The 60,948-nt window shown below is 35.0% G+C and overlaps 2 protein-coding genes across 2 annotated transcripts; one reads left to right on the top strand and one right to left on the bottom strand.

Annotated features, from left to right (window-relative positions):
• Positions 1-2,752: 2,752 nt before the first annotated feature.
• On the bottom strand, positions 2,753-3,685 carry LOC135157755 (uncharacterized). Its single transcript, XM_064114572.1, has 2 exons — positions 3,530-3,685; positions 2,753-3,196 (listed from the first exon to the last, which is right to left on the bottom strand). The coding sequence occupies exons 1-2, from the start codon at positions 3,683-3,685 to the stop codon at positions 2,753-2,755; spliced, it is 600 nt and encodes a 199-aa protein (XP_063970642.1).
• A 13,628-nt stretch (positions 3,686-17,313) lies between these two features.
• On the top strand, positions 17,314-47,133 carry LOC129260009 (homeobox protein orthopedia). Its single transcript, XM_064114571.1, has 3 exons — positions 17,314-17,425; positions 22,763-23,121; positions 43,052-47,133. Exons 1-3 carry the CDS (start codon positions 17,314-17,316, stop codon positions 43,664-43,666), a joined length of 1,086 nt encoding a protein of 361 aa, XP_063970641.1. The 3' UTR covers positions 43,667-47,133.
• The last annotated feature ends 13,815 nt before the right edge of the window (positions 47,134-60,948 follow it).

Here is a 60,948-nt window from a genome sequence, read left to right as displayed (position 1 = left end):
CAATCAGATATGATTATTTACGTCTGGGACCGACCTTTAACGTCACCATCCGGAAGACGTGACCAGGGCTCGAACCTCTGCATCAATTTGTAACTTCCCCACATAGCTTGGATTACAGGCGCACGCCACAGCGCCCAGATTTCATCTCTCTGTATAAGAAGGTCAAAAGGTAGACTGTTTATGAAGTGAACTTATGGACTGAAACTAGAGTACTCGAAATTTATTTATTTATCACATTTAAAACTTCAGTTGAATTAACCGTAAAAGGAAGTGTTTTTTTTAAGACAGTGTATGTTGACACTTTAAAACATATTTTCGGGGGGCGAAAGGATGGGATATTCGCGCCCGCATCACGGGAAATATTGGTGTTGCGATCATGGTGATGGGAGGTACGTATTTTCGCGGTCATACTGCATCGCGTGAAAATAAAATACACTTTCATAGATTCTTGGCCTGTATATCATCCTCGACATTACACAAAAATGTATGACGCTCATTGTCAATATGGTCCTGGCTTGTTTATATATCTTGATTTTAATGTTAGATTTCAAGTTTGTAAGAAGTCTACCATTCTTTTATCGCCTTCCCTTCTTCATTCGGTCATCATTCATGAATCTGAGGACAATTGAGTAATGACTCCTAAAAGAGACGAGGGGAGGGGCAAGTAACATAAAGCTTAGCGATTGATCGTGGGGCTAATTTTCACGATCGATCATACACAATAATGAATGCAATCAATCGTATAAATCAACCCTGTGATCAATCGTTGAGCTTGATGTGATGGGGCCCTTCTGTACCCTGATACATCTCTCTATATACGTCATAGTAAATCGATTTAATCTCAACCTCGTTTTCATTAAATGTTAATTAAGATTCACTGCGCGTATTTTCCACAGGGTTTAATTAACTTCACATTGTTTTACTTCACTAGACAACGCGCCGTGTTAGTTTGATTTTGACTATTTTGACTCCACGCTCTACATGCTCTACTCCATACTCTCCCTATTCATATCCTTCTCATCCTCTTTTCTCACTGTATGCTATGCGTTTGACTATTTCTGATTATACTGGTGTGTGAGCGTGTGTCCGTTCGTCACTTTCTCTGCCCACCCCCCCCCCCGCCCGTCTCTCTCTCTCTCTGTTTCTTATTTCCTATGTGTGTGTGTTTGGAAGGGTGAGTGTGATGGTGTTTGTGTGATTCTAGATCCCCCTCTCTTCATTTCAATGTGTATGTGTCTGACTCTCTATACTTTGTTTACATATCTCATTGCCTATCTTTAGTTCTCCCACTCATGTCTCTATTTAAGATCTCATCCCTCTTGTACTGCATTACTTTGAAAAAAAATCAGAATGTGTGCGTGTGGGTTCGTATCTATTGAGTGGTGTGGGATGTATGGCAGTGCTTGTATGTAGGAGCTCCTATGTGTATTGTGAAGATACCGTAGTTGAGTGGTCTAAGACACCTGCAGAAGTTGTGGGGTTCAATCTCCTGCATTGTTCTTAATCACTTACGCCATTAGTGGAGGTAGGTTTCCAGTCTAATAAAAATGAAAAATACCTTCACTTAAGTAGTGATAAGTTGACTAGAAAATAGAAGTATAGATAATTACAACTAGAAGTATAAAAGTTAAATTGAAAGTGGAAGATGATGTAGAGTTGGATAAAGACTTAAAAGTAAAAGTAGAAATAGACGTAGAAGCAGAAGAAGAAGTAGAAGTAGACGTAGACGTGGAAGAAGAAGTAGAAGTAGACGTAGAAGTAGAAGCAGAAGAAGAAGTAGAAGTAGAAGTAGAAGCAGAAGTAGAAGTAGACGTAGAAGCAGAAGAAGAAGTAGAAGTAGACGTAGACGTAGAAGCAGAAGAAGAAGTAGACGTAGACGTAGAAGAAGAAGAAAAAGTAGAAGTAGACGTAGAAGAAGTAGAAGTAGACGTAGAAGCAGAAGAAGAAGTAGAAGTAGACGTAGAAGCAAAAGAAGATGTAGAAGTAGAAGTAGACGTAGAAGCAGAAGAAGAAGTAGAAGTAGACGGAATAAGTAGAAGTAGACGTAGAAGCAGAAGAAGAAGTAGACGTAGAAGTAGAAATAGAAATAGACATAGAAGCAGAAGAAGAAGTAGACGTAGAAGTAGTAATAGACGTAGAAGTAGAAGCAGAAGAAGTAGAAGTAGACGTAGAAGCAGAAGAAGTAGACGTAGAAGTAGAAATAGACGTAGAAGCAGAAGAAGTAGAAGTAGAAGTAGACATAGAAGCAGTAGAAGAAGTAGACGTAGGAGTAGAAATAGACGTAGAAGTAGAAGCAGAAGAAGTAGAAGTAGACGTAGAAGCAGAAGAAGTAGACGTAGAAGTAGAAATAGACGTAGAAGCAGAAGAAGTAGAAGTAGAAGTAGACATAGAAGCAGAAGAAGAAGTAGACGTAGAAGTAGAAGCAGAAGAAGTAGAAGTAGACGTAGAAGCAGAAGAAGAAGTAGACGTAGAAGTAGAAATAGACGTAGAAGCAGAAGAAGAAGTAGAAGTAGACGTAGAGGCAGGAGAAGAAGTAGAAGTAGACGTAGAGGCAGAAGAAGAAGTAGAAGTAGACGTAGACGTAGAAGCAGAAGAAGAAGTAGAAGTAGACGTAGAAGCAGAAGAAGAAGTAGAAGTAGAAGTAGAAATAGACGTAGAAGAAGATGTAGAAGTAGAAGTAGACGTAGACGTAGAAGTAGAAATAGACGTAGACGTAGAAGTAGACGCAGAAGTAGAAGTAGAAATGGACGCATTAGTAGACGTAGACGCAGAAGTAAACGTAGACGTAGAAGTAGAAGTAGACGACAAGTAGAAGTAGAGGTAGACGTAGAAGTAGATGTAGACGTAGAAATAAAAGTAGAAGTAGACAAGTAGAAGTAGAGGTAGACGTAGAAGTAGAATAATAAGTAGAAGTAAAAGTAGACGTAGAAGTAGAAGTAAACGTAGACGTAGAAGTAGATGCAGAAGTAGAAGTAGACGTAGAAGTAAAAGTAAAATTGGAAGTAAAAGTAGAAGTAGACTTAAAGGTAGAAGTAGACGTAGAAGTAGATGTAGACGTAGAAGAAGTAGAAGTAAATGTAATCGTAGAAGTAGACGTAGACGTAGAATTAGACTTAGAAGTACATGTAGACGTAGAAGGAGAATTAGACGTAGAAGTAAAAGTAAGAGCAGACGTAGAAACAGAAACAGAAGTAGACTTAAAATTTGACGAGAAGTAGGAGTAGACGTAGAAGTAGACGTAGAAGTGTAAGTAAATGTAGAAGTAGACGTAGAAATAGAAGTAGAAAATGTAAAAGTAGAAGTAGACGTATCACAGCAAAAACTGTGGTGTTTGTACATAGATGACCACACCTGTTATTTTACTCCGATGTAAAATTGACAGCGTTATTCTAACACCTATAGGTGTTATTACAACACTTTTGGTTGTGACATTTAAACTCTTTGGTGTTAGGTTTAATCCCTAGGGTGTAATTTCAGGGTGTGGTCCTCTATAGACACCAACTGGTGTCAGTTTTAACACAATTTAGACGTAGAAGTAGAAGCAGAAATAGACGAGTAAGTCGAAGTAGAAGAAGACATAGAAGTAGATGTAGAAATAGAAGTAGACGTAGAAGAAGAAGTAGACGTAGAAGAAGAAGTAGAAGCAGAGGTTAAAGTATACGAAGAAGAAGACGAAGAGGTTCATGTTGTATTTATTCGATGTCAATAATCCGCAACAGTAAACATTTTTTTTTTAATAAGGAAAAAAATCCTTCTGTTGTTTTTTCAGTCATTCATCTTTACTTCTTTACAAACTCCCACAATGACATCTAAGAATACATAATCCTCCATTATCATTTAACTTTGAAGCTAGCTGACTGACTGTGGAGTTGGTTTCTCATGGTCAGTGTTAGGAAATTTGATAATAATGTTGACTGATATGATATTTTTGGATATCATTGAGGAGTCGGTACACAAGTAAAGGTGAAAGAATTAAAGGGTAACATGAACTTACATGCATATCTACAGTAGAAGAATATGTATGTGTGTTTATCTACATCACAATGATGAAAAGGTAACACAAATTAGGCTCATTAATATCCTAATGGATTTCCTATGACTTAGCTAGGATGTATTATATAATTTCATACGGGTATGACATGTAGGAGAGATACGAAGGAGCAGCGAGATAGAAGGAATATCAAAGAGGCAAGCAGGAAGCTGCTCGACTAACCATACATGGCAGTATTCATTTACACCTAACAAATTACTGATTAGATTCTGAAGTGAGGGAGACTCCCCCTAACTCGGTTAAATATGATACCTACTTAGGCAGGTTAGCCCCGTATTAAGGTCCCTTATACAAAGATTATTAAGGTGAGTGTCCGAATGAATAGGACACACAGCTTCGGGCCATTATCCAATCTCCAGCAGTCATTAATATTTTCTAAATAGATTTCTGCCATTATTGACACGCCTGTTCTCCTATTAGTATCCACAGCAGCCGGGCCGTGGACAACGTGTTAATAAAAACCTCTTTGATTAATATAATCCCCAAAATATCTTAATCTTTCTTGAATCAAAGATTTAAAAACATATCTAAGCAGGCGAATCATAAATATATATTCAAAAGTTTATTTATAAATGCTATTGGTTTGTATATGTATTAAACATTATGTTCATATTATATATTTGTTATACGGTCACAATGTGAAAGTAAATACTTAGTCATCTTAGTTATATGTTACGGTAACTACATCTTTTTTATTGCATAATGATTTACTGTGACTGAAATTCGTTTTCATAATTTCGTCTATACAAAGTTTCCAGTGAGTGAGATTTATATACTTCAAAGTATATGAATGCCTCACTTTTTTTGTTCAACTATAAAGAAATTGGTAAAAAGAAGAGAATTCATATTCTTTTTTTTTATTTCCTTTCTTCCATCGTTCGCTATGTGTAAATGAAATAAACATCACTATTTTAACAAGCACTAAATATTATGTGACAATGTGTCATATAGAGTTTCCTTAATCTTATTTGTCTTTTGTTGTCCTTTTGTTTGCTTTCCATCTTCGTTTGTGGGAGTAAGTTTCATATAAGGATGAAATCTTTAGGGATGTGATGAGCTTGGATTTACGTGTATTTTAGCATATTTGGTAAAAAAAATGGGAAATGGCCAAAATGGAGGTCTATCAATTCAAATAAAAGCGTAGGTGTAGATTCTCATTTAAGGATTATAGTTTTCAATTTTGGCGGAATTGTTATTTTCTTTACCCGAACTTTGGGAACTAACTTCCAATGATTTTTTTTTTTTTTTTTTTTTATCTTTTAACGATATATTGATTTCAGAAGGGAACAAAAAAGTTTTTTTCTTACTCTTTAAAACTTAGCCTGATTCTATTCCGTTCTTCCTTAAAAATCACAATCCTTTCTGTTGATCTGTCCCCCTATTCTTCTTTCTTGCCTGTCAACCAAAGTCGAGATCAATTGAAAATGCATCCGAGGGCAAAGCTAAATGGATAAATAATGGCCGCGCATGAGTGTCGGCGGCTTTTTCATAATGCTACAAAGGAGCTTGATTTTCGCTTCAATTTCAAATGCCATAGGTTGAAGTCAGCTTCCACCCCGTGGCATTAGTCAAAGTCCAAATTTTGTTATTTTCCCTTCGATTCATTGGCAGTTTGTCAGACCTAATACCTAAGAAGAGCTAACTTTAGTACCATCTCTCCCTTGTTCACTCTCCAACCAAGTCATACTCCCTTCTCTCCCATTTTCAAGTATTTGTAAGACTCTAACCTGCCATTTTCCCCTTCGTTTTGTGCGTCAAAACGAATGTCTTTTCACGGGTAGTGGTGATAGATTGAAGAGCTGGGTTCATATCCACGGCAATATCATATATTTTTCTAAGACCTTCGATAATGTCTGGACATTCTCTTACAGGTGTAATGGTACGTTCTGATATTATTTGTTTTGACATCAGACATCAGAGAAATAAATGTTATTTTCATCCATGAAGATGCACGACAGTATATTTCAGTATTGATTGTGATTTGTGGCTATGGAGATAGTGCAAACGTTAACTCCTAAAAAATTACCTTATTTTTTTTTCATTCTGGTAAAATAAAAGTACAACAAATATATATATATAAAACGTATGAATGAATTCATAAACAATTATAGATCTATAACTAAAATAATGATATTGTTGTCAAGGTGAAACAACCATGATTATTGCTCTCGGTCAAAATAGAAAAACAAAGTATATAAAAAAAAAACTTGGCTATATTTACAGATTTTTAACATTTTGATAATACAGACAAATCTAATTTACATTTTTGAAAAAAGAAAACCTATAAAAAAACGTAAGAAATGTTATACATTCACTGTGTCTCGTGTATTTTTTTCATAGATCGTTGTTTTCTCATAAACTATAAACTATCTTTATGATATAATTTGAAGCCTTTCAGTTGTTGATTGCTACTTGGTATCGGAAGAGAAGGGTTGAATGTTTATTCTTATACAAATGTTCGAATCATCCAGCCAACATTCACATCGAAATCTAAAATAGCACACCTATATATTTGCGCCGCTGGTGGATTTCGAAAAGATATGTCTTTCTCTTTTCCCCTCAAAATTCGCCAGGAAATAATTCATGTTGTGTACGATGTGAAATCTTGAAAATCCATAGCGATAGGGGATAGGAATCTCTCATACAATAACTCAACTCTTCTTTCTACGAATCTCATGTGTTTGTAACATACTGCTACAAACATTGACATGAATGATGTATGAGGCAGAGGAACGAAGCTTATACCAAGTTTTACGAAAGAATTATTGCTGGGTATTTGTGCAAAAATGAATTGTAAATAATAACTGATTGCTCGCCGGACTGACGATTACTCAAGACAGTCAGAAAGGTAATTCATTTTGCTTGAAAATTTGATTGCTATTGACTGTAGTTTATCCCTGGAACTCTACGTCCGAGTGAAGATAAAATTGATAAATAGGCGACCAGACAGCACAACATGTAGTCGAGCTCAAGTATAAACAAATACACTCAAATACACTTACACTTGAATTATATTGTATAATTCGTAAGATCCCTCTTGTGAATTTAAAAGAAACAAGTTAATTCAAATAAAGTAATTAATATGGTATTTGATTATATGTATTTCATTTCTTTTTAAAAGAAGCATGTACATTCTATGATTGACCTCAAGATAATGTATACAATATATGTATAATGATTGTTATGCGCACAACATTTTTTCATCACCATCTACAAAAGTAAAAGCTTGAAAGCAAAATGTTTCTATAGATTATTATTTTATTTTTATTTTATTATAACTGTTTTCATAACTATTTTTCTCACAATTCATATGTGATTTGTATACAGCTTATTAAGCTATTGATAAATAACGAATAACGAATATTAAAGTGTTGATCTGTTAATGTAGAAGAAATCAGGAAAAAGCATTGTATGACTGTGTGCGGGGGTCAATATATATATATATATATACACACACACACACACACAAATATATATATATATATATATATATATATAAGAGAGAGAGAGAGAGGAGAGGGGGGAGGAGGGAGAGGGGGGGTGTGTGGGGGTGTAAGTGTGTGCGTGTTATTTACGTTATTTCTAAAGTCGTACCATCAGTCGCTGCGGAGTCGGTTTTGTTTCCAGCATCTAGTGAGTGGAATGTTCTACGTGCTCTAGCTTTTATTTTTAACCATTGTATAAACTCATGCAAACCCTCAGTCTCCCCGTCAGTTTTTATGTACTGAAGAGACCACCTTGTCTAAAGAAAACAGAGATAAATAAATAAATAAATAAATAAATAATAAGTAATAAATAATAAATAAATAAATAAATAGATAAATAAATAAATAAATAAATAAATAAATAAATAAATAAATAAATAAATAAATAAATAAATAAATAAATAAATAAATAAATAAAGGTCAAAAGCTCAGCTATACGTCACATAGGTTACGAATATATATTTGGATCTTTATCATTTTTGAAATATGCAGTATATCAATTTATAAATTGTTTCCCTTAAACACTTCATTTACTCATTCATATAGTTTTATATCAACGCAATCAATTCTAATAAATATATATAACTGATAGTATATTATGCGTTAATTAAGCATGTTTAATGATTGTTTATGTATTTCTAATGTGTGACCACACCGCATTTTCACATCACTATGACAAATAAAGAAATTGGATTGAATTTCAAGTGTTATGTGTACAATGTTAATAGTGTATAAGACAACAACGACCACGATGATGCTGTCGATCTTGATGATGATGATTACAAAACTTTGCGACATATGAGTCTGAAGATTTGATAACGCAGAATCTAGATAAGATTTAATTTCAATATTATAAGACCATCACATGTAATAAATCAATTCTTCAACAAACAGTTTTCGATGAGTTGGGTTTATTCCATTGTGCAAATATCGTGTTACAAATCCAATAATGCTATAGGAATAATTATTTTATGTTGGTTAGTTTCTTTCTTGTAGTTAATCCTTTTTCCTTGAGGCTTGAGCACTGATACACATGTACTGGTACATTCGTTTAATCATAAAAGGTTATAATAGTGATATTAAAAACGTCGTATTTTACCCATGGTAGCCACTTCAGTTTTGAAAACTGTTCTATGATTCTTGTTCAGTTGGTACAGGGAATATTATCATGTAATCCCCTCCTTCTCGTCACGTGCTCCCCCTCCCCCTCTCTCTCTCTTCCTCTCCTCACCTCTCTATTTTACTCTTTACCTATCTGTGTCAACTTGAGAAAAGGATATTTTACACACTACTAACATTAAGAAAGACAGCACGCATGCGCTCAATGATTGTTGATCTCTTTGACCAAACGAGATATCAGGCGGTGATATCTATGAGATAAGAGAGAGAGAGAGAGAGATAAAAAATGGTAGGGCCGAAAGTGAAGCTTCTCCATCAAGATGGTTGATTTCCAATTTGTTAGAGGATTTGCACTTGTTTAGAATCTCATCACTAGCCTCAGGGCTCAAAACGATTTTCTTTTACTCTCATCTCTCTTTGCTCTGTTTCAAAGCGCGTTGTAACTTTTTTCTTCGGTTTTTATTTTTCTCTCAATGTTCCTTTCCCCCTTCTCTGCCCCTTTCGTTCAATTTACTCTCAAGCAAACCCAGGCGACACGAAGCCGCCCTCGAGCTTGCCTTGCGGAAATGAAACGCGGGTCTCGCGGAAGCCAACCCCCATTTAAAGTACGTCTGATTTTCCAATGTTTTTCAAGGAACCTCTCTTGCACGCCACCATAGTTCCCCACTCTACTGATCCAAAACGTGCTTTGGATGCGTTATCTAGCCAGGGTTGCATAGCCCCGAAGCTCCGCTTCTCCTATACTCCCGCGTGCAGTAACAGGAAGCTATGTATCATCCTGTACGCTATTAAAACTCACGCGAGAGTACCTTCTCTTCGTTACACTGATCAGCCTTAGTCTTAATGTAACAGACCTCCATTTTCTGTGCCCCTTTCCATTGCCATTTTTCATAAAAACATCATGATAGAAAAAATATCCTTCTTTTACTTATTTCTAAGTCAAAGATCCCTATTTGTAGCGTATACAATACAATTGTAATAAAACCAGCTCATGCATAGAACAAAATAGACTGCACCTTTCCAAATGATACTGTTCATATATACATACCTCAGGAGCGAGCAGCGTAAGAGAAGCATAGTATTTAAAACAAAATAGGTTTTTTTTTCTTCTTCTTTTTCCATACATAAGCGCCATGCTCTCCATCTCGAAGCCCGCCACGGTAATACACACAGAGAGCGTACCGCTTCGGCGCTGATGCATTAAATTTCGTGCTTTAATGCGACCTAGTGGGGACGAAATTGATTTCAGAATTAGCAGAACACGTTCAGGGGGAATAAAATCTCTTTTAGATGGGTTAGGCGGTAATGGTAAGATGGATGCGGGTTGGAATGAAAAGTGACGGGCGGTGCCTCGACGTCTGATCTAACGGGAGAAGCAAGGCGAGCCGAGACGATAGCCTTCTCATATCCGCCTCAACCACCGAGTCATTTACTCATACAAACTTACCATCAGAATAGAGTGACTGACCATCTTTGAAAAGGCCTGGATTCTCTTCTGGAAAGTGGAATAAAACGAAAGATGAAAAATGAATGGAACGGAGTTGAAACAAGAAAAAAAGAGAATAAAATAGGTTTCTTGAAAAGTGCTTCAAAGTACAGGAAAGTGAAGTAAAAAAAAAAACATTGAAAATAGATCCCGGCTGTCATAAATATCATTGTTTGATTAAAAGGAGAAATCGCATGTATAATAAATTTCAATGATCATCTATGCTCTGATTTTTCTTTAAAAACTGTAACTTTACCGTAAAAGAAATTTCATCACTCTTATGTACAAATCATAATGGCATTAAATAACATGAATTTGAAATAAATCCACATCGGATATTTTTCGTATGACCTATTTTGTTCATAAAATGGATATCATCAGAATAATTGATTTTTCTACGCCGAATTTATCCACCTTCCATTTATCATATTCCTTGTTCGTCTAATTCTAGTACATCTATTAACCATTTTGGCCTAACTGATATTTAACACATTCACTATTTTATCTAATGTCTAGTTCGGCGATCCCCATTTCACCTATTATCCACTGGGACTAACGCCATTTAGTCTCGACGCATATGGTATCATGAACTTCTTATGAACAAAATTTTCTTTCGACAAAGTGAAAAAAAGTGGAAATTGGACAATCTGGGGCCCAAATGGCCTGGGCATGACACTAAATGAAAATTAGACCAAGCGGGTATAGTGTATATCTAGGCCAAACGGCACTTAGACATAATCATTAGTAGAAACTTAGTTTAGCCCGTTTGATATTCATTATTACTATTATATCATTCGTTTGGCCTCACCTGGGAGGTGAAAAGCGAACTGAATCACTATGACCCACAGGTCTCTCCTCCCGATATAACTGATTGGTTGGAGTGCAGGTGGACCACTACACTGGTGTTTTCCCTTACACTATACGAATAGTGCAGTGGGTTTTTAAAGGGATGGTCCAGGCTGGAGATACTTATATCTCAATAAATAGAGTAAAATACACAGAGCAAAATGCTGAAAATTTGATAAAAATCGGACAACAAATAACGAAGTTATTGAGTTTTGAAGATTGTCATTATTCCAGTGAAACAGTTCTAGGCATGTCTTTATAAATATTCATCAGGTGTGCTGATGATGTCATATCCCCACTTGTTTTTTTGTATGTTATTATTTGAAATTAGGTTAATTCAAAAAAATTATACTAAGAACAAAAACAATTGGATTGACAACTGATTAAGTACATTAGTTATTTATTGCCGCCACTTATTTCATCATAATGGAGACACATCATTTACACATGAAAAATGAAACATTTATTATTTCATGTAATAACGCAAGAAAGGGGAAAGTGGGGATGTGACATTATCATCCCACCTAATGAATATTCATGACGATGTGCATATAACTGTTTTCACAAAATATTGATAAACTTTGAAATTCAATAACTTCGTTATTTGTTATCCGATTTTGATGAAATTTTCAGCATTTTGCTCTGTGAATATTCATGAGTATTTTCAATAAATGATCGGATAGTGGTGATGCTATATTATATATATATATTATATATACATATATATATATAAATATAAATATTTGTTTTATATATTCAGTGCAAGTTCACACGGTTGACTGTAGCTTCAGTAATAATTTATACATGTATAATAATATTATACAGTGCGTATCAAAAAAAAAATTACACTTTGAAAAGCCCTGGGGATTAAAAATGATACAACATGTGGGTAATTTTTTTCACATATTATCTTGGGTTTGGGTCTCATCTATCCAATGAATGTAAAAGTTTTGACAGAATGTTACACTTGAGTGAGCACTGTCCGTATTTGTAAAGCTCGCAGAAATCTGTTTGCGCAGAAATGCTCGTTTTTACGCTGTGTCAAGAGGAAAGGGCGAAATCAAACTTACCCTGCGAAACATTTCTCATACATTTCCCTTGTACTTTTAGTCAATTGAAATAAAACGGATACATTCAAACATTTTGTAACAATTTTGCCACCCAAATTGAAATTTCAACACTTAATAAGCACAGCCTTTACCCTTTTTGTGCCAGCTGGATCTGAGGACATAACTGAATCTGAACAAAAGTTTATATCAGACATCTCCAGCAGTTTTTCACTATAAGTTTTTATCATTTAAAGTGGGTTTACATTTTATTTTTCATTTAAAACTCGTTTCTCCACACTTTTCCCAAGCTTGAAAATGATTAACAAAATGAAAATCAAGCCTAGGCCATTTCATATAAATCACAGCTCAGTGTAAAGCAAATATCGTCACGATGGCCTCGGTGTGTAAGGGAGTGGGGTTGGGCGCAATGCACTCTTCGAAGTGTTTTGGGCAAGGAAACAAGTTTTAAAAGGTAAATGATATCTTCAAATCAATTGTACTAGCTACATTCCATGTGTTCTTCATGATTAAGGTATACTTCTATTTGTATAACTATTTCAAAGTTCTGCGCAAATCATTTTTCACTAACTTTTCTAAAGTAAGTGGTGGTCACTCAAGCGGAAATTTTTTTCGACAGTTATATCGTCATTCGCTTAAATGGATCTGTACCAATGGTAAAATGTGGAAAAATCTTCAGGATAACACAAATGTATAATTTTACAGGATTTGTTCTAAGTGTAAACTTTTTTTTGATACGCATTGTATATTAATACTAATAATGTATATGTTTATTGTGTTTTTTACTGGGTAGATCGCCACATGCTCAATGAAATACTAAGCATGCGTAATTCGTCCCAGGAAAAGTAATTAATGATCTCTTACCAAAGACCGACTCCTGACCGACCAAACCATCGATAGGTTGCATGGCCATACGCAATATCTTTTCCCGGAAGTGGGGGAGGGGGGTGTACAAGACGCATGAAAAAAATCAAAGAATCTCGAAAGCAAGGAAGCGATGCAACCAGGCTCGTCACGTTGACGTTTTTCTAAAGACTAGTGTAAATTCAAGGATTTCGTGCAGACTTTTGGTGAATTTGGGTAAATTTTCCGTAAAAATCAATAAAAAAAAAAAGTTTGGGGGACTGCCACTCCGCTGCGTACGACCATTCCTTGGTGTGAATGTAGTGTCATTCTGGAAATTCTAACTTGATTTGATCTGATCACAAGGAAGAAGTGCATGAAGCCAGCACTAAACTGACGAAATCTCGGTACGCAATAGCTAGAGTGTTTAGTACACTGGTCATTTATTTATTTTTAATTTTTACTAGAATCTTGGAGGCGCCTTCGGAATCCGGTTTCCAGACTAGCCATTTTAGGCTGCGCATTAAAACCTAACAAGAAGTGATAAGTAAACCTTAAGTTATGAAGGAGGGGGGGGGGGGGGGTCCCATGTCTGCGCATCTAACTATTTAACTTAAGATTTAACATGAAGTTGTTTTCAGATTGAACAAAAAAAAATGGTGCCTCGTGTCTGCCGTTTGCGCACCCATTCACTTTACTCACGATTTGGGGATTTTGATGAGAAAGGCTGTATTTCGAGGCCGTCACAAGAAATGCCTTAATTCATTTTCCCACCATTTTAAGTCCGACTTTTTAATGAATATCTGTCTGTGTATTGCAACTGTAAAGTTTGTGACAATGACAATGAATTTATTTGACCCATGTCACCCTTATTCGGGTATTGGGGCCACTTTCATGCAAACTTTACAATAATAATAATGATAATAATATAGGGTATTTATATTGCGCACATATCCACCTTGTTAGGTGCTCAAGGCGCTCCTATATTACCCGGCTAAGCTAGGCGTTCATAGCGCACACAGCTTTTTAAGGAATTACTTCCTACCGGTACCCATTTACCTCACCTGGGTTGAGTGCAGCACATTGTGGATCAGTTTCTTGCCGAAGGAAATTACGCCATGGCTGGGATTCGAACAATGTAAAACATATTCTTCTTTCGCATTTTAAATATTTACATACTATTTACAAAACTATGTACAGTGTATATAATGAAATATCTACAAAGGAGAAGAGATAGAAAGAAAAGAAGACGCAGAAGAAGAGGGTCTAGGGGAAAAAAGAAGTAGAAGATGGTGGTAATGAAAAAGAAGAAGTAGAAAAAGAAGAAAAGGCACCGATGAATCGGATACGCGTATCTTTTTTTAACGAGAATCGCGCAGATACGCGTGTGCGTAGACAAGGGGAACTGCGCAGACGGGGGAGGGGGGGCTTACCATACTTTGAGTAAAACTATAGTGAAAATAAACACAATTACTGCTCTATTTCTCTCACTCTCTCTCCGTTTCACACAAATATCCTGTCATCTGGTTATACGCATACTTCTCATAATTCAGACGATGTGATGGATCCTGTCCGTTCTTTTCTGTCTTGATTTAATGGTTCCCATGTCATGCAGATAACTGAATATTGGATTGAGTTAACTGCATTGAATACAATCAAGTGTTCGATATTCTATTTTGTGATGAATAAGAGTGATAGTAATAATGATCTGCCGATCACAGCTCTGGACGATTAGAAAGTGATCCCGGTGTTTTTTATAGAGCGTGAGCGTTCGATAGTTAATAGACTATGTACTTGCTTAAAGGTCAGGTCCACCCCAGAAAATGTTGGATTGAATAAAAAGAGAAAATCAAACTAGCATAACGCTGAAAATTTCATCGAATTTGGATGTAAAATAAGAAAGTTATGACATTTAAAGTTTCGCTTATTTTTCACAAAACAGTGATATGCACAACTCAGTGACATGCAAATGAGACAGTCGATGATGCCCACCACTCACCATTTATTTTGCTTTTTTTTAATTATTTGAATTATACAATATTTCATTTCTTACAGATTTGACAAAAAGGGCCAACTTGACTGAACCATATAGTATTAAACAATTTTAATTCCCCATGTTCAGGAAGGAATTAATAATTGTTTCACTTGTCAATGAGGAGAAAATTAGAATATTTCACATATCATACAATAAAATAGAAAAAAAAATAGTGAGTGGATGACATCATCAGTCTCCTCATTTGCATACCGACCAGGATGTGCATATAACTGTTTTGTGAAATTAAGCGAAACTTTAAAATGTCATAACTTTTTTTATTTTACATCCGATTTTGATGAAATTTTCAGTGTATACTTGTTGGATTTTTCTCTTTTTATTTAAATCAAATTTTTGTGAGGGTGGACTTGTCTTTTAAACTCACGTATATTCATTACTGTGCAGTGGCGTACCTAGGATTTTTCACAGGGGGGGGGGGGGCAAAACCGACCGCCAAAAAATTTGACAAGCAAAAAAAAAAAAAAAAAGGTCTTCAATCACAAATGAAGAATTTCGTACCAGAAAAAAAATTGAAGGTCTTCAATCACAAATGAAGGATTTCGTACCAGAAAAAAAAGAGCTTCAAGCTCGTCAGGGGGGGGGCAATAAAGGTCTTCAAGCTCGTCAGGGGGACAAAAAAGGTCTTTCAAGCTCGTCAGGGGGGGGCAGGGATACGTCCTTTGCATGGGTTGTGGCTCGTCAGGGGGGGGGGCAGACTGCCCCCTCTGCCCCCCCCCCCGTAGGTACGCTAGTGTTACTATGTGTGTGTGTTTAATTACATAACTCTTTTTCCTCATCACTGTTAAAAAACTACACTCTTCAACCATGAACTTTTTCAAATCAAACTTAACTTGAAACAACCTATGAGTAGAATTGCACCTATGTACACCATCATTTCCAATCCATTGTTTATAGGTTAAGACGCTTTGGTTGTTATAAAGCACCAAAACTATTTAAATACTATCGTGCAGAAGTTGAAATTGAAATAGTACCAGAGAAAAATATTTGAAAACCTGTTGGATTGATGTTTCCTTCATCAGAAAGAGAGGCCATCCTTTTATCTTGGAACATTTCATAATTCAAGATTCAAGATTATTTTATTGGTCAATGTACGCATACAAATAAATTTGGTTTCCAATGGCTTTAACAATAAGTATACACAAATATATAAAGTACAATATTGAAATGATTTACATGTCCAATCAATATACATGTAAATTATTGATAACTGTCTGCAATCATAATAGCAATCATCATCAAAAGACACTCATAATATCAAACGTGATAACATATACTTGCAGTAACATTCTAAATAACAGCAATCGTAGATTTAAAAAAAAGCAAATTTAATAAATCAAAATGCTAGTAATAGATAAAAACGAATATGTAAAGGTTTACATTAAACCATAGTATACAATGATCTCTGGAAAAACCATGCTAAAGGAATTTGTTAGAGAAATGAAAGAAAAAGGGGAAGAGAGAGAGAAAAAAAACCCACAGAAATGTATAGGAATTAATGGCATTATTTTGTTTTACCATATCAACCTACTATCAACACACTTTGATTTATACACTTGTAAAACATTACAGTGTGATATGATTGTCTTGATTGAGTGAATCTACATTTTTCGACTGTCGTAAGTTTAGTAGTAATGCGTTCATATAGTTTTAAAAGCAAAATATAAACACGCGGTTATACATTTCACGACCCATCATGCCCAAGACAGATAATAACAATAAAACCACGTAAATATATATAACCACAAAACAAACCACATTTTTATTTCCCCTCCTTTTTATTGTTCTCCTCCTCTTTATCATCTCTATGTGTTGTGTCTTTTTCTCTCTCCAACCTAGCTCTTCTTCTTGTTCAATGCGATTCGAGGTACGTTATTGGGCGTTCAGAACGTGACGTAGCCGATCTCGCCGATCGCTGTTCTCTACTCGTTCAACCAATCAGCGCTAGCGATAATTCGCGCGGCGCCACGCGAACCACCTGTATAACAGGACGCCACCAGACCGGGATATCGTTAGTTGACCGCATAAAACTCCGCCAGGGCTTTCCAAGTCCTCTTCTCTCCCTACTCTCCTCCGTCAATTCCCCACGACCAACTGATTCATTGCGACAACTAGACACTAGTCACGTTGCTCATGACTGAGAAATATTGACAATATTGACAGACGCTGGCCAGACGACTAGATTTTTCGGGTATTCAGTACATTTTTACTCAATGTGTTACATGAGGAATGGTTCTCTAGTCTGATTATTTCTTGCACGTCGGTGAAGGGAAAGATAATTGTTAAAGGTGGCGTTTGTAGCGAGATACCATCACCCAGGATCGGGCCACTTTCCACAGGACTTGTCTCCGGGTATCTTTGATAGAATGGAGCGAACTCTAGCCCATGTTCCGTCAATGGAACTATCCACAGAGGCTCTTCTTGTCACTGGTGGATTGGATAATACTAACAAGATGATCACATCATCGGCAGTCAGAAGTGAGTATTAGACTAGCAAGAATAACATTTAGCATTTTGATGATTTATATAATACTTCCCTTGTACGTGGCCTTAAGTATTAAGTTCTGCGTAGGCATAGAGATTAAAGATTACAGATAAATTTATGTTCATCAAATGTTATTTACGTGTCTAGTCATGTTAATGGTGCTCATTTGTGCAAATTAAAAAAAATTAGAAACGTGTCTAACGTGCAATAACCTGTCTTCATTGTTCCATTAACCAATTTAAAGAAAATAAAAGAAGATTAAAGAATTAAACTTAAGAAAAAAAATTAAGTCCGGTCACTGAATTGAGTGATTTGCTTGGTTTCAGCTGTGGGTTGATTGGTTTGACGATTTATTTACTGTTTCATTTGATATATTATCCATAAAGTTGCCCTGTTTTGTTTTCGTTTTTGCTTTTTTTCATTGTTATGTTATGTACTTTGTATGGATATTTTTTTTTTCATGTATAATATCTTTATTGTCTACATGTCACTGTGCACTCGTCACTAGCTCTGCTAACTGAGTTGCTACCTCCATTGTATTGTTAAATTTTTGAAAATGTATTAATGCTTTTATTTTTGGAAATGAATGTTGAATTGAAGTCATGTATTGCCTCAGCACATATGCATTAGATGTGAAATGTGTTCAGTGTTCAAACATTCAGTATTAAACCATTCATTGTATAATAAGCAATTATATAGTCAGTGATAAAGGTTTAATGTTGAAATCAATTATCTCTTTTTGAGACAGGATATTATAACTGATTATCTTATTTACTTTTAGGTATGAGTACTATTCTGACTGTGATACAATCAATAATACTTCTATTCATTTCCACCACCCTCGCTCCGAACAGAAATAAACAGTCAGATGTTATCCTGGATGGTGATATGAACTTGAATAAATGGTTGTCATTATATCATGGTCTGCTTGTTTATCATTGGCACTATAATAACATCAGAATTCATAGGTCTTTCGAACTCATAAAACTAACATTGTTTTCAAAATGTTACACTCGATTACCGCAACATAAATCAGTTTTGTTATCCAGTTATTCTTTAAATTCCTAATTCCTAATTTATTTTCAAGCTCTACAATAACGTTCCTTTTATATATATTTTTTTTTCAATTTTGTGTCACAAGGAGTGACTTCAAGGTCAAAAATCACAATATGTATATAGCCATTCGTATCTTGTAACCTAGTTACCATGGTTGTTGGTGAATGTTATCACCGTGATCAATTAATGAACACAGTCTTAGCTTATGTTCGTTATATGATTTAAATCAAGCAAAACCATCACTATAATGCAGCTTTATCATTGTGAACTAAATAGAATTCATGATGATTTTGAGCACTTCTCTCAATTATAAAATATAATACAAATTAAATTCATTTAATACTCACCAAAATTTAGGAGGATAAGCTCACCCAGAGAATACCATCACACAATAAAAACTATTACATGTGAAGACGGCATTACGTAAGCTACCTCAGTTTAAAAAAAAGAATTGAGTCTTAAACAACATTTACTTATTTTTTTTAATTTGTGGGAGATATTTCGTGCGAAGTGTTGTAATTTCGACAAAAATCTATTTCTCGTTAATATACATACATAAACGTTCAGGTAGATTTTAACACATACGTAATGGTGTCAACTACTAAATAGACTTGTGTTTTTTTCTCACCACAATCAATTGTAAATGGTTTAATTTACTCCTATCATTTTTCTCTCCAACATTCACTTTTCCTTTTACATAAAACTTAAAACACGTCACATTGTAGATAAGAATAATGCTTCAGAAATAATGAGTTAAGGAATCAGGTATGTCCATTTTCGAAAAGGGAAAATTATTTATCAAGAAGTTGAAAAACGATGATAACCTTTATTAATACTTTAGGGCGTAAGTTTTTAATCAACGTTCATAATTATTTGGGACACGCAACGGGAATCCTGACATTTAATGAGCAGGATAAGCTCTACAAAATAAATAAAGGCATGCAAATAACCATGGATACATGAATCTGTATATCTACTTTGACCATGACTCCTGCTTTTATAACTGTAAGCTTTGAAATCAGGAAGCGGTATGTAGTTAAGTGGGTTTGTCAGAATCGTTATAATATGTATTTTCAATATTAATTGAGGTTTACTAATTATATTCTTCCCTAGTCTAATGACAATTTATTGCTCTGATTACATCATTGAGATATTGTTACTACGTCGACTACAAGTATGCTGCTAATTGTACTACATTACTCTACCTTAATCAAATCATGTATAATCGTGTACACGACACCTAAACAAATTGGTTATCAATTACGGTCACTCTCTATATAGCTAGGAAAATATCTTAATGAAAGGAAAACACCCGTTTTTCTTTTTCAGAATATCAATGCACTCTGTGGATTCGCACTGCAAAGCAAACACTTTACAATTATTTGCACATGATTGCTAGCCCATATAGGGCTTTATATAAATTGAACTCGTCAATTAGTGAAAATGCTTCCTAGTATTTGTAATGTTCTTTATTTATTTGAAATGAAACCACGAGGGTGCATGTATTTCAATTCATCTCCCAAAATGGATGTATTTGAGATCCCTCTCAGCTTATCTAACAATTCACAAAATATATTTCTTTCATACAAACTGAGTTTGTACATCAACTTAGATATCAACCTATACATCGTGTACATGATAATGAAAGGGGCTTCTTGGTGAGATTTTAAAAGCAAATCGGAGGTAATAAACAATTACAATATACATTTAATTTAAAATGTATTTCCCTTGTGGTCATAAAATACAGTAGAATGCAGCTAAAACTCAACAAACCAAAGTAGTTTGATTACATCACGAAGGTAATCATTGTCCTTTGTCAAAGTCCCCAATTCTAATATGCTAATCGTCCATTATCCACTGCATGGGATAGAAAAGGAAAGGGATTGCTAATGCGATTTGGACCCGCCATGAATTATCTATTCCGACATAAGGGCTGATGTACTGACAATTGATTCAAACTTGATATGATTAGGATTGGAGTTTCCTTGGCTACTACACGTGCGCGCGTGTGCGTGTGCGTGAGGGTGAGTGAGCGCGTGGAGAGTGACAAACATTAGAATGTCCGGTTAGACATGGTTTACAGCTGACGAAAAATATATCATTGAGCTATGGGTAATCATGACAAAATATATTAACTGTGATTAAAAAAAATACCTGGGCGTAACACTGGCAATTAGTAGAATCAATAGAAGTCTGAAATTATGTGTTTTTTCCCTTGTGTTTGTAGTGTGTTGAAATTCTTTTTTTCCCATCCTCCTTCCACATCCCTCCTCGTATTTCTCTTTCTCTCTACACCATTCATTAAGAAGATATGTCATATAAACAGTCATAACTCGTTTCTTTTTAAATCTCCATCTTCTCTTTATATCTCTATCCTATTTATATATTGCTCTCTCTCTCTACCCATTACTGTCTCTTTCTTTCTCTTTTTCTCTTCGTTTCTCTTCTTTCCCCCTATGTTTTCTTTCTCTTTTCGTTTTTATCTAACTCCTGCTTATCTGTTTATCCCTTGCTCCTCATGCCATTATGGTTTCTTCTCCAGATTTTCAAGCTACAGGCTTCTGTTAATCTTCATTATAAAATCATCGTGCATATTTTTTTTTACAACTCTATTTTTTTTAAAGTAAATCTCATCGACTTTAAAAGAATTGTAATTTCCTTCTCTGTTCCTTGATTGCAGACTTAAGAGGTAATAATTTTATATCTTCATTTGCCGTTCGGCCCCCTTTCTCTCTTTCATCCAACTTTGCTGAACACCCTCACCTTCTCTTACCGATCCCCGCCCCCTCTCTCTTTCCATCGACCTCTTACTTGCCTCTTTATCAGAGAATGTCTCTACACTCTTAAAGATGTTGGGCAACATACTGTCCACACAACAATTGGTTAAAACTTTGTCCAATTCGGGGTAGTTTTAAACCAATAATGTGTGCTTTGGGTGAACACAGTATTGGTTGAAAGCTACTCAGAGTTGGATAAAAATTTTAACCAATTGTTGTGTGGACAGTATGTTGCCCAACAGTTTAAGAGCGTAAATATCTTTGTCTTTATTCGCATCACTTTATTCTCTGGATGGCACGATTGGGGATAGCTTACGATACACTTTCTGTAAATAGTTAGACCACTGACTAAGCTACCCTGTATATATATATATATATATATAAAATCAATGGTAAGTAAACATAAATATTGCATTCCAGATTCGAAATGAGTAATTTTGGAGTCGAAATTAATAGATCAAATAATACAAATCAATTCAAGTCTCTTGAAAGTATACTTATGTAGATAATCCCTATCGTGCATGTAGAGCACCTGCATGTCTATATCAAAATTAAGTCAGATCCTTTTGATTTACTTTGATTAAATTAACACGAAACTTTCAGATATGAAAATTTAAACTTAAAATGGGTAAGAGTATACGCAATACATCGAGTAGTAACATAAGTAAGGGGGATATCCCCCTGTATCTGTTAATTATCGTTTACTAATATCGACATTACAGCGTCATGTCTCCACCCTTTCCATCTTATTTTCTTTCTTTATAACCCAGTATATAATACTGTCTTGGATCAAATATCTGAAGGATGCTGACTGATATGAGATGGGTATTAGATCCAACTCCTTGCATGGATACGGCGATTTCTAATATCCGACTTGTCAAATCATGATTGAAGACTAGCCAATTTACTAAACTTCATAAACGATCTTAAAATTGGAATGGAAGGGGTTTCACGTGATCTGACTAGCTTTTACCCATCTTCTTTCCTTATAAAGCTTGAGATTGTTTGATAAATGTATCACTTTTACTTAGGAAGTTCAGTGGACATTGCTTTGTTTTAGTTCTACAGTCATAGGTATACTGACTGAATAATTTTTACCATTGCAGTACTCTGCCAATACGCTGTGATATATATTTAAAATTCTGAATAACTTCATTCATTGTTCTCGAGTCATGTCGTTTTTTTTTTCTCTCAGTGCATTACGTAAAAATATTCTTGTCTTATCAAGCTTTTGATGTCATATCACCAATTTAGACTTTTATCATATTGATTTAATACTTTTTCATGCTGCAAGGCCTTCCATATCTTAACCCCCCCCCCCCCCCGAACAAAAAAATAATTCCGTGCGAAGGATGAATTACATGCCTCGCCCCTCCCCCTTGATGACATTACCCCCACTGTCATCGATTTCAATGTCTTTAATAATGTAATCCAAATATTTATAATCATAAGTGTACCCCTGGAATAATATTTTCATATCACTTCTGTTTCTTGTAGATGACGACGGTACGATGATCAGCCAACATAGCGAGAAAGTCTCGTACGGCACCAGCGGGGCACCGGATGGTTCCACGCCGCCGGTAACGGCAGCCGGTGGAGGCAGCGAAGGCAACGGCATCGGCGGCGGTGGTGGTGTTGGCGGTGGCATGATCGGGGACGGCACTGGACATTCGGTCGGGTCATCGGCCAGCGGGAACGATGATGATAAACCAGCAAAGCAGAAACGACATCGTACTCGATTTACTCCAGCCCAACTCAACGAACTGGAGAGAAACTTTGCCAAGACGCATTATCCTGATATCTTTATGAGGGAGGAGATTGCGATGAGGGTTGGTTTAACCGAATCACGAGTTCAGGTAAATACGTCTTTTTTTTATTTTTATATATATCATCCTATTTATCATTCCATCCCTTATGATAATGATAATGAAGCCTTTAATGACGTTAGTATCCACCGAATCAGACGCTCATGGTGCTTAATCCGAAACAAAGGCCATGATCACGATGATGTCGCATTAAAATTGAATAAGAATAAGAAAATCCGTTATCATTGCGTCTTTTTTTAATGGAAAACAACGACTGGCGAGATGCGTCTAGATTTTTTTTTTCAAAGTCCTATGTGTCTTACATGTTTTATACAAAGTGGTTCTCTATTCTTCAATCATTTAGAGTCAAATTGTTGTTGAATATTATTAGTTCATTCTTCCTTCATTATATCAATTAGATTTGCTAAATAAATAAACGAGAAATTCCTAATGAGAAACATGTACTTTACTTAAGTTTACCTAAACTAAATATTTCACCAATCCATAAAAAATATACATATAATGAAATTAAACCAATACAATTATTCGATATACAATACAATTCAGAATATAAAAAAAATACAGGGTAAGGTAATAAACAACACAACAAAATACAAAACAATGCAGTTTGATATAATACAAAGTCATGACATGCACTACCATACAAATAAAAAAAAGAGAATAATACACGATACAGTGATTGCGTTTCTCTACTGCTCTGACAACAAGTCATTTATTCCACAGCGTTTTCATACCATTTCTGTAGAAGCCTTCAAGACCTAGATAAGAATAAACCTATCAAAATGATTTGTTTCTTTAATAAAGTCATATAACTGTGTTAACAGATTTTAGTGAAAGAATGATCTTTTATTTCAGTCTGTTATTGCATGATGCATACTGATTTCATTTGTTTGAAAATGATAGATCTCGAAGTGCACGGAGTTAACACAGAAGATACACGAACAGCAACATGTGACAAAGTGGTCGTAAATCTAAGCAATTACTTTGGTGTGATATCTATATTAATAACCTGTCTTATGTAGCTATCATTGTAGTATACAGGCAGCTGGTTGGGCAATAGAGCAAGAAATCTAGCCCAACTATACGCTCAATTTCATTCAGTCTTAGCATCTCGTGTATGCGACAGTCATTATCGGCAATCGCTGCACCGAATCCCCCGAGAGGAATGGCGGGAGGGAATCCGCTTACAACGGTCTGTTGAACAGGCTTACAGCAATCATAGTGTTTAATTTCCCCCTCCTTCTTAAGATGGCTATCAAGATTGTCAAAAGTCGGATGAAATGAATTCATCATTAGCTTCCCCAGATCAGATTGATAGCAGAAACATATTTCTACACCAAATTTGATCTGTTTATTTTCCCTCGATAATATTCTTGCAAAGAATGAAAATGATTCAGACTATTAATAGCAGGTTTCGTAAATTGGACACGAAATATTATCAAGCGCCCCAAGTTACATTATTACATTTCACAACTCAGTATTTTTTGGTGTGCCAAGTTTAAAGTGTTGTATGAAAATATTACAAATCTGTATAAATTGATTACATTATAACCGATTGCCAATACTCCGTAAAAAGATATTTTTTATCAATTTCATTTGTCAACATGCGCAGAATACTGTGGACAGTAGATTTTATGCATTGTCAAGTGAATTCTTAAAGATGAAGCATGTTTTAAAAGTAGTATTTGCTTGTGCTTCTTTCCATTCAATATCTTGTATCCTGCTTGCCGCATATCACATTTCTTCTTTATACTTTAAACATGATAAGGTTAAAGCAGAAAGTTGCCTCGTCATATTCATGACAGTAAATATAAAGATATTACAATGACACTTAGAGACAAAAATTATTTCTCAATAAAACAAGACAATTATATAAATGAAGATAAAAGTTGAATGCGAATTGATCGTTGGCTTTACGTTTTAAAAGGTTACAATATTTTCGTTGAAGATATCCATACTGCATGACATGAATACAAGTCATATGTGTCAGGATCTCTGCTTTTAAGGAAAAGACTAATCTGAAATTATAAATGGCAGAGGTCGCTCCTTCTCCTCGACAATATGATTTTTATCTCGATTATATAAATGTATCATTGTATAAAATTTACTTCTTCAGCTAAACAAAAACAAACGAAAAACACTTAAAATCTCAATTTTTTGTCTATTATATAAATTAATAAAACAAAACACTTGAAGCACTGTAGCAAACATCCATATATAACTTTAAAAGTGCATAGTATTGATTAGAGTTATTTAATTCTAGGAAAGATAGAGAAAGAGAGAGAGAGAAGAAGAAGAGGGAGTGAGAGAAGGAGAAAGAAAGAAAAGGGAGGAAATATCCATGATAGAGTCATCATATTCTATAGAATTCATCATTTTTATCATAAAATGCAACGACCTCCATTTTCCAGGTCTCATACTATTTTGGGCCTAAACCCGTTTTTGTAAGACGCCAGAATAATTTTCCATGGATAGTTTATTATTGAAATGAAATCTTGCTCACGGCTCTTCCAAGGGTAAGAACAGACAAAAAATAAGAATGAAAAAAGGCAAATAAATTGGATGGTCTTGATGGGAATGTGTTTTGCCAGGGCATTCCCCTTTAATAAAACTGGAACAAATTGCGATCAAAGGCAGCTGGTCCTTTTTTTATGAATGAATTCCGATATAAAGAAGATCATATTCAAAATTAGTACGACCGAGCGACTTCATATTGCCAAGGAACTATTGTATTATACCTAATGAGCAAATTACAGAGTAAATCTTTGTAATGAATTGATTAAATTTGTTGTAGTAGGACATCTAGTCTGGAAATTGTTCTAGTTTTGAATGGCTTTGATGAGTCACGTCGTTGACTATTATAGTCAAACTGAGTAATCATCCTTTATATATGCTGCTATTCATAATCTATGTTTTTCCAAGGCAATCAATAACATTCGAATTTCGCACCTGCCTAAAAAAGTATTATTTCTGAAAGTTCTTTATCTTATTATGATCTTAATCATAGTAATATGTACGGCATATTATATAGTGACTTACAATGTTTAAAAAATATTTTTTGATGTTTCCAAACCTTTTACGTACAGTGGAAACAAATTTTCCTAAAACAGCATTGATGTTCGTTCATTTTGATTAAGTTATGATGATTTAGTGGCATGAAAATTGAAAATTGTCTTCTTGTCAATGTTTCCATCTATCAGTTTGAGAATTATTTCCATTTTCAATATTTGTATCCCTTATCTTCTTAAACTGAAATGATTTTTTTCATCTCAATGACTGGATAATTTGTCAAGCGATGTCGTCTCCAAAGTCCATGATCTATCTAAAATATCTTGGATCTATTAAGTCGAGCCACTATGTACGCCATTTCAAAGGGACAGTCTATTTCATTACATGTATAGAGTGGTCAATGATCTCTAGAAACAGATCAGTGATAGCGGTGTACATTAATTAGCCACGTTTTTCACCTCTTCACCATTCATTATATCCCTTTAAGTTTTTGAACACCATGTTTTTTTTTCGTCATGTTCGTATAGAGGAATTCGAGTAGGCAATAGTCTGACAGGATCTTATGTTTCATTAAATTAGACATTAATCCGACAGAAAAATATTATTGAAAAGTAAACAGAAAAAACAAATCAAGGTATATTCTCAACCAATCAACCCATACTCTTAGAACATTGAAGTAATAATTTAGCGATTATTGGTGATTGAGGATCAGTAGGTGATCTGGTGACACGAAACTTTTAACATAATCATTCGGTTTCCCCGATTAGAAATATTTAAATAAAAAAAAAATAACACGAGTAAGTCTGTGTGTGGATGTGTGTGTCAGAGAGTGAGTGTGAAGGAGAGAGCGACAGGGGGGTGAGGTTATAACATAAATAGCAAGCATCATCATCATTATACATCTCTTGATAAAAGGGAAAGGTACAGGTAGAGCGATAGAAAGAGAGAATGGTGTTAGATCAGTTTTAACACGGCATCAGTATCACAATGTAAGAGGGAGATGGAAGACGATGAGAGAGAGAGAGATTGGGTTTGGTTTGATGTTGAGTCGAGAATGTATTACCCTTAGATTATTGTCCATCTTCCTTTTGTTTTCGGGATACCTATAGTCGATTAGCGGATAACCTCATGTGGAACGAGAAAAAGAGTGAGATTCACTCTCCGTGCTCTTTATCTCCGCGTTCCCCAAAAGAACCGGAAATTAATTTGCGTTTAATTAAAAGCGAATCGTGGTATTGAAACACGTACTTTAAATTAAAGCTACCTGACTTCTATGGGTTCCATTTTGTTTCTTTACTAGCCTCGTCCAGTGATTTATAATTAGGCGCTTTTTCTATTTTGTAACCGTGCATGGAGAGACTTAAGTCAGCTTTAAAAGGGGGATCTCGCTTGTACGCAGTTGAGACTAAGTACGTCACGCAAAGATTATAACGGGATTTTCTTAACCCATTGTGATTTGAGTCGCATATTATTTTTGTGCAATAAAAGACAGAACTGCATCAAAATAAAATTGTCAATGGAGCTCGCATATTTCGTTCACGGGAGAGAAGTCTCTTGTAAATACGATTCAGAAGAAAGTTGAAAATGTTAACTAGCATAACGCGGGCGAGGTTCGAAATTGTGAGTATGGCAATGGAAAATATGTTAAAACGATGAGATAATTCCAGTTGAGATCTAAGTATCTATTGACTTTTTTTAGAAGAGGGGGGTGAATCTATGAAAATCGATACCCGCTTCATCTTTAAGACAGTATACGAGAGACTATCGATATATATATATATATATATATATATATATATATATATATATATATATATATAAAACTGCTCTTTGATTAGGTGTTCTTTTTTTGTACACGTTGCAGCAAAATATATTCAAACTAAATGCATAAAGTAAAATAACAATGGTAGTAAACCATTTTTCATACTTCCATTCATTTACTGAGCATGATTGCTTATTTCATTTTATATCTTTATCACAATGTATTGTTCAGTCAAAATTTACATCTTGCTTAACCATAAGTATCTTTAGCCAAAAGCTATGCTTGTTTTAGGCCGCATGAAGAGCTACATTGTAAAAGTTTTCGATAATACTCATTTAAAAGATGAAATCAAATATCACAATGGGAGCATCTTTAAAAGGTATCGTCTAGTATTCATGCTGGTTCACAAATGTGTAAATGTCGCCAGGAGATGATACTACCTGCGTATTGCTAACGTGGAAAGCTTCTTCTGATACTGTCCATTTTGGGATTGAGCGAATTGGTTTAAACTAATTGAAAACGTTTTATTGAAAGTGATCCTTTGCAACCAAGTTGCCTCATATTGTACAGTTTTGACAATTTGACAATTAATGGCATAATAAAAACCGATTTGAAAAGGAAACATTATACTATAAAGGAAAATAAAAACGTTCTTCTAAAACACAATCATAATAGTTTGTAAAACTGCAAAATATCACATTACAAATATATGTATAAATAGACTTTTGAGATGTATGTAGTTTTCAATACAAGATCTCTCCTTTTCCTTTGTTTTATCAAGTTTATAGAATGCATTTGTTTTTCTGTCCGATTTCAAAAACTGACTTCTTTTTGGTATCAAATCATTTCTAAAAATATTTAAGCTAATTAAAAATTATTTTGGATTTTGAAAGGTGGATAAATAATTCTCCAAGTGAAATTATACGTGAATTGACTCCAAAAATGGCCAAAATAGCAGGAATAGTATGAAACATATGAATTTGTTGAATTTACAATAAAACAAATAATTTTAAGGTAACAACTTCAGATATTAAAAAAAGAAAATGATATTACGATTTATATCAGACTTTTAAATGAAGAAAACAAGGCTTATTTGGCCATTATTTTCTTCCATTTATTACATAATGTTAACCACAGAAGTGTCGATAAAAAACAGTAAGATGTGTAATGACCTAATTAATTTTCAAATCATGAAATCAACACAAATCAAAATTAAGTGGTCAATATAGATATACAAATATTCATTTTCAAACTTCATCACTCTCAAATAATTCAAGATCCCATCGGTCTATTATTATTATATCATAATATGTTTTTCATTAATATACGATGTCACAAAAACACCCCAAAGGGGTTTACAGATTATTGAAAAATTGTAACAATGCATAACAAATTTTAAAATGGATTGATCCGTATTCAGTTTTATGTTTGTCGGCGACTGTTTGATACAATTTGCGTTTTCTATTATTCCCGGAGGTAAAGGTTTTAAAGCTTAGATTATAAATGCTTGGAACCCAGTTCAAACGAGCATCAGACGCTAAGGGAAAGATACTATAATAATTTCAACCTCGATTAAAAGACTTCGGCCTGTAGGCGCTGCTTCATTCGAGGCGGTAGCAAAAAAAAGTACCGAGAACCGAGTTGGGCCGGGAAAGTGGCGGCAGAGAGGAGAAAAATAAAATGAGAGAGAGAGAGAGAGAGAGAGAGAAGTCTGAAAGGGAATCACAAACGTAGGATGGCCGGACAAAGTTGATAGATGACATAAAGCACTGTGCTACACCGAGTCCATTTTGATTACTGAATTTAATGTGATTTTAATGAAATTTCGGATGCACAATTAGGCGGTCTTTTATCATGCTAAAATTGACGGTGATATTTGGTTTTTGCCAGTGTATGTGCGTGTCTGCCGAGATGTGTGTACTATGACGAAGTCATGCGCGTAGGTTGTCACGAGAGGGGTTCTAACTGAACAAGAGTGGAAGAACATGAAGGAGAGAAGTAGAGAGAGAGATAAAGAAAGAAACAGAGAGGGGAGAAAGGGGAAGAAAAAAAGAGATAATTCGATGGTGGCATGTCACAAATTAAAGCCAGGTTTTGGCAATCGGCACGATACGAATGGACACCTAAGCACGCACTAGAATATTATCTCCCTCCGTCTCATCCACTCCTTCCATGACGATTGTGAAGAAAATCTTTTTATCTTTTTTCTTCTCCACCACCCTGATCATCTATGCTGTTTCATGGTCCATTGTCATGACGAATGAAATAAGATGGATGGCCAGAAATATTGACATTATCTGCCATGCGAGTCCGCGCCTTTTCGGAACTTGAATTAAAAAGAATCCTTCCGCTGATAGTCATAACCGAGCTTCTGTATCGACCACACACACTATTCCCCCATCCAAACAGAAACCATCAAATTGCAAGAGAGCCCAGACCAAAGTAATATTTACATTTGAGTAATAGTGCAATCATGAGCGAACTATTTGAATCCATTATTGTACTTGCTTGGAATAAATTAGTCTGTATTACCATTATGGATATGACTTTTCGTACAATTTATTTACAGCACACTGTAAAAAATATTGGGTAAAATGTTTACCACCACGACGGTAATTATGAATCCAACCTATTTGGGGCAGTATTTTACCCAATGCGGGAAGCATATTGTCCAGTAAGGTTAAACAATAAGCAGCAATTATTTTAGAATGGGCAAAATTTTCATCACTCTGGATAAATAAAAATGCCCCAAAAGAAAAGCCCAATGTTGGTTGGATACATAATTACCCCCATGGAGCATTTTTACCCGATATTTTTTAGAGTGAAGCAATGTCATTACGATAATTTTCATTCACGACTATATACATGTATATACATATATAATTATATATAAATATATATATATATATACCATTACTGACTCATAGATAAAATTAAAGCTAAAGCGATTTATTACAGGCATTAATATTACAATTCATTTTGATATTATAAAAATAGCGACTATTATATTTATCAAAAAATCGTTTGTATTTTTTTTACTTGTTTCATTGCAATGAAATAGACAGCAAAAATATTTACTCAATATTAAACGGTAATTGCATGTTATGAATTTGTTATAAGAGAAATAACGCCATGAACAAACATGGCAAAATAGACTCTCTGATCCTTATCGAAACCCGAAACATTTTTTTTTCGACGCATAATCAAGTATTACATGTATATGTAGGTGTATTTCCTTTCATTGCAGGGCATGCAAGCACATGAATAGTAATATTTATTCAGGGCATGCTCGGCAAAAAGGTGTACCTTTCTCCTTCTTTTTATCCGGTAGAGTTTCCGATGAAACACGCACGGATTCTGTGAGTATGGCCATCTCTTACCATGTCACATTTGATCAAGTTAGATGGATGGTAGGGATGGTTAAGAGTTTAGGTTTTTGAATGAATTCATAGAAGTCGTCTAAAAACAAGCATTATTCATGCCACAGTCCATAACGTAAGGGCAGAATCGTAATAAGGTTGATCTGGGCACTTTGAGTTGTATGGGATTAAAAATACATTGATAATCAGGCACAAGTATAGTGATCAACCCAGAATATCAAATCTTAATTTTATGAATCTCTAAAATAATTTTATGAATTTTTAATCGTGGATCAAAATTCACATATTGCCGTTCATTAATAAAAATGAAAATTCCTTATTTTCAATGACAAAATAGCTACGATTGATAGTTGATGTATCATTGCAATTAATAGTATCATTATGGATATCGGAAAACGAAAAACCGTTCACGGTGGCAAGATTATTGAAAAATACATTGTCAATAAAACCAGATTTGATATTCGGTCGTTTGATTAGACTTTTTTTTATGCTCATCCCTTTTACAACAAACGTTTTAAGATATCCTGAATATCATTAATATAAGCTGTAGAATTGATCCAATGCAAAATTTAGAAAAAAGATCTCAGTCGCATTAACTGCTCATGGTGAGCTTGATCAAATTTCCTTTATTTTCTGTCATGTTGACACGGTCATGAAATGTTCATATTTTGGTGAATTCAACCAGACAATCGATAAGGAATTTTGGAAAGTGTGGCTATCAAAAATGCGAATAAGAAACTCTGATTTGGGACGTTATATGTTAAAAGTTGCGTTTTAAACACGACTCTTTTTTCAACGGGTCTATAGGTTGTCATAATATTTTGAAGGTATATCAAGTATTAGAGAAAGCGATGTTAGAGGAGTGACGACTTTGAGCAATAGTGAGGGGCGCCTTAAGATGTATTCATGAAGAGACAGAATGCGAAATCATATTTTATTTGAAAATCCTCCATTTCTGATACCGTCGCGGCGATGAAAAACAACGAGGAGAATGAATAATGATAAAGAAGAAAAGCAAGTTGATTCGGTGGTAGGCAGGATAAGTCCAGAAATCAAATTAACTTGTCATGGGTGTTTCCATCACTCTAGAATCCCAGAGACTAATAATTCTTCTCTTCTTGCCTTATACTCCACACGCATGAACAAGGAATACAGAGCATTTGTGACACGCATTTCATAAATCAACGTTGGAGAGCAAATACGTAGAGACGATATAACAGAAGATAGATCTTCTTCTTAAGCCTTATATCGATATTGATGGGATAAGGGAGATATAGACTAGAACAAAAACATAAGCGGGTATAGAGACACATGTTTTTTCCATAGCCACGACTACAATATGGGTAAAAATGCGTCCAAATAATAGCGTCAAATAATCCTACACGATGTTTTACGTGCGTTGTACATAGCGATTCTTAATTTATGATACCTCTTCGCTCCAAACCACGAACCACATTATTCTTTAAGATAGAAGTTTCATTGACTTTATGTTTCTATAATTAAAAGGAAACGGGAGTAGGCATCTATCAAGTGGGTTATGTCTTGAATTGTTTTATGATGTGATACATTCATGAGTCGATGTCAGTCATCACGGATATATAACATCCAAGTGATGCATTTCTTTACAACATCTTGCTGTCTTTACTTGGAAGTTACGATTTGTTAATGGCAATAACAACCAATTCATTAAAAGACACAGCCCCTGTCTTATTACCTCAAAGAGAGTAGATCAAAAACATAATGATACCTAGCATATTATGTAAGTATTGATAAACCGTTGTTGAACTTTCTGACAATTCATTAACATTCGAGTTAAATTCGAAACATAATCATTTAAACTCTTCTTTTGATAAAGTAAAAACAAAACGAGTAAACAAATATTGCATTCTAGTATAAGCAAGAATATTCTCTGTATTTGATGGGCTATAAAGACATCAATGAACACCGATCCTAGGGTGATTCAAGTCCCTACAGAAACAAAAATTATTATCTGAAGAAGAGATACAGTATAGCGGATCTTTGAATTGCTGTCGAAAATGTTTTTGATAAATCACAATGACCATGAGGAAAATGGATGAAAAGGAAACAATGTCCCTACTGGACTAGAAGGCAATAATGTAATATCATTTTTCATGGCCTTCCCATTACATCTTGTTAGCACTTCATACTTGACCTTTACCTAGGCCAGCTACGGGTATTTGTTGAATAATAACATCGTCTAACTGTATTTGGCCTGGATAAAATCCCTTCTTTCATGGTTATATCATAAACTAAACTTGACAGTTCTTGAATAGAGCAGTTTTACTGGTCGAGAATCCATATAGATGTATCTTAAAAGCTCAATAACGATTTCATCAAACGATCGTGATTGTTATTGATTTATTTTACTGGACTGCGATTCTGAAGAATAGAATTTGCATGATTCTTATGTATGTGTGTAGTTCCTAAGTTATTCCGGTCGCAGTGTTTGTAAATTCTACTTTAAAGACATACTATTTTGATATGCCCATTGATTTGTTTGAAAAATAAAGTGAATTTTTTTTTCATCTCGAAGGAAAAAAAAAGAAGATATTCCGATTAATTTTCTCACTCGATATTATGAATGCAATCTGCGTATTCTTGAATGATCAACAAATGCTACATTTTACGGACCTTTGGAGTAATAAAGAGTAGAAATCTATAATCTATTAATTTTCAATAAATTTCATGTTCTGTGATTTTTATTCTTCCCTCTTGTTCCGCGTCCACATACCCCTCTACTTCTTTTTTTTTTACCTCTCCGATTATTTCGGCATCTTTGTTGAAAAACTCTGCATTCTCTTCATTAACTCATTTTCTCCTTGACAATAATGTTTAACATTATGAGCAATGACGCCCAACTGCGAGCTATGTTTGTCAGTGACTCTCCAGTCCACTTCTAATTCCTGAACGCTCGCGCCCAACAGAAGAAAATCAATATCGTGAGGATTATGCGTCGGGCAAAATAACACAAAACCTATTTCTTAGGTGTTTATTTTCACACACGACATTTTCTCAACGAGCTGGAGAATGAAGATGGTAAAAGAAGTGTTCTTTCTTTAATAGGAAGTAGTGTGTTTGTTTTGGTGTCGTATCGATGCCCTTGTCAATAGCGGTATGGAGGGTGCCATGTAGATCCGGAGCAAAAAGCCGACAGGGAGTTTTTGATCCTTCCTTACATTTTTTTCTCTGATCATGAATAAAATGAATTTATCACACGGCCAAGTGACTTTTCTACTTAACATAAAAGAAGAATATACGCCTTCAACATTAACTCCAGTTTTATTATCTTATATCATCAATACGTTCCGGATCGTAAGCTTCATTCTCAGATCACAGACAACATTAACTGTCCGGTTGATACTAGAATAACAGATTTATATTTACTTGATTTTTATTTGCAGAAAAATGTATATAAAAACTTCCCATCTGTTTTCTAATTAATTTTGAATTATCCATAAAGATCGGAAGTAAATATCCATTGCCTTGCTTAGATGCAGCACTTTTGTGCCTATATAGAAGTTTGAAAATAGGAAAGGAGTATTTTTTTATCACAGATAAGGTTAAATCAAAGGAAAACCAGATGTAGGAATTGAAGTGTGCGATTGGAATAATCTAATAGTCTATATTGCTCTTCACTGTAAAAAAAATATTGAGTAAGATTTTTACCACCACGAGGGTAATTATGTGTCCAACCAATTTGGGAAGTATTTTACCCAATGCGGGAAGCATATTGTCCAGTAAGTTTAAAAAATAACTGGCGATTACTTTAGATTAGAATGGGCAAAATTTTCATCACACTGGATAAGTAAAAAAAAAAAACTAAAGTAATGCCCAATGTTTGTTTGACACATAATTATCCTCATGGAGCACTTTTACCCAATATTTTTAGAATGTATATCTGTCGAGATCTTTTTTGCCACTTCTCACTTGTAATTTTGAAGGATGATGATCATTCTGGCATCCGTTTTAATGCAGCTCATAAGGAATAATTTGTAAATGGCTATTTACAAAAGATAAGCCATTTGTCCTAAGTTGTATCTGTATTGTGCATATTGTGTTTTTATTCGATATTACAAGAAACAAAATTTCCATCATAGTTCACCCCCAAAAGCTTACATTGTAAATGGTCTGTTTATACGCATTGCATAACTTAATGAATTGGCCTTGTTTTTTTACATGCAATTATTATTGTGAGGTTCTGATTTTACAAAAAGAAATGATGCAAATTTATCAGATGGCAGGTGTTTTCATAGGTGCGCTTATTCTGATATTTTTTGGCAAGATAGCTTACAATATCACTCTCTTTTGACACTGTTATTGCAAAACTTTGCAAAGGAAAAAGAATTATGTCAGAAAATTGAGTATGGATAATAGACGCATTCACGTGTGAACGCGTGGTCTTAAATTAGATTTTAATGAGAGCGTAATCAGAACAAACAGGTCTGTATTGTTATAATAAAACCTCTCGTCATCAGATCAATATCCCTATCAAAAGAAAAACTGATGTCGAACGGAAGACGAACGATGATGTATTCAGTGGATCTCAGAAATCAATTCAACAGTGATTGGAAATATGGGAACCATTCTCAGGCGGAGATTGTGCTGGAACGAGCGGTGACTCGATACGAAAGGGAAACGAGAAGAGCGAGCAGCAATAGAGGATACAGAGCCGTGAAAATACCCAAACATCAGCAAAGCGTATTTGTAGCCACATTATTCCATTCACATCGAGATTGGCCCGTGATAAATATGGTGATAAATGTTTAGCGTAAACAAATTATTTTATTAATGTGTGGTTTTATATAAGGAAATAATTAAATGAGTAGAGCTTTGTGTGATTTGTTTTATATGAAGAGTTAACATATTTTGCTTTTTGCATTGAAAAGAGGTCTCAGTTGTCCAGTTTTTAAAACAGCTTTACCTCCATGATTGAGCCCCCATTATATTTTAGTTTTTTTTATTATATATATCATCTATATCATCTACCTTTATCAGTTACACAATTACTTAATGATTAACATGTTTTAGTCATTATAATTATGTTCAGTCAACTTCAGCAATAACTCATACCGAGCATTGCTCAACGATATGGAAAAGTTTCAAAGGTTCTGCAATGGTCAGTGATTTGAATAAATACTCAACAAAACCATATATCAGTAGTGACGTTAGAGATTGAAGGTAAATAATTATATATCTAAAAAAAGGAAACGAAATAATCAGATGCAAAAAGACGCCACCATGACCAGCACGGTGATGATAATGAGGGACATTGAAGAAGACAACGATAATGATAATCGTATGATATTAACATTATATCATTACTACTACTACTACTACTACTACTACTACTACTACTACTACTACTACTACTACTACTACTACTACTCCTACTACCACTACTTCCGATACTACTTCTACTATACGACTACTTTTACTACTACTACTACTACTACTACTACTATACTACTACTACTACTACTACTACTTCTACTACTCCTATACTCATACTACCACTACCACTGCTACTACTACTACTACTACTACTACTACTACTACTACTACTACTACTACTACTATACTACTACTACTACTACTACTACTTTTACTACTACTACTACTACTACTACTACTACTACTACTACTACTACTACTACTACTACTACTACCACTACTACTGCTGCTGCTGATGCTGTTGCTGCTGCTTAGGTTCTCTCTGGAGGAATTCGTAATGATGACAAAAATGCCCTGCCAAAAGGCACAAGCACATCGACTTGGTTTCGAACCCGGGTATCATATGTGATTGCGAATGAAACCACCGCTCTACCAACTTAGCTATCGCGCAAGACGAACATCATATCAATGTGCTTATTTGCCATATATAATATTTAAACTATACATATCTTTGGACCCAGAATGTTAAGTTATAATGATATACCGTGGAAATGATTGTTGAAGTTCATTTAGAGTGGGATTACTGCATTGTAGAATTCTCAAGCAGTCTAATTTCAATAAATATCTCGAACTAACTTAAATAGCTTAGCAATTACAGCCAATCTGCAGCAGTAATTATCAATAGGACACGCTTAAGACCCATATACATTCATAAATAATCAGCTCATGCATGTCAACTTGCACACGACAGCTTTCCTTACATAAAATTCGACATTATTACCAAAAAGCGTGTTTTGCATTACATTGTTAACATTATTCCACAATATTTACCATGAAAGCTACATAACTAACATTACAATAATGTTAACAATAATTATTGTTTGATGAAAGGGTATATCAATACTAACCTAGTGCAAAAGGAGCTATTACAGGATATTTAAAGAGTGTTTGAGCTCCTTGAAATTAAGTTCCCCTATAATTATGTATTTTTTAAAGATTTAATCGAGAAATGATAGAAACAATCACATCGTCATGATTAAATGACAAAAAAAATGTCCATGTCGGTACGAATTATATATCGGAGTACATCTCGATCTACAGTAGATAGCTTGGTTATTGATGATGTATTTCATGGCCGACCATGAGTAATTACAACAATCGTCATATTATCATGTCCATATAAAATGATGTAATGAATATGTTGTTCAGCTAGTTTCAGCTTTCAGTTCCTATTCTATTCTACATGAGTCAAAACATTTATAATTATACGCACATGCTTGTAAGTGTAACTATAAACAAATCAGTCGACATATGAAGTAAAAAATTAAAGCTTAATAGTGCAAATTGATAAGTATGAGAATAAGCAAATCTATGGATCTTAATAATATATGCAGCAGTGTAGTCGTAAAACAATTAGCTTACGGAAAGCGACATATAAGGAAATCTAGTGAAAAGCAACGTTTTAAAATCAAGTATATCTCGATCTACAGTAGATAGCTTGATTAATTAATGATGATGCATGTTTGTGTTGAATAGCTAATATAGGAATACTAGCATTCATCGACGTACCATCATGATCAAATGACAACATTAAATGAATATATTGTACTGTCTGAATTTAAAGGAGTATATTTCGATCTACTGTAGATAGCTTATCCACTAATGTTTTTCTATTGAAAGGTGATCAAGATGTGATACCTCCAGTCGCACTATCATGATAATCATTACAAAAAAAAATGAATAAATATCTTCGGGTTTCTAGAATCTATAGAACGAGTTCGGTTATTTAAACTATTTCATGATACAGTAGTTTACAATCTACCGAAGACGTATGATAAGTAGAATATACTTTTTTCATAGATACGTCATTCCTTCTATGAAAAATCAGATAGGTTGATGGAAATTTTAATTTCGATACGAAATTCAGATTAGTCTTCGTAGTACAACTTGTAAAATTATGTATTATCACTTTTATTTTGATGATCATTTCTTTCTCGAGAAAACATCCCTTAAACATTTTATTGTGTTTTAAAATATTATTTTCTATGAATGATTAATTGCCCATGTTCCATTTTTTATATTGTGAGCCCTCAATATACATTACCTATGGCATTAACCACTAAAGTATAGCAATATCTTTGTGGTACTTTGAGTACGTATTTCCTCTGTCACTTGGGTATCAAGTGCATGCCCAAATGTCAGGCTCTTCAGAATGGAGTGAGACCCAACACAAACAATTTACATGCTTTCTAGCTTACGGTCTTCCGTTTTGAGTAACCTAACTCCTTATCCCCTTTATCCTAGTATGCTATTCCCCCCTGTTATTCCCATCCTACAATACTCATCCAAAATCATTATCCTGTTCGAAAAATTATCACCCGAAATCCCCTGTGGGACCTTCACTTTCTCGAGTTTTCTCTTCATGGTAGAGTCGTTTTGGGAACGTTTAAACGGCGTGAAGTACCCCTTAGGCCCCGCTATCTAACGGCTACACCTGATACGGGATTTCGTCAATATACCCAAGCAAAATGTGGCTCGCTTTTCCGGCGCGAGTCGCTCGAGACATGCAATGTTTTTCTGATGCTGATAGTTACTCCATTAACACTCACTTAGCACGCGCCAGCCGAGGATTCTACGTCCAAACCAGACGAGATTTATAACCCTTCTTAACGACTGTTCACACTGCCTATTTTATTTTTATCCCACAGTGGATCATGTGCATTGTTTCTACCTAAAACAACTGAATATAGCTTATAATGTGAAATCTACCGTTTCTTACATGAACAGGGCACGCGCCAAATGAGAGAGAGAGAAAAAAAACAAATCAGTGGAAACAAGACTCTTCTCTAGAGAGCTCAGCTTCAGAAACAAAAACAGTAGATTAATAGTGTTTAGCTCGGGTCGGAGTGCTTTCTCCCTCTCCCTCCGGTCTACCGGGGGGTTTAAGATATCCCATCTATTTCCCCATGGGGGAAAATAAGATTGACACAAGACTCGACAAAAATATGGGCGTTTATCTTACACGAAAGAGACGGGGGAGGGATAAATACTGGAGGAGATTAGAAGAGGTTTAAAGAGTGAGGGTGGAGGAGAGTGAGGAAAATAGAAGAAAACGCTGAAGGAAAACAAGAACAATGTTTGAATTACTTTACAAGGGTAATAATTTGAAGGGAAAAAAAAGAAGCGAGAAATGTTAAATGGAAAGAGAGTATGGCACAAGAGTTATGTTGAAAGGCCAAGATCTCAAAAGAAGAATAAAGAAATTAAAGAAGATTAACACTAATTTTAATGATTAACATGAGAATATTGCAAAGATTGAAAACAACAGCAACAAAACACTCAAACATATATAATATTAAAAAGAGAAAGAAATCGTTGGAAATGTCAAATGTACAAAAACAGGAAATTGATGTATGTAAGTCGTATAAAATGAAGGCTACGTAAGTCTGTATGATCACGATTATTATATGACTTTATTATGTTGTATTGCTCACTTGGAAAATATAAAGGGAAAAGATCATTTTTGACGAAGGTAATTTACAAACATCTTTAAATGAGACGTCAATAAAATAATTAAAAAGACATGGCGCAGCATTGGGCTTACTTAAGAAATAACAAGAAAACATACAAGATAGCAGAGAGAATACAATAGAGGGAGAGAGAGAGAGAGAGAGAGATGGAAAGAGATAGTGAGGGGAGGCGAATAAAAAGAGGGAGAGATGGATATAGGGCCTATAGGTAAAGTGATTTGGGTGATATAATTCATTGGAAAAGGCACCGGTTATATAGTTCAAAGATGCCTATATAGGTTCGTATGAATAGCATGAAGCTCTTCCATTTTAAACCTGTAGTTCTTCATCAATCTAAAAAGAGAATCATGTAAATTTGAAAAAAAAATAAAAAAGGAAAAAAGGAAGAGAATTTTATGTCCCCTATAATTTAGCAGAAAAAAAAGAGAAAGATAAAAATCGTAACCGTGGAGAATTGTAAAGGAGAGCTCTGGCGAGTTTAAACCTTAGTGACGGGCCCGGACGGACGCTCCAGGCCACTCTCACACGGCTAATGTTACTACTTCTTATCCCGCCCTTCTCCCTTTCTCCGTCTTATGTTTCCCCCGACACTGTCACACGCGAGGCGCGTCGTGTCTCGTGCTTGCCGCCTTCTCGCTCGCGATACTTCGCCGTGATGGACGGCATCCATTAGTGGTTGAGATGGGGGAAAGCTATAAAAGCCAGACGTAGTCATCATAGCTCCACTGTTTAATACATGTTTATTTCTCTAAGCGCTATTGGGAAACAGGAAGGAAAGAGGGGAAAACTCTTTGAAATAAAATTAGAGCTTACACGGATATTTTTAGGTTGCGGTATAGTTTATTACTTACATTCGATATTAAGTTCTATATTAACTTGTGTAAATGCGAACACGCTCATCGTTGACTTCTTGTATAGTTAAAACGTCCTCTTCTTTCCAATACCAAGTTTTTGTTGTTTATTAAACTTTCAAATGTGCCTTAAATCCTTTTCGGTTAATATCAATTATCAGAAATGTAAATGCATATTTTGGTTTCAAACAACATGATCAAGTTCAACCGTCTCTTCATTAGCTCTCTATTCTATTGGCAGTCAGTGAGCCAACATGCAGGCTAGACAAAAACTGAAACTGTATAAAAATAATTGATCACTTCATTTAATTCTTATGTTTTGACATCCTGACCATGGCAACCAAAGTCACAAACTTTCAAATGAACGGATCTAAAAAGAGTGCTATTTTGTTTTCTCGAATCTATTAAATTACGTATTGCTCAGACGAAATATATAATAAATTGTTTTTCAATTTTCAGTTTAGGTAAGAGTTAGTTATGCCTATTTTTTTAATTATTAATTTTGATTGTCTGAAGTTCCTATTTATACTCTTGATGGCTTCTCAGTGGTCATATTATATCAAGCCGTGCGGAATGTCATTGACAAAAATCATCAATTTATTTACTTGCTGATCGATTTTTTTTCAATAATACACAAACTAAACAAAACAAAAATTATTACATTCAAAGCAACAAACATAAATATGATTCATAATATGACATTATAACATTTTATCTACATGACGAAATGAATATCAAGATAAGCTTTAAAAATTGGGGGAACCTGACAGCTTCTGAGAGCTATTCCATACATCACAATGGCTCTAGCAACAACCAAAAAAAAAAGAAACGCAATTTTTTATTGCTCATTATGGGCAGGTGATGATGCAGTATGTCATAATTATATAGAAAGTAAAAACAATCCTATCAAATATAATTCCTAAATAGCTCATTCCTAAAAATGGCTTTAAATGTAGTTATTATAGAATGAAGCGTAAAGCAAAGAGAGCAAGAATAAAAGATGTGTCTTTTCTAAAACAATAATTTTGAATATAATAGGAATCTATGAAGATTCAGTGTAAAATAGGACATGTTATTTTTCCTAATATCGCATTCATTCTTAACTTCAGGCTGGAAATTCAATACCTCTCCATTCTGACTGTAGCAATATGGCGAGCACATGACCACCTGAAATGGATACCCCTATAGCACTGGCGATAGTTTATATCGCACGCGTCTTGAAGCCACAAATACAAGTAGCATTAAGATGTAAACAATGCATTAGCGCGCTTTTCCCTGGCCCAATTTATTTCGTAAATGTGCTTGTCAGATTCCGAGTTTCATCCGACAAAGTGCGATCATTTAACTATGCAAGCTAGGGGTGTTGAGGGATCGTAAGTCTATAAATCTCAGCTAACTTGTCGTACTTGTGTTACATGAGGGGGGGGGGTGTAATATTAACATTGCCTTGCAGTATGAACGAATGAAGATAAATTGCAAAATGCAAAATAAAGTAAGGAATTTCTACTATATTTGACCATAACACGCAACTAACAATTTGAAAATTTATTTATTCTTAAGTTAAGTGGGCAAATAGTTGCTGTACAGTGGTTACCATACATGCACCATACCATTGCTGATACGTTGATTCATATTTAAGAATAATTACATGTATATCACATTATTTTTACAAAATCTTTGAAGTCCTAATAATAAAAATAAAAAAAACCGTTTTGCATGGCAATAAACAAAATATTGCATACAGAGTGCACTAAATTTAATATATTAACCCAAATACATGGATCTCCTTGTATGTGCGAATCTGACGCTCAATACAGAAAAGTGAGCTTATGTGTACGCGGATGTTTCTATATAAAATGATATCTATAAATATAAGGAAGTTTTGATGCGAAAGGAAAATAAATATTTTGTAAACATAAACTGTATACATATAATGCAAACTCTTGTTCATTGTTGGTGATATTCATGATGATCAATCTTTCATCTCTCACCCCCCCCCCCCTTCCCTTCCTACAGGTCTGGTTTCAGAACCGCAGAGCAAAGTGGAAGAAACGCAAGAAGACCACAAATGTATTCCGTACCCCAGGGGCACTTCTCCCATCTCACGGCCTCGCTCAGTTTCCGTCACCTATGAACGACTCCTTCTGCAATTTCCACGGCCAGGACACACGAGGCTGGCCGGCGATGTCGGGTATGACAACACACATGGCACCGCATATGACCACCCACATGCCCTCACATCAAATGTCCCAAATGGGTGGTGGACCAGGTACGGCGCTGGCCCTGCCCCCATCAATACCCCGCCAAGGTTTAGGGCAGAGCATGCAGCAGCAGACCGTCAACTGTTCCATGGGGCAAAGCACAGGCCTCAACACCCTCTCGATGGGAACTAACGGTTCCATGGGCTCAATGACGTCGATGTATCAACCTTCGCTGGGAGGAATGACAACGGGAAGCATGTCCAGCGGCTTGTCCAGTCCGTCCCCGCCGAATCTCCCCGTGTCCGACAGCTCGACCGATCTCTCCTGCAGTGTATCAGATGCGGGTGATATGTGGAGGGGGACTAGCATTGCATCGTTACGCCGGAAAGCTCTCGAGCATGCCGCCTCCCTCAATGGAATCTTTAGATGATTTTCTTAAAACCTACAAATTTAAATTTAATTTCATCAGTTACATGCGTTGCAACGTATGCTTGGCATAAAGAGGCTGTACAAATTTCTCATCGTTATTTATCACATTCTGCAGTGACTATGTATTATATAAGATTAGAAAGAGATAGAATGTCATCGATATCCGATTTGCCATTCAAACGAGAAAGGACTCAAAGGAAATGCAAATGTGAATATTGATGCGACATAAATTGTGTGAATTGTTTTACATGGCTCATTCCTCTGAAATGATTAAAAGCAAATATTCTCAGCTAAAAATACAAAAGGTTTTCAGGGTACATTATCGATTGTGTCAATTATAATTGTTCCAAGAGAAAAATGCCGCAGAAATTTCATCGTTGTTCAATCAGATCTAATCTTGGTATCAAGATTAGATATGAACGTATCTGCAAAGAACAATTTCGAAATAAAAGTGTTTTTTGATAGAATAAACATTTATCTCACTCTCTAACAGAAAAGATACTATCAATTACCATATCTTTTAAATCTGGGTATCGAATGGAGGGGATCGTCACTCTCTGATATCACTCGGGCAATTTACTCCTATTAGATAAGGAGATAAATCAAACCAAAATATTGTTGATGTCAGAGTGGATAGTGGAGCGCGAAGCACATGAAACATGGAGTATTCACATTGCCCAAGGGAACGATTTCATTCACAGATCCACGACGTGTTGAAAGAACATCGTGTACAAAACGCGGGAAAAATGGGGCATAAATTCTCGCCGTGAAGAAACTCGTAAATTATGTTGCCGCTTAATGGGTGAGCTTATTCTTAATGTCACGACGATATATATTTCACTCGTTAAAATCAAAGAGATATGGATGTGAACTAGCATCGCCTGTTTTTCGATCCAGATTTCTAGTGATTTATATCAGTTACCTAATTTCGTAATAATAAAGAAGAAATCCTTTTCGTTTTGAATTATTTTAGCGATTTAGAAATACTTGTGCTGCCTAACTACGGTATGTTAATTTATAATCCAAGAAATCAAATTCATAAAAAAATATCTACCAATATTCCTAACATGTCTAACTTAAGGCGACCAGGACTAAACTTATCACGTTCTGTTTAGCCTAAGAATATTACAAATACAAATCAAGGAATATTTCTTACACTTTCTTCCACTCAGATATATCGACATATTTTGACGAAAATGAATAAAAATTGACGAGAACAAATAATCTATAGTCAAAATCGAATCTAACAAGACTTCTTTTTTATTTGATAGAGACAAAACAAAAACTATACTATTTTGTTTGTCCTTCATGAAAGAAATTTCTGATAATGGTCATCACATTCGGAAGTAATTATTTTCATTACAATTTATTTTAAGCGACCATCAACATTATATTATCATATAGGAAGGTATAAAGAAGGCAGAGTGCATAGCACGTTCCTTGAACAATTATACACACATACATCACATTCTGTCTTCAAAAATACAGTCTTTAGTCCTAGAACCAGTCTTTGCGAATGTTTTGGGGGATCTCCGAAGCTCTGCTACCTACAACAAAACACTGCCCAAAACACTGTGAGCCATGGTTGTTTATAATGTCAATGTGTATTTATAGAAGAAATTCTCTAGATCTACCTTTAAAAAAAAAAAGGAGAGAACGTTTGTTGTTTCCCTGTACGGGTGTTCCTGATGGATTGGAACCATTCATCATTACTTACTTCATGTATGTATATAAATGGATTTACAGTTGAAATGTTTATTAAGAAAACCGTGTCCACGACACAGGCCAGTTTCGAAATGTGCACATAACTTTTATGATGATTCATGTACAGATTGAATAAAAACAAGTCAGTTAGAATGGTGACTGGTTGTAATTTTTGTTTTGTTTATGTTTAGTTTTATATATGAAGACCGTGAAATAACCATTTCCCTTATACATATAGTTAAGGATGTAACTTTTCATATTTCCTTCCCATCAATATAAGAGTATAACAGTAATTCTAAGTTTACATACTGTAAATCAAAATTTCAACTGATGAATCTTGCTGGAAAAAAAAACAGTGTCAAACAATGTGTTCACAGTGTGTTTACAGTGTGTTCGCAGTGTGTTTACAGTGTGTTCGCAGTGTGTTCGCAGTGTGTTTACAGTGTGTTTACAGTGTGTTCGCAGTGTGCTCGCATAGTGGACTAATGGAATATGCGATTCACATTGCTAAATTACTCGATTTTAACAGCGTGAACATAATTTCACATTGTTTTACGACGACAGTGTTAGTGTGTTATCCTATAGTTGACGATGTAAAAATGTGTCTCACAATATTTCAATGTTCAAAACTAATAGTGTGAAATTAATTTAAGATTGTATTTCGCACTGTGAACACACCACTGTGGGAACCTGTTTTTTCAGTATGGCTCTCTTTTACGGGTTTTTATATGTTAAGATAACATAAGACTTGAATGACATACAATCATGACCATTCCTTTCTTTGCATGATTTGATATTATGTACGATATGTTTCGTTAAAAGTTTATTTCATTACTAAAATTGAAAGCTAATAATGAATGAAAGTATAAACATAAATGTAGAATTTCGCGCAAATTTCAATATTATGTCTAAAATGAATGGGTTCCTTTAATGCTATCTATATATTTAAGTATTTTCGATATCATTTGCTGTCATTTTATTTTCAATGAATCTTTCATCTACATTGTAAAATGATTTGTTTTATTTAATTATGTAAGAAATTGATTAATTTCTCATTCATCAGCACGTTTCCATATTGCACTTCACTATGCAAGAATTTGCAAAATATTCATCCAAATTACACATCCAATTTACACTAAAATATTGTTATAATAACCTACCATTATGACATTTTCGTGTCGCATAAAAGGAGATGTCAAAGGTAAAGAATTGATCCGTGAAGTATTGCACAGTCGTGTATTCAGTCTTACATTGCGATCGTAAAATGCGTGTTCAACATTGTACACTACTGTTATAATTGGTGATGTAAAGATTTTTGTTATAAAAATTACGTAGGATAATTTATTTTCTTCTTTTAAATTCATTAAGACGGTGTAGAATCGCACATGAGTTTAAAGAGATTGATTTTCATGACAACCCACTTTATATTAAATCTAATTTGTGTGAAAGACAATATACATTAAATTGAATCGACTGTCTTTTTTTCACACGTGTGCTGTTTCATCGTTTCAAAACATTGCGAAGTATATAAACAATTTGACAAATAATCATGTCACAGAAGTATCTGAAAAACATTATGTTACATAATAATGCCCCTTCAGAATCATGTTTTGGCTTTACAATTTGTAAATAATAAATAAGGATTAGGCTTGCCAGTCGTAAATCAAGGCTCCCCGCCGATGATGTGCAATTTATATATATTGTAAAATGTATTACGTGATTACTAATGGTTTATTATTTATTAAAAGAGTGAGGAAATCTAAATGAGAACTTCAACATGTTATTTCAATCCTACATTTCATGTGCACTGAGAATGTATTCTTGATCGTGTTGATTGTGAGTCATGTTAAGTCATAAGTCATGTTACTGTTAGTAAGTATAGATGATGGCTGTATTTATGACTTATTTCCATGGATTTATGATCAATTTGACTGGTTGGGTTATGGTTTGATTGAATAAATGATTGATTGATTAAATAAATAATTGATTGATTGATTGATTGATTGATAGGTTGATTAATTGATAAATTGATTGATTGAGTGAGTGAGTGAGTGAGATAATGAATGAATGAATGATGGAATTATCTGAATGTGTGGCATTGTGCTTTCTGAATGGAGGGTTATTGTCGTTCAGTGATGGAAAGTCCTTCCAAAAGTATGGATTGGCAAAATACGGCAATGCCCTTTGAAAGTCGTATTTGAGCATACCACACCTCATCTACATAATACTCATGATGACGGCCCCTCCTTTCTTATTTTGCCCGCTATATTTTCTCGAGAAACAGATGGTGTTTTGATAATTAATCGAAATTGTCATCATTATTGTGTGCGAAAGGCCATAATGAACTATGTGTACAAAATAATGAAGCAAATTATTTTGTCAGTTACAGATTAGGAGAAATTCAATTTTTATAGGAAATTAAAAGTATTTGAATGAAAAAAGAATTTGTTTTTATTTGGGGCACATGATTGCGCCTTAAAAAAACACATGAATGGTCCTTATCTATTTCCTGTATTGATTTAGCACTTGTATTGTAATTATTGTGTATATGTATGGTTTATGTTTGTGCTTGTGGGGTGGGTGTGTATGTGTATGAGGGTGTGCAGGTTTGTGTGTGTGTGTTTTACATGCGAATAATCGAACTTTACATGGCACATGTAGTCTTTTAAGAGTACTCTTTCCTTACCTCTTGTTAGATATGGATTGAGTTTTATCATGCTTTTATAATAATATATGAACATTATAATATACACACATAAACACACCCACACACGTGCACCTATACCCTACCACACCCTCTCCCGCCAACACACATCATTCCCCTCCCTCTCTTTTCTCTGACTGTCTTCGTTTACATTATTTTCCCTTTTTTCATAAAATTTCATATTTTGAATAATCACCCATTCCTTCCAACCGGTTGGTCTTTCATTCCTTTGTCTAATCCATTAATTAATCAGTTATCTTTAGAAAAAAATTCCTCGTAAGCATTTATATTCATTATTCACCACATATTACAGTATCATTAAAAAAGAGGTGCATTCGCACAATTCCCATTCTATTACATTTCACTCATTAATCGGTTCAAATTAAATATAAATATTTTTTGTTATATTCCAGTTCCGTAATTCATCGTTATAACCACTTTATTCATATCTATTAAAGAAAAAAGTCAAGTTGAAATATCCAGAAGGGAAAAAAAATATTTCACTATTCGGGTACCTTACTACAGCTGTTTCGACTAAAAGTTTTAACCATCTTTATCAAATGTTCACGAATTAAGGAGAATGCAATTTGTATAACTTGATCTCTTAGAATTCGCATCTTATTTTGTATTGGAAAAGTTCCATTCAAAATTGCATGATAATAGTAATTCTTCAAAATTAACGGAAAAAAAGTACAATATGAAATTGCACAACTTGATTTATGTATCAAATCAAATTGAGTTTTGGGGGCATGTTGGTCACAGGCAGAACTGGAAAGTTTGGAGAGTACTAATAAAAAAGTAGGTCATTCGAATGTACAACTTCTGGTGGTGGTTGAACTGGGAGAAAAGTGCGAGGTTTACCTGAACTCTAATGCAATATTCCATTAATGCTGGGGTATTATTAACAAGTTTGATAATAACCGCCATTATTGAAAATTGGCGGAGTTAATGAAAGCCGGCCTGAAGCTCGAAAACGCCTTGCTAAGCCCTTAATTGAAGCCCATGTTATAAAAGCGCTTCTGAAGTTAGCCTTTGCATTTTCCACTCTTCTGCCGTAACTGTCAGATATCCTTCTCTATATGCGTCCGCTATTCCTCTTCCATCGTATGGTTCACTGTTTTACCCTCATCCCTCCCCCTCTTTCTTTCTCCCCTCTCTCTCTCTTTCTTCTCTCCTCTCCCACTCTATCTCTCCTTGTCTCTCTCCCCTGTCACTCTCTCTCTCTTTCATACACATACATACATCCTCACGCACAAGCACATACGCATATTTCTTATTTTTTATTTCTTATTTTCTCTCTTTTCCATTCTCTGTACCCTTCATTTTATCACTGTCACTCTCAAACCCAGACTATTCTTCCAAAAACCAGCAATTTGCATTTACATTTTATATCAGTTTAGACAACGCACTTTTTCAGTTGGCAAAAGATAATCTAACTCATCTTCTCGTCTTGTGCAGCTAAGAAGAGAAGTGGAATGAGAGACTAGGAGAGAATGAACAAAATGGGATGGACCGAAAGACGAGAGGAGATATAATTGTTTTTGAATTTTAAGCCCTTGCGCGTATCTCAATTCTGATGCAATTATTGAAGCTCCCCTATACGCCGTCGACTAGAAAAAAAACAAAGTGAAGTGATGGGCGTTAGAAATGCAGAAATGTTTTGTGTTGTAAGCTTCCAATTTTTAGACGCCCCAGGCATAGGTTTTGCCATTTCCACAAATCTATTTCCAAGGAAGGATCGGAAAGGGGGCAGGAAAGTAGATGGAGTGAACTGAAAGAGCTAGGGAGAAGGAAAAAGAATATATCTTCACCGCTTTGATTTTTTTTTGTAGCGGGAGATCCTAGTGAGGAAGCGCAGACGAGAAAAAGCCCGCGCAATTAGATCTAATCTCTCCTATATTGGCGGAGTTAAATAAAGCTGGCTGTCTTCGCTTTCAAGCACTCCCTCAAACTGAACGAGAGTGAGTGAGTGAGGAAAAAATGAGGGAAAAGGCAGGCAGCTCCTAATTGAGACCCGGCAATGTCGCCCTGATATGTAAAAACTAACTGGAATGACGAAAATATATAGTGCGCTGAAATTTTCCGCTGTTTCGCTCGCTTTATTTTCCCCTTCGTATTTTACCTCCTCTCTTCCACTGAACTTTATACTCTTCGTTCATCTACATTCTACCCTTACCTAACCGAATTCTCAATGTCTCAATGGCTATAGAAGATGGCTGATGTAGATCAAAATAGATCAAGGCAAATTACTTTCCCGTACTTTTCTCCTAGTGCTTTTATTTATTTTATTTTTATTATTTTTTGTTGCTTTCTTGCCTATACACTATTCCGTTGTTTCATCTTCCGGTATCATAACTGAAATTAAGAGTATATGGAGTGACTTTGCTAGAGTGCAGAGAGTGGACTACCCGCTAATAATATTGCTACATGTCGCTTTGCTTCCCTTTGTTATTTTGAAAAGATTGAGAATCTCGAAAAAGTTTTCGATTAGTAACATGAAAGTCAAACTTTATTACTCCTGCTATACATCTAGGAACTTAAATGCTTATCTAATTTTGATGATGCCTTTGCAACTCATGATGATCACTTTGAAGAGTTGAATGAGATATTTACAAGCTGGATTGATAGTATCATTATTGTTATCGTTTGATAATATCAGCTGGAGCAATTTTCGTTATGCACTAACTGCACGCACAAAAACACGCACGACACGCGCACTGTCTCTTCACCTGCCCTTCACACACACACACACACGCATGCCGTCGCACACCCACACACCCTCCTCCTATAACACCCATCACACACCCGTAACAGTGAACTCCATGTATTCACTCACTTTCACTAATGCAAACAAACAGATAAATCGTTCTCCTTATACGAGGTAAAGCCAGCCAAGGGAGGGGGGGGGGCTCAAACTGCACCCCTCGACATTTTTTTTAAACGATAAATCTGTAACACGAAACGATCGCGCCGTGACGTTTCATTACTTTTTTCATTCAAGTCTCGCGCAACTTCGGGACACAGGAGTACACAGTTTCGCAGTGACGTAATATTTTGTAAGTACATTTTTCTTTGCTAACCGAGTGATAGATGTGTGGAACAGTCTCCCAGAAGATGTAGTTACTGCTTGTTCAGTGAATGCATTTAGAATAGACTTGATAAAGCATTGATAGTATATTGCCTATGGTTCTAAATGATTTTCGATTTTCGAGTGTTTTCATGGATTTTTCTTTAGCTGTCCACGATACCCCTGCCACCACTAGCGTACCTACGGGGGGCGGAGGGGGCAGACTGCCCCCCCCCCCCCTGACGAGTCACAACCCATGCAAGGGACATATCCCTGCCCCACTGACGAGTCTTGAAGACCTTTTTTTTTTTTTTTTTGCTTGTCAATTTTTTTCTGGTACGAAATCCTTTATTTGTGGTTGAAGACCTTTTTTTTTTGCTTGTCAAATTTTTGGGCGGTCGAATTTGCCCCCCCCTGTGGAAAATCCCCAGGTACGCCACTGCCTGCCACCCCTCCCTGCTAACACAAGTAGTGCATCTGTACGAATTTTGTCTGAAGGAGAGCAGCAATGGACATCACTAACTTGATGATGAACATGCTTAGTCCCACATAATCGTTGGAGTAAAATAAAGTAAATTACATGTCAGATCCAACATTGCTCCAAAAACGTGATTCCATGTACAAATCAAATGCAAATTCAGTATGTAGCATAATTCATAAATGTATCATTTGTTTTATTTTTAATGATCAAAAGTAATAGACTTCATGTTATTTATGACTGAAATAGTTTTGCCGACGATTTCCATCGAAAAAACAATGAAAAACATAAAGTCGAAAAAAAACAAAGAAATATATAAGTAATACAAAAGCAATAGAATACATAAGAAAATTTCAATATTGCCATTTTATATATGTATATAAATTTGATAATAATCCTAAAGTCCTGGTCCCACTGGCCGACGGACACAAAACGTATTCATAACAGATACAGCGGACAAGCTATATTTCGGGGTGGCTCCATCCGTTTTCATCCGCTCCAGACAATGGACAAAAAATGGGCGAACAATGAAATCACAGTGAACGGATGCTCGATAGATATACATATAGAGCGTATGAAACACGTATGCAAAGAGTACACAATGAAAACATAACGTTTTCTACGGATGGCAAGATTCTTTTCCGTTTTACGTCCTCTCTGCATCCGTAAGTGATGTGGGGCCAAGCCTTATGAAGATTGTCCAGACCAAAATTTACCATTTTGAGGGCTTAATTTAAGGATTTACAGGCAAATTATGATTTTATGCATGTATTAATTAGCATGAATAATTGAGTAAAAATAAATTTAAATAATTTTGGAACAATGAGGGTTAAGCCTATTAACATTTTTGAGTAGCCTAAATTTGTAAGGATGTGGATGATGGAAATGGAAAAAGTGAAGTGTTTAAGCAATTGTATTTTGCGATTTTAAATGAAAAAATTATTTGGTCGGGATCCCAGCCCCCACCCCCCGAAAAAAAAAGGAATATGTGTTTTGGGCCAATAAAACCAATTTTTCTAGCACGGGAATGGGTATTAAACTATCAAGATATGATTTTGATTTGAATTTATTTATATTTACATATTTTTAACAATTGTTCCATGACCCATCTTTTTAAAGAAAATCCAAAATATTGCCTAGAGGGGAGCAAAATATCATCGAATATGTATAATTAAAATTCTCAAAAAGATCAACGGATGAAAAGAGAAAACTATCGCCTCGTTTTTGTAAGACTGAAAAGTAAGATGATACACCACATAAATTAATTCACATTATCAAACTTTCACCAAATGCCAATTGATTTATTTTTCATCATAATTACACACACTGATAGTAAGTTACAAATTTCTAACACAGGACAGAATAAAGAAATTGTTCCAAATTTATTATCAAATATGCCGCATGTTTGGTTTTGTGTGTATACTATGTACCATTCATTCTAAATATCAATGAAAATTCCGATCATGTACAATAGTATCAGTACATCCGAAACGTTATGGACAGATGTATGGGAGATGCAGTGTAATCCTTAGTGTATTTCACAAAGGAGTAACTAATTATCACGAGTAGAACATCAGAACGATCTCCCGCACGAATCTTCTCCTGGAAGTCGGAAAATATTGTCCATTGTTATCATGGGCGGAAATCTGTCCCCAAAGGCAGGGGGGGACCAGGGGCTGGAAAATTTGACAAGCCAAAAAAAATGGTTATCACCGACGATGTAAGGTCATTTTAACCCCAAACAAATTTGACAAGGAAAAAAAAAGTTTTGTCACCCCAAATGTAAGGTCATTTAGTCCAAAATGTATTATTTCGATTGTGAATGATGTTATTTTTTCAACATATGATATTGTGTCCCCCTACTATTGTTGGTAGGGGGGCGCGTCCCCCCCTGTCCACCCTGGAATTTCAGCCCATGATTGTTATCTTTCAGGTATTTTAAGCGTATAATCATAATATTTGTGCCAAACTACACTGACATTGCACAATACATATTACATGATGATAATTATGTTTGGGAATGATGTCCGTTGATTCAACTGCCAGTCTAACTTGGCTACATGTAAGCAATACCTTCCAAGGCATAATTTTCCGATCGAGAATGACGGTTTAGCCAGCCATATTGACCCTATTCGTATATCGTTGATATAGACCTAATTTCAAACGTAAACCTCACCTAAATGCAATTCATAAGACGTAATGAGACTTACTCTATTATCGGCTCGCTCAAAACGATCGTGTTTTGGCGGGAAACTAATTGCTTGCACAATCGAAATGTAGATTTTGGCTGGATACCCATTACTGTTATAATGTGATATGCAATCACCTCAATTATGTGCATTAGAATTATGCCTGGAATGAATTGGCTTGTTAGAAAAAATATATAAACTAACAAAATTAATAGGAAAGGATGTGACATAGATTTTCTTCAACGTGTACATTGTATGTTGATGTTTTTGATCCATTGTATAACATAGGTGGGGGAACAAATAGTGTTAGAAAAGAGGTTCTCATTATCTTTATTATTGGCAACGTAATTTTCAGATTCTATAGAAAATAAGTATGACTTTTGTCCTTATCTGTTTTGATGACGATGACGACCACGACGCCCCCACACATGAACATGATTAGGGAGGGAATTCCAAAGTTGTATACCTTTATAATAACATGTGTTTCCAATTTGACCCTTTCTCATAGGTACAACAAAGTTAAATTAACTATTTCTTGTTTCATGCCCATGAATACTAGATAACCGAGTAAAATTGTTTTATATGTAATGATATTTGTTTGAATTGAAAATGTTATAAACATGAAGAAGTATAAGCTGTTGCGACCTCAGGTCGATGCGAAGAAGGCCAGCTTTTTCAATTTTATTCTTTCCAATATGTTTCCTTGGGTGTAAGCAATTAATAAATCTAACAATCTTATTTTGAATTACTATAAACCTTTTTAGCAACCTTTCCAAGACTGTAGTACCATGTGCATTAGCAAAATCAAATAAACACTGTATTAACACGATTAATGATAAACTTAAAATGCGTATGAATTTCGTATTCATGCAATTTTGGTAACGGTACAGAAATTTCAGGCGAGCATTGGTTTTTTGTTTTTTTTACAGTAGAGTCAAAGATGTACATGAGAGATCGCTATTTAATATCAGGCCTATATACGGAATTCTGTCTCTTAATTAATTGATTATTATAGTATATATTGGAATCATCTGTATGTTTAGACTTACCCCGCGAACAAAACAAAATACTCTCAGTTTTACCAATATGTAAGCTAAACTTATTATCTGCCATCTATTTGACATAATTTGATGATTCTAAGTTTTTCCCAATTATGTCAATCAGCTTAGGACTTGTATCAGAATACAGTAACACGCTGTCGTCTGCATATAAGAGTAATTTACTTTCATTAACACAACTACACATATCATTGATATAGCACATAAACAGAATGGGACCTAATATTCTCCCCTGTGGAACTCCACACTTTATGGGCAAAGAATCTGAAATCACATTTTGCATGGAATCCACTTGATGGCGATTGGTCAAGTAAGACCAATTATTTGTTCGCTACAGAAATGATTATGAAAATGATGGGAAACCAAAATTTGTGATTACATGTTTTTAACCTGTTAACCTCTTGATGTTTGACCGGTCCTATTGAGACAGATTTTAAGAGTGAGAAAAACATTCATTTTAAATATTATATTTCTTTTGCAATCGTTAAGTGCAATATTGGAAAATCTTATGCTGTCCCACTTGTCATCTTTGCTTCTGGCGTAATCTTGAATTATCTTAAAGAAAAACACACTTTTTAATCTTAAAATTAAGTGTTATAATTCAGGATTTTTTTTTCACAAATGATGTACCATTTTTATACCTTATTTTCAATGAGGGTGGCACTACTGCACCACAAAAGTGTTACTGTTGTCTTATTTATTGTTCAGATTCCCATCCATATGAATATCTTGAGTTTTTTATTAAAACGAGGAAAAATAATCGCTTTATAGAACAAAAGAAACTCAGAAAAATATGTCAATGAATAACGAAAGGTGATGAAAACATTGATAATAATTCATAGGTGTTTTTTCATATTCATTAGTGTTTATCATTGCTTAATATGAAAAAAAAATCATATAAAATAAAAGAGACAAATCTAAATACTATATTCTAAATTGCCATAAACATTCTTTGAATGAATGGTGTAAAATTTATGATCACGTGATGAAATCACATTTCTCCATTGTATTAGCAAGACCATTGCATTCTTTTTGCTCATTGAAAGCTATTAATTAGTTTTTATGTGAGTTTATTTGTTCCCGCCAATATTTTGTTAACGCGTAATATCTTGAGAAAACTGGGGCGCTCAGGGGAGCAAATCCTGAGGGGATATCCATAGACAATAGAGAATGCTAAGGTTCATGGAAAGCCGTGATTATTAAACAACTTGCGTCGATTGTATCTATTCTTTTCACGGCTTGATATTTTCATATGGAAATACATATCGATTTTCATGGCGGAAATTAACCAGAGTCAACTAGCTGTAAGCGGCAGTTGACTACACGGGCAAAGCCCCGAAAGGAAATTGCTTGAATACACCAAGATCAACATAACCCTATCTCATTACAGAAACCCAGCTTTATTATGTTAAAGAAAAGAGAAGGAGATGGAAAAGGGGAAAGAAAGAGACAGAGATAGAGAGATAGAGAGAATGGTGGCATAACATGAAAGATGTGTGGATACATGGATCGCGAGTTCTTTTCTTGGCGAATCTTAATTACATTTGTATTCAAGCGTTGAATCGGCTCGCGTAAACGTCGCCATTGATACCTGTTGCATGCTTTCCATTGTCACGACGTCTTAGCAGGAAATTGGCTTCATGCATAAATAACGGCGTCAGTCACTAAGGCTTGTCGGCCGGAGTAGCCCCAGGGCCATTGTCCGTCATTCCCCTTAGCTCCTTCGCCGGATGAAAGTGGAAAATATGAAGGAGGTATCAACATCTTTTGTGGCGAAATTACAGTGTGCTGCGACAATAATTGAGACAACAATGACACTGTATGTCCACACCTTTTCATGATATAAACGTTTAACAAACATTTGTGTAGCTGGCAAAAAGATTTGGCGTTATTAGAGGTTAGCGTTTGCTCTATGAACACAAAGAGTTGTTTACAAAAGAGAAATGTAACGGAAAGGGTGACTAGGCTTTATAGAGAAGACGTTAAAAGTCATTTTTTCTCTTTTCAGCCTTTGTCCAGACATATACCAAGGAGATGAGAGGTTACTTAATCCTGTTCTTTCCTGAAAGGGGAGTCAGTGAAGGCTCACTGCCTCTTGGGGAGTGTTTCATCAACATTTTCATCCGACAAGTTGTCAGGTCTGACATCTTTCTCTGATGTTGATTGGCTGAGAGGTACTGTTACTATGGTAACTGTCGGATAAAATGGGACTTGTCGGATAAAAAGTCCGACAAGTCATTTCATGAAACGCCCCCCAGATGTCAGCCAAAGAATATTTTCAACTTCATGCACCTGTTGGTATTATCTTGTGATACCCGAGTGCTTATAAGCCCCATCTCATTCATTCCCCTCGCACCCCTCTCAGTCTCACTCTCTCCCTTTCTTTCTCTCTCTTTCTTTCTTTCTTTCTTTCTTTTCTCTCTTTCTTTTCTCTCTTTCTTTCTTTCTTTCTTTCTTTCTTTCTTTCTTCCTTCCTTCCTTCCTTTCTTCCTTTCTTTCTTTCCTTCCTTGTTCCATTTTTTTTTCTTTCTTTCTTTCTTTTGTTGTTTGTTTTTGTTTATCTCACTACATCTCTGTCTCGCTGTCTCTCGCTCATGCACACATCCCACTCTTATTCCCTCATGCACCTCACGTACATGCCCACCCATATAACCACATGCACACACACACGCACAAATTATCTCCACCTACTCTCTTACCTCTTCTTTCTTATATTTTCACTAATATTGTCTAGAAAAAAAATGCTCATGCTTTCTCTATTTTCTCCTTCTTCCACTCATCCGTGTTTCGTGTATATTAACTATCCCTCTTTCCATTTCTACACCATATTCATATGTTTCTTACCCTCTAATACAAACTGTTCTATATATAATAGGCCTCACTCGGTTACCCCCCCCCCCCCCGCTCCACCCCATACGCACATGCACCCTTTCACATCAAAGAACGCTCTCCCAGTTTTCCCCCTCTCTCTCTCTTTCCTTTTCTCTCTATAATCATGACATTAATAAGATTTTAAGGATACAACTTGCTAACTCTTATATCATCTATTTTTCGTCTAATTGGGTTTTTCTTTGTATCACATTGTCTATCTCCTAAACATTGCCACCTTGACTCTTGAAATAAGCCGCACATGACCTTATCATTCAAATACCACATCTGAAAGAAAATAAAACTTCTGCTTATATTTTCCAAAAATCGAATATCGTTATAAAAAAATATTCTTGAGGAAACTCACATTCATTATATCATTTCGTTCGTTGAATTGCTTTATGTGCCTATGATCATGGAATCTTTACAGAAATAAAGAAATATTCTTTCGAAATGTTACACGTTATTAAACTGTCGCCGAAGCCATAAAATATACTTTCTCCACGTTTGTTTGTATTCTATTCAGATTAATCATGATTTCGTCAAACTAACATGATTGATAGGCAATATACGATAATAAACTGTTTTGTATAGTCCTAAATAAAACCGAAAATTTGCAGCACAGATCAATCGAATTTCATCACTATAGTTATTTGATTAATTTTCATATTTCAGGAAGAGCATATTTGGATGGAAAATTTCAAAACATTGGGGCCAGTCAGGTATTAAGTACATGCTTTGAAAAATCGACCATATTACCATAAAAAGTAGCTGGAGGAAAACAAACGACTCGGATAAAATGAAAACAAAATAAGGAGTTAGCGAAAGAGAATGGATGAATATCGGAGAAATATGTTAACATTTGGCATAAATTAACTCTATGATGAAAAAATGCGAGATAATAAAATTCAAAACAGTTAGAATTAAAATGGGATTATCTTGAATATAAAACTGTACATTGAAATGAAGATGAGACAAGGTAACAATTGTAAAGGAAGAGAAAGCTGGATGGGAGGAGGGGGTACATAGGAATTACAGGGGGCAGCAGCAGGGGGAGTGAGTGAGAGAGAGAGAGGGAGGGAGAAGGGGAGGGAGTGACAGACAGAGAGAGAGCATTAGAGAGAGAAAGATGCAGAGGGCAAATATTTTCAAACAAAATTGTCTAGTTTTAGTCTTTAAGAAAACATTCCTGTTCTAAAATAATGACACGTTATGAAATAAAAATTAAGAACTTTTTTTTGGATGCATGTTTTTGCATTAGATCATCTATTACGTCATTTCAAATCTCTGTATTCTTTTCGAGAATCATTGCAATAGGGATTACTTATGAACTACATTTACAACCTTGATTTTACGGTCCCGTTATTGCTCTGATAATGAATATCAAAAACATTACTTTATTGGAAAATAAATAACGAGAACCGGGGACGAGAAAAGCAATTAAAATGGGCAAAAAAGAGGGGATTCTTGATAATCTTGACCCTTTGCTGGTTTTTTTCAGTTAGATCTGGGGTCACTTTCAGCCAATGGCTGAACCTTTTCACAGTATACAGTGCGTCCCACAAAAAACGAAACCGAGATTTATCGATGATTTATCATAACTTAATCGCAAATACAATAGATAAATGACCTACTATTTTAAAGCTTATAATCTCCTCTTTCATCTGAAATTACTTAGATTATTTCTCATTCACGCATGAGTGAGGAAAAACAATTTGAAAAGGGGATACCAAAAAGTCACTTGGCGGGCCGTATCTGGGTTTTAAAAAGAAAACCACATTTTTTAAAAGTTCAATATCTGCTCTTTAATTTGATACCTCAATTACAGAAAATGGTCAAGAAATAACAAAGTTCTGGCTATTTGAAATAAGGCTTGAATTTCAATAATTTTATAAAAAGAAGAGGTTTTACAGGCTAGCGTTCAAACTCACTCGACACTCCGTTTTGTTGACGATCAGCCATGCATTGAGTCTTTTGTTACCGTGCGATAGCTTCAGTGGGAAACCGGTGAAAACAAGTTTATTTAATGAAATTATGGAAATACAAGCATTGTTCTTTTGTTAACTTTTTTACTACTTGACCATTTTCTGTGATTTAGGTATCAAAGAAAAGAGAAGATATTGAACTTTTTAGTCATGTGATTTTCTTTTTGAAATTCAGATACCCCCCGCCAAATGAGTTTTTGGCATCCTTTCTTCGAATTGTTTTTGCACAATCATGCGTGAATGAGGAATAATCTAAGTAATACCAGATGAAAGAGGAGATTCTAAGCTTTACATTGGTAGGTCATTTGTCTATTTTATTTATGATTAAGTTATGATAAATCATCGCTAAATCTCGGTTTCGTTTTTTCTCGGACGCACTGTACACTCTTAAAATGTTGGGCAACATACTGTCCACACAACAATAGGTTAAAAAAATCCAACTCTGGGTAGTTTCTACCAATACTGTGTAGTTTTCACCCAAAGCACACATTATTGGTTTAAAACTACCCAGAATTGCATAAAGTTTTAACCAATTGTTGTGTGGACAATTATGTTGCCCAACATTTTTTAGAGTGTACATGTATGTATACACATGGAGCTATTCTGTGTTTAATAGCTCCATGGTATACACATGAATAAGATCTGTAAGAAATACATAACAAATGCAATGTAAATACTTTTTATTATTATTTTGGTGTTTGCATTTCTATTAAAAAATTAAACAGTGATGAAAATATTTAATGTAAAGGGCTCAACAATCCTTGTTCTTTGAAACTGAAATGTATTTGGTAAGATACCGGCGCTGCTAAGTGCAGCGACAAAGCGTGCTATTTTTTCGCAACAACTGAACTCAATATCACAGATGTGGTATAAGGTTATCATTTTTGATATAGTAGAAATCATGTCTTGTGTATAAAGACCATATCCAATTTAGTTTTATAACTTGACATCATTCTTTGGTGTATATTTTTCGTATTGATTTTGTTTTTCCATTGAATAAAAACCTTCAACTCGAATTCAAGTTGTTAAAGCGACTTTGACATCCCTCGCTCCCTCTCAACAAATTGATTAAATGATATGCGTGTGGTGGCGCTGTTTACAAAATAATCATATGGCATTATCAAGTAGGCCCAACTCCTCCAAATTTGTATGACTGATATCATTATGTGCTTCAAATAATAAAAAAAAGAGTCACTGAAATGGATTTTGTATTCTGCTATAAATATCATG

The sequence above is a fragment of the Lytechinus pictus genome, unplaced genomic scaffold (assembly GCF_037042905.1).
Source record: "Lytechinus pictus isolate F3 Inbred unplaced genomic scaffold, Lp3.0 scaffold_19, whole genome shotgun sequence".
Classification (NCBI taxonomy): Eukaryota; Metazoa; Echinodermata; class Echinoidea; order Temnopleuroida; family Toxopneustidae; genus Lytechinus; species Lytechinus pictus.
Note: the sequence above shows the minus strand (reverse complement) of the source record. Positions and strands in the feature narration are given on the sequence as shown.

Excerpts from the sequence above, each read along its gene's own strand:
- LOC129260009 (XM_064114571.1), top strand. The coding sequence starts at position 17,314 with ATGGAGCGAACTCTAGCCCATGTTCCGTCAATGGAACTATCCACAGAG. Across the intron at positions 17,426-22,762 it reads CACATCATCGGCAGTCAGAA|ATGACGACGGTACGATGATC; the intron begins GTGAGTATTAGA and ends TGTTTCTTGTAG. Across the intron at positions 23,122-43,051 it reads TAACCGAATCACGAGTTCAG|GTCTGGTTTCAGAACCGCAG; the intron begins GTAAATACGTCT and ends CCCTTCCTACAG.
- LOC135157755 (XM_064114572.1), bottom strand. The coding sequence starts at position 3,685 with ATGAACCTCTTCGTCTTCTTCTTCGTATACTTTAACCTCTGCTTCTAC. Across the intron at positions 3,197-3,529 it reads ATTTCTGCTTCTACTTCTAC|TCTACTTCTGTTTCTGTTTC; the intron begins GTCTAAATTGTG and ends TCAAATTTTAAG.